Genomic DNA, 72,089 nt, shown 5'->3' on the forward strand with positions numbered 1-72,089 from the left:
GAAGGATATCGCGGAGTACGTGAGTAAGTGTCTAGTGTGCCAACAAGTAAAAGCCCCTAGGCAGAAAACTGCCGGGCTACTACAACCTCTAAGTATACCGGAATGGAAATGGGAAAACATTGCCAAGGATTTCATAGTAGGCCTACCCAAAACATTAAAGGGCTATACGGTAATCTGGGTGGTCGTGGACCGCCTGACAAAGTCGGCTCACTTTCTACCGGGTAAAGCAACATATACAGTAGACAATTGGGCACAATTGTATGTTAAAGAAATTGTGAGGTTGCATGGAGTACCGGTGTCAATTGTGTCGGATCGGGACCCGCATTTTACGTCGGCCTTTTGGCGCGGACTCAAAAAAGCGATGGGTACCCGCCTCGACTTTAGCACCACCTTCCACCCACAAATGAATGGCCAAACAGAACGATTAAACCAAATTCTGGAAGACATGCTTCGGGCATGCGTTATGGATTTCACAGAGAGTTGGGTCACCAAACTGCACTTAATGGAATTCTCTTACAATAACAGCTTCCAAGCAACCATCGGTATGGCACCCTTTGAAGCGTTGTATGGAAAACGATGTAGATCTCCATTGTGTTGGGACGAAGTAGGAGAACAAGAACTAGTAGGACCCGAGCTGGTCCGTGTCACCAACGAGGCAATCTAGAAAATTCGAGTAAGAATGCATACTACGCAGAGTAGGCAAAAGAGCTACGCCGACGTTAGGCGTAGGAATTTAGAGTTCGAAGAGGGGGACCCAGTGTTCCTAAAAGTGGCCCCCATGAAAGGTATTCTAAGATTCGGACGCAAGGGGAAGCTCAGCCCCCGATTCATTGGACCGTTCGAAATTTTAGAAAGAGTAGGTTCGGTAGTTTACAAACTAGCTTTACCACCTTCACTTTCAAGCGTATACACGATGTATTTCATGTGTCCATGTTAAGGAAATACATTCTAGACCCGACACACGGAATAGACTACAAACCTCTCGAAATTGAGGAAAATTTAAGTTACCAGGAGAAACCGATTAAAATTCTAGCCCGAGAGGTGAAAGCCTTACGTAATAGGAGTATAGGTTTCGTTAAGGTATTGTGGCGTAACCACCAAGTCGAGGAAGCTACGTGGGAACGAGAGGAGGAAATAAAGGAAAAATATCCTGAGTTGATCCACGAGTTCGAGACTTTCGAGGACGAAAGTTCCTTTTAGGGGTAGGTAATGTAATGGAACCAAAAAAAAAATGATGGTCGTCGGCAGAGCCGAAACTCCGGCGAACGCCGAGGTTTTCGCTCGCACACGACCCACAAAGGGCGGTTGAGGGCTGGGATGCCACAAATCGCGTCCCCGACCTTCAGCCACCCTAAAAACACCTACAAAGAAACGAAATCGGTAAGGAAAAAGGAGAGATAATAGAAAATCGGCGGAACTCCGGCGAAGCCGAACCGTACGAATCGACGTCGAAAACCCCATTTCACACCACAAAAGTAATCCCAGAACCCCTTACACACATCAGGAGTAGGTTTTAGACGAATCCCGTACGCTGAACACTGTCGGCAAGGAAGACGGAATGGCGGACTTTCGAGCTTCTTCAGATCCGAGAGTGCGAAGCCCTTACCAACGAAATTTGTACCAAAAATAGGGTTAAGGTGTAGGATAAGCTCGGGAATGGGGGGAAAAAAGGGGAAAAAAGGACGTCGGGACGACGTTGTCGAGGAGAGAGAGACCGCCGAAAAATTGCGTAAGAGTCAGGCGAAGAGGACGAAGTCCGACCCGAGATCCAGATCCAAAAACTCGAACCGAACCCCGTCCCTTCAGTCGGCCCAGTACCCACGTTACCCGCAGCCCAAACACCCAGCCTTCACCTGCGAGCCGACCCATCACCCCGCGGCCCGTCACCCGCGAGCCGGCCCATCACCGCGCGGCCCGTCATCCGCGTTCGGCCCGAGACCCGCGAGCGACCCGTTAACCCGCGCCTCGACCCAAGACACCTGCACACGTGTCGCTCTCTGATTGTGCCACGTGTCACATCTGCAGCGCGGCGGCTCTTCGGCTCTAGCGGCTTATTCGGCTCGGGAAACCTATTTTTAGCCCGTTTGACACCGTTCCAACCCTACCAGACCTGGTTTCGGCCCTGTTTAAGGTAAAAGGGAACATTTTAAGGTCGTATTTCACAAATTCCAGTTGGGAATTTATTATTATTTGTGGAATATTAACGGAAGTGACTCATGAACCAATAGGAACCAACCACCAACGAAAGCATAGAACGTCCACGAGGAGCTAGGAGCTTACATTATATTCTAGGGAGTACTTCGGCTAAGGCCTACCAAGTAAGTGGCTCACCCATTGTAGGTTACGCATTAATTGATGTATGTTGGCATGTGCCCGTGGTTATGCACGTGCCATTAAATTGTTTGCTAGCTTAATATGCTTAAGTACGAAATCATGTGAATGTGAATGTGTGTTAGTTATGCTGCTTATTGGATGTGATATGAATGCATGTGACATTGTGTGACCCGTGTACGATTATGGTTTGTTGTATGAGTATGGAAATGTGATTGAATGAATTGGATGACATGAAATACGGTAAATTGCATGATACATAACCCCGCTAGGAATATGTATGATATGTAACGAAATGAGAATGAGAATGACATGTAAGCATGAAAACGTGACGCGGGGTTATGCTCATTAAATGATGACTGTAGGACTAGTGGGACCTCATGCATATTGTGTGTTCATGCATTTGGGGGGATACCCCTATCCCATCACGAGGGTATGGACGCGTACATCCAAATGGCAGGACAACGATCGTTATGCTCTACATAGCGCTGCCGTGACAGTTTTAGTTTTAACGGGTCCCGGTGGGCCCCCAGAGCATGCCCACCGGCTAGGGACAGTGTGATAAGATAAGGAATCAATACAAGGGGAATAAGATTCGGATTACCTTGTTGATCGAATATCTCAAGACAAGAACATTTTGTTTGAGATTCGAATCACTCCAGAAGCAAGATCGATCATGTCTAGCTTCAATGATTCTTGTTGATCAAATATCTCAAGACAAGAACACTTGTTTGAGATTCGAATCACTCCACAAGCAAGATTGATCATGTCGAGCTTGAATGATTCTACATGCAACCTAAACTACATAGAGTTGCAAAGAAACTTAGCCATTGGCTAAAGAAAAGCACAAATGCTTCTTTTGATATATCTTCTAAGTCTGATTACAAATACAACATAGATGGCTTTATATAGCCTCAAAATGAAACTATTAAAGGCATTCCAAAAGGTGTAACATTCACACTTTATGACCATAATTAGCCATTATGTAAATGTAACCGAAATTAAATAAAAAGTCTTAAAACACAATAACTCTAAATTATAACCCACCCAAAATTTACAACAATCAAACTTTATTCTTCTTCAATGTAGCATGAATTGAAACATCTTTTGATTATTTTGATAACCTTTTCTCCACATCTTCATTGAAGCATATTGTATGATTGATGTCTCTTGGTTCATATCATTCTCCACTTCTTCAAGAGGATTCGTCCTCGAATCTATTTGTGAAACTTTGCTGCAAAAAATAAGTTATGGAAATACAAAGGACCTCACAACACTCTCTCACGTGTATACACTCAAGGAATTTTAGGCCACTCTGTTTGCACTCATTTACACAAATGAAGCTCTCATTCTCACCTCTCAAAATTTTAAATAGAGCAAAGATTGAATTTTGAACTTTGGGTCGATTAAAAACTAAAAAGATGAAAATAAATAAAAATTAAATTGAGAAGAAACGCAAAGGAAACATATATCCGATCTTGAGCCTGAAGCTCTGATACCAAATGATAAGATAAGGAATCAATATAAGGGGAATAAGATTCGGATTACCTTGTTGATCGAATATCTCAAGACAAGAACATTTTGTTTGAGATTCGAATCACTCCAGAAGCAAGATCGATCATGTCTAGCTTCAATGATTCTTGTTGATCAAATATCTCAAGACAAGAACACTTGTTTGAGATTCGAATCACTCCACAAGCAAGATTGATCATGTCGAGCTTGAATGATTCTACATGCAACCTAAACTACATAGAGTTGCAAAGAAACTTAGCCATTGGCTAAAGAAAAGCACAAATGCTTCTTTAATATATTTTCCAAGTCTTCCTTACAAATACAACATACATGGCTTTATATAGCCTAAAAAATGAAACTACTAAAGGTATTCCAAAAGTTGTAACATTCCTACTTTATGGCCATAATTAGCCATTATGTAAATGTAACCGAAATTAAATAACAAGTCTTAAAATACAATAACTCTAAATTGTAACCCACCCAAAATTTACAACAATCAAACTTCATTCTTCTTCAATGTAGCATGAATTGAAACATCTTTTTGATAATTTTGACAACCTTTTCTTCACATCTTCATTGAAGTATATTGTATGATTGATGTCTCTTGGTTCATATCACAGTGGCCCGGCGGTGTGCGAACTAGCTGGTGAGCCCATACTCGCACGTATGGGCTGCGTGTAGAGTATATGGTACACGTCCACGATTACCTGTTAGGACTACATCGTTGGGAAAACGAAACGAAACGGAACGATAGGTCCCATCATTTCATTGCATGTGTTTGTCGCATAACCCCGATAGGGGGTCACTTACTGAGTATTCTAGAAATACTCAAGCCTCGTGCTACTTTACTTTTGTAGATAAGGGCAAGACACCCATGTGACAACGACGACGGCATCGGACACCTCAGGATCGTGGCACATGCATAGGGTAGTTGGTTGTTTTTTTTTTCCATTTCTAGTATAGGTTAGAATGGGATGAAATGTATTTGCATAATAAACCTTAGGGTAGAATAAACTATTCATTCTTGGTTTTGTTGCTTTTTCTTTCTTTCAATAATGTTTCCTTTTTTTCCTTGTAATCTTTTTTTTTAGGTAATAAAAAGGCGAGTGCGAACCGTATTTATGAATGGGTCCATTAAATGTATATTCCGCATTTCAATGTATAGTAATGACCTTAGAGTAAATTGGTAAAATATTAGGGTCGCTACAGTAGCTAGGACCTTTGACTCTTCTATCGCACATAGAACATTCTCAAAGTTGTTAGTTAATGATCACAAAATATTTTCCACAACTCGCGTCTCGCCTAACATTTCGCCGTTTTGGTTGAGTTGATTTATCAAAGTCTGTACACGCGTGAGATGTAGTAAGATACACTTTCCGACTCCTTCATCTTCATGCTCTCCAACTCGCCACAAAGAGTTTAGAGACGCACTTGCTTGACTCAATCGGTTCCTTTGAACACTTTTCCTAAAGTGTCTCATGCTTCTTTTGAAGTAGTTGCACTGACAATCTTCTCAAAACCCGACTCGTCAACGGCTTGGAACAACATGTATAGTGCCGCCCTATCTTTTGATCTCACCCCTTTTAACGCCCTGTTTTGTGCCTCCGTATAACCCGTAGTGTCTTTTGGTTCTTCGACCACCTCCCATGCATCTTGAGAACCAAGAAGAACTTTCATTTGAATGCTCCAATTCTCATAGTTTGTCTTCGTTAGTCGCGGTAGCGAAGTTTGACCCATCACATTCACCATTGGCTCTGATACCAATTTGTTAAAGAAATCTCACGCACACTAACAATATAAAGAGACAAAGAACACTCTATTTATCTGAAAAAATCTCTTCTATTACTTCTCTGTTTCTTTCTTTTTTTTTCTTTTTTTCTCTGCTTTTTCACCCTAGAAAGAACAATGTATTTATAATCTCTTCTAAAACTAATTATAGCCATCATAGTGTCACTATTTAGTGAGCCATAAAAAGCCACTATTGCCTATAAACACTCTTGGACTTTCATCTTCAACTCTCTTGGCTTTTTCCTTTACCACTGACTTTTGAATTTAAAACCCACTAAAATTAACTAAAAATAATATTTAACGTTTATTCAATATCCTCTACACCAAATTACACAATCTTTTGGTTTTTTGCATCAAGCATTTTGATATGGCTTTTGTTGCTAAAAGAATATTGAAAGAGTTAGCAAAAAAAAAAACATAATTAAAGCTGAAATGCATTGTTTACTCATGCCTTGCCAAGAGAGTTACGAAGTTCCAATATATATATATATATATAGATATATATATAGAGAGAGGCTTATACGGTATCTAAAAATCGAAATTTTGGAAGTCGTACTAAACAATTGACCATAAACAAATTCATAAGTTTAGGAAACTACTAACCGCTTCCAGAAAACTGGGTCAGAACTTTGAATCATATCTCAAAAATCTTCCTTGATTCAATGTTAAAGATGTCAAGAGCAGAACTTTTCTTTTTGATAAAGCCTTACTAACTCTTTCGAATCATATCTCAAAAAGGGCCCGCTGTTCATTGGTGTTACAATATTGCAAGACAATTTCTTCCTTTGAAACAAGATCACGAATATAATGATGTCAAAGCAAAATATGTTTTGCTTAGCTGTGAAATGACAGGTTCTTTTTCATAGAGATAGTTGCTTTGTTAACACAAAACATCTCTGTTGCCCCTTTTTGCTCTTGTTGAATCTCAGCTACCATTCTTCTTAGCCAAATGGCTTGACATGCTGCTAGAGCTGCTACAACATATTCTCCTTCAGAAGTTGACAACGCCACTGTTGTTTGCTCCTTTGAGCTCCTAGTGATCACTCTTAATCCTAAAGTGTAAACATTAACTGAAATGCTTCTTCTATCATCTAATGATCCTGCTCAATCGCTATTAGTGAACCCATATAATTTAATATTAGAAGATTTAGAATACCAAATTCCATACTCCATATGTAACAACCCGAAATTTTCTAATGAATTTAAGGTCGCTACTGTATACGTACCATAAATATTGAATGTAGAAGACTTCGTTTAAATTCCATAAAACATAACCTTTATCTTAAAACACAACCATGGACTTACGTGTTTCGAAAACATCTTTAAAACGACACAACAAAAGACTAAATAAAATAAGAGTTCAAGTTAAAAACATCCTATTCAGCCTAAGTCTAAGGAAATAAATACCACTATCCTATGCATGTGCCATGGTCTCAAGTTGCAATGCTGTCGTCAGTCGTACAGGAATGTCTTGCCTTAACCTTAAAAATGTAGTAGCACATGGCTTGAGTATTTAAAGAAATACTCAATAAGTGACCCCACTATTGAGGTTAATGCAACAATCACATGCAAATGAGATGATGGGATGTATCTTAACGCTATCGTTCTATCAATCTATCACAGTCATATCGTTACGTGAACGTACCTTAGTCATATCATCACAGGAACGTATCTTAACGCTATCGTTCTATCAATCTATCACAAACCTATCCCTTTCTACCCATATCCTAATCATATTCTTTCATCAATCTCCTCTATCCATAGCACTCCGGTATGTAACCTAACCTTAACGTTTCATGAACATATCTTACTCCTATCGTTAGATTTCGTTTTGTGCATCCTTCTCGTATCCTATCTCCAACATATCATTGAACACATCGTACCATACTTATTATCATACAATTCACATATTATAACATAACATTAACATAATATAAGCATACCGATTCACAAATATATCATACATATTGACCCGGTAGAACCACGGGGCACGTGTCAACATCAAATATAACCATGCTGATAGTAAGGCCACTTACCTGGTTAGCTTAAGTCGTTGTCACGAATATATCTTTAATGAACGTTCGATTCTGTCCTTTGAAATCCAAGTCAACCTATGTGAGCGCATGACATCAGTTTCAAGTTTGAACTCTATAAAATTATCTCTAATCTACCTTGGTCCATTGTTAAAAGTCTTGAAATGTTGTATATATATATATATATAATGCTATTTTCACTAAATATCTTATTTTCAATAATTACGGAATTTATTGTTACTCGACAATGGACAAAATTTAATGGAGTTTCTTGTCCTCTGATATTTCGATTTTATTTTTAAATTTTGTTCACCAAATCTTTCATCAATCTTCCCTCCTCACTTCTGATTGTATAAATAGATATACATTCTCTAAACAGACATTACTCCTACCCAGTATTTATTTTCTAAACCGATATTATTGGCCAATTTTAATAGATTATTTGCCCTAATCTTACAGATTTACAGGACAAAAGTAAGATTTGATTATTACATGATCTGGTAAAATATTGGATAAAGGAAAGAAGATCCAATCCTAAATTAATTTCTTATAACCATAGTTATAAAGAAAAAGAAAATCTGAGAACCTAGCCGATCCAATTTTGTAGATGAAGAATGAATGTTTGTTGAATGTTCTTCGCCTTGGATCGTGTAATAGGTCCAGTTGGAACATTTGGAACACCATGATTCTTATCGTCCTCCCCCTCTTCAAAAGAATTCATCCTCGAATCAGAAAAATCATCACCTACATCAAAAGGACTCAAGTCAGCAACATGTACTAAAAAGTCTCCGGGAAGATCAATTTTATATGCATTGTTATTAATTCGTGCAAATATTCAATTGTCCTTCGTCAATCGTATCAGCTTCTAATTCTACAAATGATGATTGAACCGAGCTGATCCAATTTTGTAGATGAAGAATGAATGTTTGTTGAATCTTCTTCGCCTTGGATCGTGTAATAGATTCAGTTGGAACATTTGAAACACCGTGATTCTTATCATCTTCCCCCTCTTCAAAAGGATTCGTCCTTGAATCAGAAAAATCATCACCTACATCAAAAGGGAGTCAGCAACATGTACTGAAAAGTCTCCGGGAAGATCAATTTTATATGCATTGTTATTAATTCTTTCAAGGACTTGATAAGGGTCATCCCCTCTTGGATGTAACTTTGTCTTCGGTTGAGATGGGAATCGCTCCTTGCGAAAATGTATTCAAACCCAGTCACTAGGTTTAAAAATGATTTCCTTCCGTCCTTTATTAATCCTTGAAGCAACTTTGAAATTTTGGTTCTCAATTCTCTCCTTCACCTCCTTGTGCAATGTTTTGATCAAGTCTGCCTTACTTGTGGCTGCGTCACTCACAGATATATTAGAAAGAATAGGAAGCAAATCAAGAGGCGTAAGTAGATTAAATCCATAAACAACTTCAAAAGGAGAATAATGAGTTGTACTATGAATTGCTCTATTATATGCAAACTCTACAAATGGCAAACATTCATCCCAAGACTTAATATTCTTAGAAATATTAGCCCTAAGCAATGCTCCTAATGTTCTATTAACCACCTCAATTTGTCCATCCGTCTGAGGATGACATGTAGTTGAAAACAACAATTTGGTACCCAATTTACACCACAATACTTTCCAAAAGTGACTTAGAAATTTAGCATCCCTATCACTCACAATTATTCTAAGGATTCCATGTAATCTTACTACATCCCAAAAAAAATAAGTCAGCAACAACAAGGTTACATGCAATAACAAGGTTCATTAGGTACATTCAAAGGAGTGTACAATCCATTTGGTTGTGATCTAGATTTAGCTTCTTTGCATTTAAAGCATTGACTACAAAACTTATGAACATAATGCTTCATTTTCGGCCAAAAGAAGTGTTCATGCAACATATTATAAGTTTTGTTAATCCCAAAATGTCCTATTTAGCCACCACCATGTGCTTCTTTTACAAGCAAATCTCTGATAGAGCATTTAGGAATACAAAGCTTACTTTTCTGATAGAACATTGAATGCATTCTCTTGCATATCTCCCCATCTAAAAACAACATTCTTTTTCACTAAGTCATTCAATAGTGCAGCTATGGTGCTAAAATCTTTTATAAATCTTCTATAGAAGCTAGCTAACCCATGAAAACTACGAACGTCACTTGCATTTTGTGGTGTTGGCCAATCCCTGATTGCTTTAACTTTCTTTTCATTTACTTCTATTCCATTTTTACCAACTATGAAACCAAGAAAGTTAACTTTTTCCATGCAAAAACTACACTTATTAAAATTAGCATAGAGTTTCTCTTTTCTAAGTATAATCAAAACTAACTTAACATGCTCCACATGCTCATGCAAGGTCTTTGAATAAATTAAAATATCATCAAAATACACAACAACATGCTTTCCTAAATCTTCTCTCAAAACATGATTCATTAAGCGCATAAATGTACTAGGAGCATTAGTTAACCCAAAAGGCATAACAAGCCATTCATACAATCCAAACTTATTTTTTAACGCAATTTTTCATTCGTCTCCTACATGCATTCTAATTTGATGATATCCAGATTTCAAGTCAATCTTTGTAAATAAACATGAACCATGCAATTCATCAAGTATATCGTCTAGCGTAGGAATAGGATGTCGATACTTTACTGTGATTTTGTTGATGGCTCTACAATCCACGCACATGCACCACGTTCCATCTTTCTTCGGCATCAATAAGATTGGTATAGAACATGGACTCAAACTCTCTCGTATATAGCCCTTCTCCATAAGCTCATCTACTTGCCTTTGAATTTCTTTAGTCTCAGTTGGGTTGACTCTATAAGCTGGCTTATTAGAAATTACTGCCCCTGGAATGAAGTCTACTTTATGTTCAATACCTCTAATGGGAGGTAGTCCTTTAGGGACTTCATCTTGGAATACGTCATCAAATTCCTGTAAAAGAGATTGAAATATACTAGGCAAAGACAAATTATTATCGTTAGAGACCAAACATCCTTCCTTGTACACAAGTACAAAGATGGTTTTTTGTGAGAACATTGCCCTTTAAACCTCTCCAACTCTAGCCAAACAACTCACATTCTTTTCTTTTTTTCCAATTTCATTCTTTTTTTCACTATGGTTTTCTCGTTGACTTTTCTCTATTTTTTCACAAAACTCTTTTTCCTCAAACTCTTTCTTTTTTCTTCAAACTTTAATTGATCAACAAATACATTTGCAGAACTCAAATGTACAAGAGTGGTTTTTCTATCATCTTTTACAAAAAATACCAATTCAAATAGCCATCATACATAACCCTCCTGTCAAATTGCCATGGTTGGCCAAGCAATATGTCTTCAGCATGCATTGGTAAAACATCACAAAGAACTTCATCTTTATATTTTCCTAAAGTAAAAGATATTAAAGCTTGAGAAGTTACCTTCATTGTTCCACTGTCATTGAGCCATTGAACCTTGTAAGGTTTAGGATGGTGTTGGGTTGGAATTAGCAACCTTTTGATCAGCATTGTACTTACGACATTGGTGCAACTTTCACTATCAATTACAAGACTACAAGGAGTCCCCTTGACTAAACACCTTGTGTGAAATAGGTTGTCTCTTTGATTATCAACATCATTCTCTGTAACTTGAGTTTTAAGAAGTCTTCTGGTTACAAGTACCAAATGACTCCCATCTTATAGTTCCTCCTCATTCTCCTGGATTTCCTCTTCAACTAGCTCATCATGGTCACTTTCCTCACTATCTGTGAAAACTTGTCCATTCTTGATGATCATGACTCTCTTATTAGGACAATCATGACTAAGATGACCAATTACTTAACATTTCCAACATTCTATGTCTCTATTTCTTTCTCGAATCTCCTTATATTCCTCCACTTTCTCTTTACCCTTGGAGGTCTCAACTTTGTTCTTTTTGTCAAGATCATACTTGCCTCCAACTTTGAAATCTATCTTTTCAATATTTGCATTCTTTTTCCAAGTGTTGAAAGTAGTAGACTTTGAAATATCATACCTCTTGGAGTTCTCCTTCTCCCAAGCTAGTTGCCCTTCGATTTTGACAGCAAGGTGTAACAATTCTTGCATATCAAAGTACGCTTGCCTATCCACTTGATGAGCAAGTTGTCTGTTTAACCCACCAAGAAATCTAGCCATTGTATCTTTGAATGTTTCCTTTGCAAACAGAGGTGAGAATGTTTCCTTTGCAAAAAAAATGCAAAGGAAACATATATCCGATCTTGAGCCTGAAGCTCTGATACCAAATGATAAGATAAGGAATCACTACAAGGGGAGTAAGATTCGGATTACCTTGTCGATCGAATATCTCAAGCCAAGAACACTTTGTTTGAGATTCGAATCACTCCAGAAGCAAGATCGATCATGTCTAGCTTCAATGATTCTTGTTGATCAAATATCTCAAACACTTGTTTGAGATTCGAATCACTCCACAAGCAAGATTGATCATGTCAAGCTTGAATGATTCTACATGTAATCTAAACTACATAGAATTGCAAAGAAACTTAGCCATCGGCTAAAGAAAAGCACAAATGCTTCTTTACTATATTTTCAAAGTCTGATTACAAATACAACATAGATGGCTTTATATAGCCTCAAAATGAAACTATTAAAGGCATTCCAAAAGTTGTAACATTCACACTTTATGGCCATAATTAGCCATTATGTAAATGTAACCGAAATTAAATAAAAAGTCTTAAAACACAATAATTCTAAATTATAACCCACCCAAAATTTACAACAATCAAACTTTATTCTTCTTCAATGTAGCATGAATTGAAACATCTTTTGATAATTTTGACAACCTTTTCTTCACATCTTCATTGAAGCATATTGTATGATTGATGTCTCTTGGTTCATATCAATCTTCCTCATCTTCATCAATACATGCTCTATTCATAAGGGTCTCCATTTCTTTGTAATAATCTTCAACACTTTTGGATCCCTGTTGTAAAGTATAGAGTTTAGGCTTGAGTACTCGAGAATAATGCTTAGGAATGTACCTTTTTCTCATTAATGTCTTCAATTCCTCCCACGTTTTAATTGGTTCTTCATAATTTCTCCTCCACTTTGATTTCAAAGATGTCTACCATATAATAGCATAATCACAAAATTCAGTCACAGCAAGCTTCAACTTTCTTTCTTCACTGAAATTGTTGCAATCGAAGACATGCTCAATTTTGCTCTCATATTGCAAATACTCCTCTGGATCAGATCTCCCATAGAAAGTTGGAATTTTAAGCTTTACTCCCCCAACTCCTTTTTCTTTTTCTCTCTCATACTGGTACTCCCTCTCAATTCTTTTTGGTGCTAAAGTTTCTCTACCCCTTCTTCTGACTCTTCCTCTCTGATATGAACCAAGAGACATCAATCATACAATATGCTTCAATGAAGATGTGAAGAAAAGGTTGTCAAAATTATCAAAAGATGTTTCAATTCATGCTACATTGAAGAAGAATAAAGTTTGATTGTTGTAAATTTTGGGTGGGTTATAATTTAGAGTTATTGTGTTTTAAGACTTTTTATTTAATTTCGGTTACATTTACATAATGACTAATTATGGCCATAAAGTGTGAATGTTACAACTTTTGGAATGCCTTTAATAGTTTCATTTTGAGGCTATATAAAGCCATCTATGTTGTATTTGTAATCAGACTTGGAAAATATATCAAAAGAAGCATTTGTGCTTTTCTTTAGCCAATGGCTAAGTTTCTTTGCAATTCTATGTAGTTTAGATTGCATGTAGAATCATTCAAGCTCGACATGATCAATCTTGCTTGTGGAGTGATTCGAATCTCAAACAAGTGTTTGAGATATTTGATCAACAAGAATCATTGAAGCTAGACATGATCGATCTTGCTTCTGGAGTGATTCGAATCTCAAACAAAGTGTTCTTGGCTTGAGATATTCGATCGACAAGGTAATCCGAATCTTATTCCCCTTGTATTGATTCCTTATCTTATCACTCTCCCTCGACCGACTTCTCTCCCTCCCCTAGAACTATGTACCGCTAAAAGGGTGACTATGTCCCTTTCAAGAGTACTTCCCTCCCTTGAAGATTACCTAAGGCTATTTCAATTCGCTCCATCCGGTCTGTAAATGTACTAATAACTTGATTCAAATGAGTAATTGTTCCGACCTGTGCTTCTCTCCACCTAGCTTCATTGATCTCCCCTCCATTTCCTCCATCTTGGTTCATGATTGTACAAACAGTAGTGGAATATGTTTAGGACCTCACACACTTAACTCACTGCTTTTACACTCAGAGACACTCATGTTTATACACACAAAGGTAGGCTGTTTGGGAAAGTGACTAAATTATGATCAAGGTAGGCTAATATATCGTGTAATACCCAGCCGTCCAAAGGAGGTATGACTAAATAAATAAATAATAATAATCATAAATAAATAAATAAAAAGAAAAAAAAAGATAGAGAAAAGAAGGAAATGATAGGGCAATCGGTCAGTCACTCCAACATCCCATCCCTCATCTGAGACCTGCGAGAATGGAAGGGGTGAGAGTGGGCTTAAGGTGGCTTGCCATTTGTCGAAAGGAGAAGGCACTGCTGGAGGTAGGAGACTGAAACCCAACCCACGCTCGCCCGAGACACTTGATCTTTAGATCCACGGGTGTTCGGCGGTCGACTTCGGATGGATACAAATCAAGGAGGGAAGTCGAACGAAGGAAGAATGCCAAGATACGTTCATGGGTTTTTTTTAGAGCTTCTACCGTTAGATTCATCCCCTAACCTTCAGGGGATTGACCCGATTTCAGGTCTTATGTGTTTGCGAGAGGACGATCTATGAGATTTGAGGAGGATCGTGGGCATCGGAAGCAAATCAGAGGATGAGGCGACGACGAGCATGCAGAGGTGAGTGAAAGAGAAAGAGGGGTCGGGGGAAAACGATGGTTCCATGTCTTGCGTGGGCGCTTGCCTCACTGCCTCGCGTGGTCCAGCAAGGGCGTCCACCTCGTATGGCCCAGCGCGGGCCTACGTGCGGCCAATGCAGGCGCGTGCGTTCTGCCTTGCCCACCACGGGTGCGCAAACCAGGGAGTAGCCAGCCCGACCCAAGTAGAGGTCCAGCCGACCGGACCCGACTTAATTGGGACGGTTTGGCCCTTTTGATTTAACTCACGCACTTTAACTCTGATCTTGACGTCGTTCTCAGGGTATTCTCCATTTTTGCACCAATGTAGGAATTATCCGAGGAGTTTGGCAAATTTTGGACTAAAGACGCAAATTCGAACATAAAGTGACACGCTTTTCAGGTAGGTGGGACCTCGGAACCTTGAATCTAACTATGCTCATAGTATGCATGAAAGTATGATATAAGAAGTATGTTTTAGAAGTTTGAGCATAGAATGAGATGAGATGACACATCTTGATTGGGGTTATGTATGTTTGCTGAAACGTTATCGAAACGCATATGCACTACCTTATGAACTGAGATTCATGATTAGCTTTCCATGATTAGATCATTATATTATGCCTCTGTCACATATGTTACAGTATTAGCGGTTACCCGGGGACGTTTAGGGGTTCGCCAACTAACCCCTAACCGTAAACCTGCTCGATTGTCAGGGGTCATCGTAACCATAGAACTGGCCATTTGATTGTTGATGGTACCTTGTGGGGACTTATAGGAAGTTTACCAGTTAGTTTTCTTTAAGTGAACCTGTCACGAGAGACAGGGGTCCACGTTGGTACATTAGAGTTGGTCGAGGACTGTTCATGTATATGATATTAGTGGTTATCCGGGGACGATTAGGGGTTCGCCAACTAACCCCTAACCGTAAACCTGACTCGATTGTCAGGGGTCCGCGTAACCATAGAACTGGCCATTTGATGGTTGATGGTACCTTGTGGGGACTTATAGGAAGTTTGCCAGTTAGTTTCCTTTAAGTGAATCTGTCACGAGAGACAGGGGTCCACGTTGGTACATTAGAGTTGGTCAAGGATTACTGTTCATGTATATGATATTAGCAGTTATCCGGGGACGATTAGGGGTTCGCCAACTAACCCCTAACCATAAACCTGACTCGATTGTCAGGGGTCTGCGTAACCATAGAATTGGCCATTTGATTGTTGATGGTACCTTGTGGGGACTTATAGGAAGTTTGCCAATTAGTTTCCTTTAAGTGAACCTGTCGAGACAGGGGTCCACGTTGGTACATTAGAGTTGGTCGAGGATTACTGTTCATGCATAGGATATTAGCAGTTATTCGGGGACGATTAGGGGTTCGCCAACTAACCTCTAATCGTAAACCTGACTCGATCGTCAGGAGTCCGCGTAACTATAGAATTGGCCATTTTATTGTTGATGGTACCTTGTAGGGACTTATAGGAAGTTTGCCAGTTAGTTTCCTTTAAGTGAACCTGTCACGAGTGGTAGAGGTCTACAGTGGTACACTTGAGAGTTGGTCGAGTCTTAGAATGCATGAACCCTGAACACTGAGGTCGCGCCTCGAGTGCTGGAGATATGATGACAGTGATCAGAGTGGCTAGCAAAAGCGACTAACTAGAAGACCTAGAGGACCTAAGAATATTCCGAGGGCTGGAGGTCCAGATAGGACCGTGAACCAAGAGAGTGGAATGAGAAATCTTAGGCTGTAACCTAGGAAGAAGCCTATACGGGAGAATGAATCCCGGTGAGAGAATAAGATACCGAACATGGGAACAAGATTAATAAGACTTAATAACGAAATATGAACTACCAGCAAGCTGCTTACTGAGTATATTTTATATACTCATCCCTGCTACTCCAACTTTCTTTTCAGGTGGAAATTGATGTAGCGGTCGAGGCGAAGGCACACGGGGCTGTTGGCTATAGAGAGTTCCAACACATTTAAGTCGAGTTTCTTTGTACCTACCTTTAAATCCAACCTTTCATGTATTTTAAATAGTTGTCCGAAAGATGTTGTATCTTAGTGGTCTTTTCTCTTTTCTTTATAAAAACAAAATTTTCATTACTACATTAATTAAATTTTAAATTACATGCACGTGTTTAAATGTTTTAAATTTTATGCATTTTCTTATTTCGACATTCTTGAGTAATGATCCGTGGCTCGAGACCTTCAAAATTTTTGGGTCGTTACATATCGGTAATGTAATAGCCCAAAAATAAATAAAGAAATAAAAATAATTATAAAAAGATAGTTAAAATAATAAAATAATAAATAAATAAATAAAAACTAAAAGAAGAAAAACATTTGGTAACGGATGCCTTCTCCTTCCTTCAATCTCTCACCACTCCCCCCCTACAAATCACTAATCTCTTTTCTGTAAAAATAAACTGCAGATTTACCCATAATTCTTCCTTCCTACAAAAACAAATAGAAATAGAAAACAAAAGGTTTAAGCAAACTAGCTCCATCAAAGGAGATATGTAATTTGAAGAGGTCAATATGTTAAATCTTCCTTTTATTTTATTAAATAATATTAATTTGGTTACAATTATTTAGTTTTGAATTAGAGATTAAATGAAAAGGATTTGTATGAGTTTAGGAAATCAAAACCAATTATATTTTAGATCTACTAAATTGTTGCAATGATTTAGATCTACTGAATTGTTGCAATGATTTAGGTTGTAATTTTATATGAATATAATTGTTAAATAAATCAGAAAGAAGACAAAGGAAATAAGAAAAAAATGAGATAGAGATAGAGATAGAAATACATAACACTGTTGAAAAATAATAATAAAAATAAAAAGAGAAGATTTGGAAGTAGGAATAGATTAACGAAATTGAATAATACCTTCTTAAAAATAATTACAGAAGAAGAGGAAAGATTTGTTGAACAGGATTTAACAGGAAATATCAGAGTGAGCTCCTTTAAATTTTGTCTAACACGAAATATCAGAATTGTACGATGGCCAATCTAAATTAGAGAAATAATTTTATAGAATTCAAACTTGAAACTGATGTTATAAACTCATATAGGTTGACTCGGATTTCAAAGGACGAAATCGAACTTTCATTAAAGATATATTTGTGACAAACGACGTAAGCTAGCCAGGTAAGTGACCTTACTATTGGCATGGTTATATTTGATGTTGACACGTGCCCAGTGGTTCTGTACGTGTCATATATATGGATATGTGTGAATTGTCTGTGGATCGATATGCTTCCTATATGTTATGTTATGTTATAATATGTGGTTTGTATGATAATAATTATGGTACGATGTGCTCAAGGATATGTGATAAGATAAGGAATCAATACAAGGGGAATAAGATTCGGATTACCTTGTTGATCGAATATCTCAAGACAAGAACATTTTGTTTGAGATTCGAATCACTCCAGAAGCAAGATCGATCATGTCTAGCTTCAATGATTCTTGTTGATCAAATATCTCAAGACAAGAACACTTGTTTGAGATTCGAATCACTCCACAAGCAAGATTGATCATGTCGAGCTTGAATGATTCTACATGCAATCTAAACTACATAGAATTGCAAAGAAACTTAGCCATTGGCTAAAGAAAAGCACAAATGCTTCTTTTGATATATTTTCCAAGTCCGATTACAAATACAACATAGATGGCTTTATATAGCCTCAAAATGAAACTATTAAAGGCATTCCAAAAGTTGTAACATTCACACTTTATGGCCATAATTAGCCATTATGTAAATGTAACCGAAATTAAATAAAAAGTCTTAAAACACAATAACTCTAAATTATAACCCACCCAAAATTTACAACAATCAAACTTTATTCTTCTTCAATGTAGCATGAATTGAAACATCTTTTGATAATTTTGACAACCTTTTCTTCACATCTTCATTGAAGCATATTGTATGATTGATGTCTCTTGGTTCATATCAATATGTTTGAGATAGGGTACGAGAAGGATGCACAAAACGAAATGTAACGATAGGAGTAAGATACGTTCATGAAACGTTAGAGTTAGATTACATACCAGAGTGCTATGGATAGGAGAGATTGATGAAATAATACGGTTAGGTTATGGGTAGAAAGGGATAGGTTTGTGATAGATTGATAGAACGATAGCGTTAGGGTACGTTCTTGTGACGATATGACTAAGGTACATCACGTAATGATATGTCTATGATAGGTATAAGAACGTTAAGGCCCTGGTAAGTTAGAGAACGATATAACTATGAAGTGTTTACGTTATGACTTGGTTATGATATGATACATTGTATGCTAGATTATTGTGCTTAAGTACAAAATCATGTGAACGTGAATGTATGTTATTTATGCTGCTTAGTTGATGTGATACGAATGCATGTGACGATGTGTGGCCTTGTACGATTATGGCTTGTTGTATGAGTATTGGAATGTAACTGAATGAATTGTATGACATGAAATACGGTAAATTGCATGATACATAACCCCTCTAGGAATATGTATGATATGTAACGAAATGAGAATGAGAATGACATGTAAGCATGAAAACATGACACGGGGTTATGTTCATTAAATGATGACTATAGGACTAGTGGGACCTCATGCATATTGTGTGATCATGCATTTGGGGGGATACCCCTATCCCATCACAAGGGTACGGACGCGTACATCCAAATGACAGGACAACGATCGTTACGCCCTGCATAGCGCTGCCGTGACGGTTTTAGTTTTAACGGGTCCCGGTGGGCCCCAGAGCATGCCCACCGGCTAGGGACAGTGGCCCAGCGGTGTGCGAACTAGCTGGTGAGCCCATACTCGCACGTATGGGCTGCGTGTAGAGTATATGGTACACATCCACGATTACCTGTTAGGATTACACCGTAGAAAAACGAAACGAAATGAAACGAAACGAAAGATAGGTCCTATCATTTTATTTCATGTGATTGTTGCATTTAACCCCAATAGTGAGGTCACTTACTGAGTATTTCTTTAAATACTCAAGCCATGTGCTACTACATTTTTCAGATTAAGGCAAGGCATTCCTGTACGGCTGATGACGACATCGCAACTCAAGATCATGACATATGCATAGGATAGTGACATTTATTTTCTTAGACTTAGGATAGAATATGATGTTTTAAACTTAAACGCTTATTTATTTTATTTCGAGTCTTTTGTTGTGTCGTTTTAAAGATGTTTTCGAAACACGCAAGTCCATGGCTGTGTTTTAAGTTAAAGGTTATGTTTTATGGAATTTAAATGAAGTCTTCCGCATTCAATGTTTATGGTATGTATACAGTAGCGACTTTAAATTAAGTAGAAAATGTCGAGTCGTTACAGGTAAAGCAATTCTGATAGTAGCAAGCTATTCAAGGCAATCAAGATAAGTTAATTATGAAATAACAACAAAATAAAACAAGACGTGAACAAAAAAAAATAAGGAACACGAAGATATTTTTGGATATAATTGCACACTGAAAAAAAATTCCAAAAAAAAAGGACGCGAAGATTTTAAGAACAATCTAACTCTCCTTTTTACAGAATTCAGGAAATTTAGAAGTTATCTTCAAGCATAGATTATGAGAAAAATATATATATATATATATATCAAACACAACGATTCTAGATTTAGATGGATGAAGAAAAAGACGTGAATCGAAGTTTATTTGATCTTCAAATAAACATGCAAATGATCTAAAAAAAATGATAAATATCGTTTATAATCACAATCGTAAGATCAAATATGATAAGATTTTTTTTTTTTTTTAAGATCTCAACATGATCTTTAGGAAGAAAATGAGAACAAAGTGAAAAGTTGATGAATAATGGCGGAAATGACAGCAAGAAAATAAATGGACAAATTTAAAGAAAAGATAAACAAGAGAAGAAATGAAGGATAAAATCAATTCTAGAGTCGGCCACAAAGATGTAAGCCTAGACTCTGATACCAAATTGATAGGGCAACCCTAATCCTCAGCCCAACGATCCAAGCTTTTGTCGAAGCAAGAACCAAATTTGAATCAACCAAGAGATAAAGCTAGAATTAGATTATCTCTTACGATCGAAGATCTAAAAGCTCTAGAAACCTCGTTCTAAATTGAGTCACTCCACAATCTAACTTGATCAAGGCTTGATTGAATGGCTCGGGTGCAATTCTACCACAAGAATTGCTTGAAACTTAGAAATGGCAAATATGATGCTCGGATTTCTAAGGAAAACGTCTCAATTTGAGATATGAATTACATTCATCCACGAATCTGAATTTTACATAACATATTGTGGGTATTTATAGTCTCCCGACAAAAGACGTTTGTGAACGAGATTCAATCCCGATCCCCTTTAATCTCCACAAATGACGAAGTCAATTTTGACCAATTGACCATTGCAAAAATGAAAACAAAAAAACAATAAAATCTTTCAACAAATGTTGATATGTTTGAGTGGTTAAAGAAATAAACTTGAAATCTATTAAGCTTCACTTGTGTAGGTTCAAACCTTAAAACATTTTAATGTTTGTTGAATCTTCTTCGCCTTGGATCGTGTAATAGGTCCAGTTGGAATATTTGGAACACCATGATTCTTATCACTCCCTCTCTAGGACTATGTCCCCCTAAAAGGGTGACATTGTCATCTTCTTCATTTCTTCATTTTCAACTCCTTCATTCAAGAGTACTTCCCTCCCTTGAAGATTACGTCCCCCTAAAAGGGTGACATTGTCATCTTCTTCATTTTCAACTCCTTCATTCAAGAGTACTTCCCTCCCTTGAAGATTACGTCCCCCTAAAAGGGTGACATTGTCATCTTCTTCATTTTCAACTCCTTCATTCAAGAGTACTTCCCTCCCTTGAAGATTACGTGACATTGTCATCTTCTTCATTTTCAACTCCTTCATTCAAGAGTACTTCCCTCCCTTGAAGATTACCTAAGGCTATTTCAAACGAGTAATTGTTCCGACCTGTGCTTCTCTCCACCTAGCTTCATTGATCTCCCCTCCATTTCCTTCGTCTTGGTTCATGATTATACAAACAGTAGTGGAATATGTTTAAGACCTCACACACTCAACTCACTAATTTTACACTTAGGGACACTCGTGTTTATATACACAAAGGTAGGCTGCTTGGGAAAGTGACTAAATTATGATCAAGGTAGGTTAATATATCGGTAAAGAAATTCTAATAGTAGCAAGCTATTCAAGGCAATCAAGATAAGTTAATTATGAAATAACAACAAAATAAAACAAGATGTGAACAAACAAATAAGGGACACGAAGATTTTAAGAACGATCTAACTCTCCTTTTTACAGAATTCGGGAAATTTAGAAGTTATCTTCAAGCGTGGATTATGAGAAAAAAAATATATCAAACATAACGGTTCTAGATCTATATGGATTAAGAAAAAGATGTGAATCGAAGTTTATTTGATCTTCAAATAAACATGCAAATGATCTAAAAAAAATGATAAATATCGTTTATAATCACAATCGTAAGAACAAATATGATAAGATTTTGTTTTTTTTTTTTCAAGATCTCAACGTGATCTTTAGAAAGAAAATGAGAACAAAGTGAAAAGTTAATGAATAATGGCGGAAATGACAGCAAGAAAATAAATGGACAAATTTAAAGAAAAGAAAGATAAAATCAATTCTAGAGTCGGCCACAAAGATGTAAACCTAGGCTCTGATACCAAACTGATAAGACAACCCTAATCCTCAGCCCAACGATCCAAGCTTTTGTTGAAACAAGAACCCTTGAATCAAAGTAATTAACACCTCCTTATACGAAATTTGGATCAACCAAGAGATAAGGCTATAGATTACCTCTTATGATCGAAGATCTAGAAGCAAGATTTGAAAACCTTGTTCTAAATTGAGTCACTCCACAATCGAACTTGATCAAGGCTTGATTGAATGACTCGGGTGCAATTCTACCACAAGAATTGCTTGAAACTTAGAAATGGCAAATATGATGCTCGGATTTCTAAGGAAAACGTCTCAATTTGAGATTTGAATTACATTCATCCACGAATCTGATTTTTACATAACATATTGTGGGTATTTATAGTCTCTTGACAAAAGACGTTTGTGGCCGGGATTCAATCCCGATCCCCTTTAATCTCCATAAAAGACGAAGTCAATTTTGACCATTTGACCATTGCAAAATGAAAATAAAAAAACAATAAATCTTTCAACAAATATTGATATGTTTGAGTGGCTTAAGAAATAAACTTCGTGTAGGTTCAAACCCTGTTGTTGACATTTTAAAGTTTTCCAACTTCAACCGTATCAACTTCTAATCCTACAAATGATGGTTGAATCGAGCCGATCCAATTTTGTATATGAAGAATGAATGTTTATTGAATCTTCTTCACCTTGGATCATGTAATAGGTCCAGTTGGAATACCGTGATTCTTATCAGATTGTGATGTCCCACATTAGTTGGGGAGGAGAACAAACCACCATTTATAAGAGTGGAAACCTTCCCCTAGCAGACACGTTTTAAAGCCTTAAGGGGAAGCCCGAAAGGGAAAGCCCAAAGAGGACAATATCTGCTAGCGGTGGATCTAGGTCGTTACACAATGCTGTCTGCGAATTACTGACTAGGGTCGAGACCCTATAAGACAAGGCCAAAAATGCTGGTGGCTTCGAGCGTAGGGATAACTCGATGGGCTTGGTTGCCCAAACGGAAGAACATGTCGAAGTGATATGAACCAAGAGACATCAATCATACAATATGCTTCAATGAAGATGTGAAGAAAATATTGTTGAAAATATCAAAAGATATTTCAATTCATGCCACATTAAAGAAGAATGAAGTTTCATGCTTTAAATTTTGGGTGGATTACAATTTAAAGTAATTTAGAGTTATTGTATTTCATTAATGTAATTTAAGACTTTTAATTTACTTTAGGTTATAATTACATAATGGTTAATTATGACCATTAAGTATGAATGTTACAACTCTTGGAATGCTTTAGTAGTTTCATTTTGAAGCTATATAAAATAATGTATGTTGTATTTGTAAGGAAAATTGGAAAATATAGTAAAAGAAGCCTTTCTGCTTTTCTTTAGCCAATTGTTAAGTTTCTTTGCAATTCTATGTAGTTTAGGTTGCATGTAGAATCATTCAAGCTCTATATGATCAATCTTGCTTGTGGAGTGATTCGAATCTCAATCAAGTGTTCTTGCCTTGAGATATTTGATCAACAAGAATCATTCAAGCTAGACATGATCGATCTTGCTTGTGGAGTGATTCGAATCTCAAACAATATTCTTGCCTTGAGATATTCGATCAACAAGGTAATCCGAATCTTACTCCACTTGTAGTGATTTAGAAGTAGAAACAGAACCTGAAATTTAGAAGTAGCGTCTAGACCACATGTTTGGAGCCAAACTTGCCATTGGCTTAAATAAAATCCAATAGCTGTCAACCCATCTATTTTCAGAGCCAAACCTCTCATCTAAATTGCGTGACTTGTGCCCAAACCCGCATGCCCGACCAGAGTTGAGATCCATGCCTCTTCTCATCGACGACTTGGCTCGGCTTCTTGGCAACCCTAACAACTTAGTCTATTCAATTAGCCATTTTTAACCCATTCCACTATTTTAGACTCCTTTCCTATCCTTTATGACCCTATTAGAGTCGATTTTGGCATTTATAGAGGCATTTAAGATAAGTATGACACTGTTTGGCCAATTTAAAATGTTATATGCTAAATTAGAGGTTTAATTATGAAGATTAGGTAGACTAAATCACTCAAACATATTCTAATCCAGTGTTGTGAACTCATATAAGTTGACTTCAATTTCAAGTGACAGATCCGGACTATCTCCAAGGATAAATTAGTGACTCTGAGTTAAGTTACTCTTGGTTTGGTTGGATGATTTGATTGTTATATGAACGACACATGCACTGTGGTTCTACATGTAACATATTTTATCATTGTATGACGTGTACTATCTTACATTTACGCTATGTGATGCTATGTTGTAGAGCTCTATTATGTTAGACTATGTCATGTTATGCTGTGTCATGTTATGTTGTGCCATGTTGTAAGTTATGCTAAACCCTAAACCCTACGTTCATGCCATAATATGGAGTTATATTATATTATCAATGACAAATGATGCACAACCCTCGAACTTATGTATGCTAATTATGGAAGATGTGATAAGTATAATGTATGTATTATCTGTATTCATGTTATATCATGAATGAAAGGAGGTACAATTTGTATCTTAAACATATACCATGATTTTTAAGCTATGGAGATCTCATACATTTATATGTGTTATGTGCATTAGGATACTTCTGCATTAGTAAAGACGTGTACCTTACAATATTTATCTTTGTCATGATATCATGTAGGCCTTTAGTGTCCTTGGTGTCCACAATGCTAGCGTGCGCTAGCTCGACCAATCAGACTTAGGGGTACATATACAGCTCACTTGGTGGGTCCATGGGCATGTGCGTGGCCCGTGTGTGAGGAAGTACCGCACTTCCAACCCTACCTAAATTGGAAAGCGAATTCCAAAGTCTTGTAATGATATTTTTAAAAGAATAAGTCCCACCATTGCTTGTGTATGCATTTCTGATCTCAACAATGGGATTACTTACTAAGTTTTTTTAAAATACTCAAAGCTAGGTGTTACTCTTATTTTTAGTTAGAGTTAAGGTACCTTGCATGAATGACATCCATTCATGTTGTTTGTATGACCCTTAGATTACTTTGGGCAATACTTTATTTTCCTTTATTTTATTTAAATACATTTGGCTTCTTTTTCGCTAAATTGTTTTAATGACTTTATTATAAATGTGTAGGTCCACAACATCAATTGTAAAATATTTGCTTTTCGCTAAATTGTTTTAATGACTTTATTATAAATGTGTAAGTCCACAACATCAATTGTAAAATATTTTAAGCAAATTATTTCACACGCAATAGACATATCATGCATGCAATGATAACTTTATTTTTAATAGGAAATCGAGTCGTTACATTTAAAAGGTTCAAAATCCCGATACGCTTTTTTCAGTCAAAAGTTTAAAATATGTTTTAAATGCTAATATACTGAATTATTCTATAGGTATATAAATTAATATAAATAAGCATGGTTATATTTGTTAAATCATTTTGATGGAAAATACATTAACATAATAAATTATTTATTTGCTTAACTATTTTATATCAACTACTGATGTATACACACTACTCTAAAAATGTATATAATTGAAATAATAAACTATTTAATTAATACCTTAATTAAAAACTTATACGTCTAAAATTTATTTAATTGTTTAATATAATAACTCAATAATAATTTATTTATATTTAATTTTATTTCAACAAAAAAGTTATTAAATAAATAAATTACTTGCCACCGTTAATTATAAAAAATTAAATAATATAATATAATTATTGAAAATATTTTATTTATATCAAATTCGATAACATCTTTTATGTAACACTAAACACAGATATTTCATTTTCAAACATTCTATTTTGGAGACATGAGGAACAAAAAAGAAAAAAAAAAGAAAAAGAAAAAGAAAAAGAAAGAAAGAAGGCTAGATTCCTAAAAATACCAAACATTTGTGTATTTAGGAATCATTATTTTTTTATTTATTTATTTATTTTTTTTTTTTTTTTGTTTATCCAGGATGAAATTGGATAATGATATCCATTTCTGGTCTCTGTGGTGGTTCCACCACGTGTCTGCAGTTTCCCGTTATATCCACAGAACCCGAAAGCAATGGGACGTTGCGTTATCCATTGACAACCCTAAATCTTCGATGTTGTTTCTTGACCGCTCCATTTTCCGTTCATTTTCCTTCGCCTAGAAACTTCTCTCTTCCCCTTTTCCTCCTCCTCCTCCTCCTCCTCCACTTCATCACAACCTCCCTATTTCCATCCCCGATTATCTCGTTCTTAATCATCTTATCACCTACCATATATCCATTTAAATTTCCCCCAATTTCCCCCAATTTCCCACCTCCTAATCCCTCCTACTTTCTTCAATCGCTGCCATTTCAATACATTCATCGTTGATTTCAATGGCGGACGCTGTCAGCAACATTTCTTTTGCCCCCTCTTTGCGTTCTTCTAATCATCTTCCTCCACCAATTTCCGCCCTTAAATCCCTCAATTCTTCTTCCTATCCCTTGAATTGCCAACGCCTTTCTGTCAAATTACCCTCCACCTTGCGGCCGTTTTCGATCAGCGACTCCAATAGCCAAATAATAGAGTTTACAGAAGCTAGGGACATCTCCAGGAACTCTGTTTCTCCTACACGATCTTCGACGGTATCCCTAATTTTGTATTTTCATCCTCCTCCTCATATTAGGGTTTCTTTTTCTTTGTTTCTTTAGCTTCTCTGTGTTTATTTTCTTTGATTATTGTGATATGGGTCATTATGAACAGAACTATTATGCAATTTGTTTAGTTAGCCTTTTGTTGCTATTCAATAGAGTGGGTTTCGGGTTCCAAAAGCTCAGAAATGGTGGGATAAAGGGTTGCAGCCTAACATGAAAGATGTGACTGGTGCACAAGATTTTGTGGACTCTCTTTTAAGTGCAGGGGATAAGCTTGTTATTGTTATTTTCTTCTCCCCTGGTTGTGGTGGCTGCAAAGCTCTTCACCCCAAGGTCTTTCCTCATTCTTTAGTGTCTTGGAGAATCTATGTTCCATGTTTTCCTGCTTCTGAAGTTTGTTTATGCTATACAGATGTGCCAATTTGCTGAAATGTATCCTGATATCCAATTTTTGCAAGTGAACTATGAAGAACATAAATCCATGTGTTATAGCCTTGGTGTTCATGTGCTGCCCTTCTTTCGCTTCTACAGAGGTGCGCAGGGCCGCCTTTGTAGTTTTAGCTGCACTAATGCAACGGTAAGACATCTTCAAATAGTTTGAGAGTGTTATCAGATTATAATATTTGATTGGTGTATGTTCATTGAGCTGTTTTGTGGTTTCCTCGGTGGCTCGTGAGTATCAAACTTCTGTTGAGGGTTGTTGGGAGGGAGTCTGACATTGGCTAATTTAGGGAATGATCATGGGTTTATAAGTAACGAATACATCTCCATTGGTATGAGGCTTTTTGGGGGAGTCGAAAGCAAAGTCATGAGAGCTTATGCTCAAAGTGGACAATATCATACCATTGTGGAGGTTCGTGGTTCCTAACATGGTATCAGAGTCATGCCCTTAACTTAGTCATGTCAATAGAATCCTCAAATGCCGAACAAAGAAATTGTGAGTCTCGAAGGTGTAGTCAAGAGTGACTCAAATGTTGAACAAGGGTGTTACATTGTTCGAGGACTCCAGAGAAGGAGTCGAGCCTCGATTAAGAGGAGGCTCTTTGAGGGCTCCATAGGCCTCAAGGGAGGTTCTAAGTGTACTTTGTTTGATTGGCTAATTTAGGGAATGATCATGGGTTTAGAAGTAAGGAATACAGCGTTGGTATGAGTCCTTTTGGGGAGCCGAAAGCAAAGCCATGAGAGCTTATGCTCAAAATGGACAATATCATACCATTGTGGAGAGTTGGGGTTCCTAACAACTTGTGATGCTAATGCACTTGTTTGATAAAGAATTGGTGTTATCTCAGATTAAGAAATTCAAGGATGCGCTAGCCAAGCACAACACGGAACGATGCAGCCTTGGCCCGACCCAAGGGTTGGAGGAGAAAGATCTTGTGGCACTTGCTGCAAACAGAGAACTCTCATTCAACTACACGCCTAAACCAGCAGAAGAGGTTCCCATGCCCATCCCTGCCACTGTGGGAGGGCTAGGAATATCAGAATTGGATAAATCACGTTCGGACTCGGAGCAACCGCCTCTTCCTCTACCTTCAACTTTCCTAAAGAGTGGCCATGTCTCCAAGGAGAATGCCTATGTGGGATGAAGCTGATACCCGTATTGAAACCGTACTACAAGAGCTTTTTGTAAAGGTTCGGGGTATATTAACGAAACCTGGTGAAGTTGGTTCTTTTTTTTTTTTTTCCCTTTTGTTTTCATTTTCAGTGGCTTGGATCCCAGCCTGCTGATTCTTTAGAATATCAGCAGCTAGCTGTGTGATTGGTTGTATGTAGTCACTTGTTGTTGTTGTTGTACATGGCTGTATAAAGCTTCTCTGCAAGATTCTGAGTTTAAAAGTTTTCTGAAAGACTGTAATTAGTAAATTGGTGGCAGTCCAATGAAGAATCTTGTTGTAATGAAGTTTAAGATTTCCAGTTGGATCAACTATGCCTTGCATTGTTATCTCTTATTCTCATACAATCATGTGACTATAAAGATATGCAGGAGCTCTAAGATCACAGGGAAATGCCTGCAAGTTCACTCCAATCTAGGCTCGTTGTGAGATTTTATGGCAGGACATAATATGCTTCTAACAAGGACCCGTTGGCAGACACTGCGTTATTGCTAACGTGCAAGCATATGAAGGACATGGCAGCTCCTCATCAATTTAGAAGTGATTTAAGGAAAGGTCTCAAAAAGTGTGTGAAAACCTACTTGCCATATCATTGTTCGCCTCGACCTAGGACCCTTGTGGTTGACAACATTCTCCAAACCCAGGGAAACATATGTCCTACTTTTTCTTTTAAAATAAAATTATTACTACGTGCATATGGTAATTGCTATTTACATAAAATTAGGCGATCCTGTATCAAAGTTCAATAATTGAAATGTCATTGATCTATCCTAACATTGACAATATGACCTATGTGTGGAAAACTAACTAGACTTAATTCCATGGCATCCTCAGCAAGTCATCATCCGTACATTAGACCCTTGTCTTCAATTGAAAAAAAGACCCTTGTCTTCCATTGGAAAAATGTTAAGTATAGGATGAAATATTCCTTGGACTCTATTTTCTTTTTCGAGTAGGATTAGATGCATTGTACTTTTGAGTTCCGGTCAATATTTTGAAAAGCTTTGGTACTTAAAATTTGATGATTTTGAAACATATTGAAAATTAAAACATGAAAAAAATAGTGTACAATTGGTGAAACTTTGACGTAATTTTAAGCAATTTTGAAACCTTAATTTATCATGCTAGACTCTTTCTATATATAAAAGATACAGTACTCAAGCAAAAATTAAGAAGAAAAAAAAAAGTGTAGCATTGAATAAACGACCTGACAATGCGAAACCCAAGCACAAAAACCCTAATCACGTCGTTTCTAAAAATCGACGAGAAAACAATGTTCTGTCCGTTTTTCAAAAAGTTATAGTGATGAAAGTTAAAATTTGATGTTTTGAAACGTATGAGAAGTACAAACACTAAAAAGTAGTTTCACGGCCATTTTTGCAATATTTTTATCATGTTAAAATTAGTGAAACTTTTTATATACCAGAAATAGTACGGAATAAAAATTAAGAAGAAAAAAAACTCTATTGCATAAAATTAATGACATGACCGTGTGAAAACTCTAATCGCGTCATTTCCAAAAATTGACGAAAAACTGAGTTCCGGTTAATATTTTGAAAAGTTAGGGTGATGAAAGTTAAAATTTGATGATTTTGAAATGTATGAAAAGTAAAAACATGAAAAAGTAGTTTCACTTTCGGGCCATTTTTGCAATATTCTTTCGTCAGGTTGCAATTAGTGAAACTTTGACGTGATTTTAAGTAGGTCTGAAACTCTAAATTAAGAAGAAAAAAAAACCTATAGCATAAAATTAATGACATGATAGTACGAAAACTCTAATAGCGTCATTTCCAAAAATGGACAAAAAGCTTAGTTCCAATTAATATTTTGAAAAGTTATGAAAGTTCAAATATAATGATTTTAAAACATATGAGAAATAAAAATTGAAAAAATAGTTTCACTCTCGACCCACGGTTATAATGAGAGATTTTGGCGTGATTTTAAGCACTTCGGAAACACTGATTTCTGGTGTTAGACTCTATATATATATATATAAAAGAAAGAGTACAATGAAATTGCAAAACCCTAGTCGAAAACTCTAGTCATGTCATTTCCAAAAATCGACGAAAAAATTGAGCTCCGTTCAAGAAATAGTACTGAAGCAAAAATTAAGAAAGAAAAAAATCTTGTAGCATGAGTTAATGACCTAGAAATGCAAAATCCTTGCGCGAAAATCATAATTTCGTCATTTTCAAAAATTGATGAAAAAGCTGAGTACGGTCAATATTCTAAAAATTTATGGTGATGAAAGTTAAAATTTAAATATTTTAAAATATATGAGAAGTAAAAACACACACACACACACACAAAAAAAACTCTCGGGCCATTTTTGCGATATTTTTTGTCAGGCTACAATTTGTGAAAATTGACGTAATTTGAAGTAGTTCTTGATATGAACCAAGAGACATCATTCATACAATATACTTCAATGAAGATGTGAAGAAAATGTTGTCAAAATTATCAAAAGAGGTTACAATTCATGTCACATTAAAGAGGAATGAAGTTTGATGGTTATAAATTTTGGGTGGGTTACCATTTAGAGTAATTTTGAGTTATTGTATTTTAAGACATTTTATTTACTTTAGTTACATTTACATAATGGCTAATTATGGCCATTAAGTCAACATTTGGAATGCCTTTAATAGTTTCATTTTGAGGCTATATAAAGCCATGTATGTTGTATTGGTAAGGTAGACTTGAAAAATATAGTAAAAGAGCATTTGTGCTTTCTTTAGCCAATGGCTAAGTTTATTTGCAACTCTATGTAGTTTAGGTTGCATGTAGAATCATTCAAGCTCGACATGATCAATCTTGCTTGTGGAGTGATTCGAATCTCAATCAAGTGTTCTTGTCTTGAGATATTTGATCAACAAGAATCATTGAAGCTAGACATGATCGATCTTGCTTCTGGAGTGATTCAAATCTCAAACAATGTTCAAACAATGTTCTTGCCTTGAGATATTCGATCAACAAAGTAATCCGAATCTTATTCCCCTTGTATTGATTTCTTATCTTATCAGTTTCGAAAACATAATTTCTTGTCGTGGACTCCTTTTATATATATATATATAATTTCTGCATTAGTACTATTTCCTAGTAGGTATATATATACCTATGAAAAATAGTATTAAAGTAAAAATTAAGGGAAAAAAAAACTAGCTAGAAAACTCTAATCAAGTCATTTAAAAAAAGACCAACAAAAGAGAGTTCCGATCAATATTTTGAAAAGTCATAGTGACGAAAATTAAAATTTGATGATTTTGAAACATATGATAAGTAAAAACAAAGAAATAGTTTCATTGTGGGGCCATTTTTGCTATATTTTTCGTCAGGTTATAATTGGCAAAACTTTGACGTGTTTTTAAGCAGGTTTGAAAACCTAGATTATCGTGCAAGACTCTTTATATATGCAAGAAATAGTACTAAAGCAAATATTAAGAAGAAAAAACCATATAGCATTGAATTAATGAGCTACGAAACCCTAGAGTGAAAACTCTAATCGTGTCATTTTCAAAAATCGACAAAAAAATTCGAGTTTCAATCAATATTTTGAAAATTTATAATGACAAAAGTTAAAATTTGATAATTTTGATGAGAAATAAAATAATTACTGCATGCATGGAGTCATTGGTCTATCATAACATAGAGACTATGGCTTATGTGCGGAAAGCTAACTAAACTTGATTTAATGACCTCCTATACTAACGTCGTCATCCGTACATTAGACCCTTGTCTTTACCTGAAAAAAAAATGTTAGGTCAAGAATGAATATTTTTTGGGCTTTATTTTCTTTTTCGAATAGGGTTGGATGTACTCTACTTCTCTAGGCATGGTTACACATGCACCCATCAACCCACTAGGTAGACTCGAATACGTACCCATAGGTCTAACTATGAGCTAGCATATTCTCTCATTGTTGGAAACCAACAGAAGGAAAGAAGTATGTATCATATTATGGTGCACACATTCTTACATAACATACTTCAAAAGTAATCCATGCTCGTGACATACAACTCTCACATTTAAAATCATGGTACATGGATCATGATACATCTAACACTCCCATATTTTTCTTGACATGAACTTCATATATATACTTTTCATGACATGATATGAATTTCCATATTTTTCATACATTTCTTGACATGAACTTCTAATGAGATGTACTTACATATTCATAAATATCTCATATATGTTTGTCGTACATGGTGCAATATAGCAATATCGTAACATAGTAAATACCAGGAAATGCATGCATCACAAAAAAAACATTAACACGTCACATAGAACTATATCTGATATGAACCAAGAGACATCAATTATACAATATGCTTCAATGAAGATGTGAAGAAAATATTGTTAAAATTATCAAAAGATATTTCAATTCATGCCACATTGAAGAAGAATGAAGTTTCATGTTATAAATTTTGGGTGGATTACAATTTAGAGTAATTTAGAATTATTGTATTTGATTAATGTATTTTAAGACTTTTTATTTATTTTAGGTTACAAATACATCATGGTTAATTATGGTCATTAAGTATGAATGTTACAACTCTTGGAATGCCTTGAATTGTTTCGTTTTAAGGCTATATAAAGCCATGTATGTTGTATCTGTAAGTATGGAAAATATAGTAAAAGAAGTACTTGTACTCTTCTTTAGCCAATGGCTAAGTTTCTTTGCAATTCTATGTAGTATATGTTGCATGTAGAATCATTCAAGCTCGACATGATCAATCTTGCTTGTGGAGTGATTCGAAACTCAATCAAGTATTCTTGCCTTGAGATATTTGATCAACAAGAATCATTCAAGCTAGACATGATCGATCTTGCTTGTGGAGTTATTCGAATCTCAAACAATATTCTTACCTTGAGATATTCGATCGACAAGGTAATCCGAATCTTACTCCCCTTAGGTTGATTTCCACATATCAATATCACACATAAAAGGGTTAGAGGTTATGTGATATTCATACTTCATCCAATTCATCCAACCTAATTCGTAGACGTTCCAACAATAAGTTCACTTACATGTTAACCTAAGCTAAAGTCACTAAATGTTTTTTAGTCAACAGTTGTCTGATCTTGCTTGTATATGTTCGATTCCACCTATGACATTTCATGACATCATAATTAGAACATATTCAGAAACTAACTTCATTTAACTCTTCTAATTGATTCCAAATAGCTCTAAGTATATTAAATTGGTTAAACCGTTACCTTATTAACCTAAAATTCCTCCAATTATGTTCAAAATGGCTCTCGAATAGTCCACACAAGGTTGAAAATACCAAATAGAGTTGTCTAAACCTAGTCGAGCCGACCGTAGAAAAGAGATAGGGGATGTTACATGGGCAGCTAGGGAAGTCTAGGTCGTGTCAATGCTAGAGAAATGAAGCGGACTGCATAGATGAGGCTAAATGGTGGTGGGTTGTGCCTGCTCGTGGGCTTTGTGGGTTGAGCTTGTTGTTGGACTGGGCCACGTGCAATGATGGACTCGACTGCTAGATTGTTGGGCCACCCGTGTGGATTTGTTTCATTGGAAACGGGTCGAAAAGGTGGAGGCTTAGGTTTGGATGGTTGGGCCTCCGAGGCTGAGGTTTGGATGGTGATACCGCTTTCGACCCTAAGGTTTGGTCTGAGCCTATTTTCCTTCTCCTTCTACCCATTTTCCTTTTCTACAATTTCCTCCTTTCTTTCTCCTTTTCCAGCCCACTTTTGACCACTTTTCGGTCTCTTTCCGATGACTATTTGTAATGATCCTAGATTTATGCTATCCTAAAGTTGCTACCATCTTCATAAAATACTCTCTTGTGTGGAAGTAAACATTTAAAACATCATCCTAACATATTGTCATAGACTTATGTTTCGAAAAGTCTTTAAAAGAACATTGAGATAATAAATAAAACAAATAAAATATTAAGTAAAAACACTTTATACTAACTTAAAGTCTAAGAAATGAAATATCACTATCCTATGCATGTGTAATAGTCGTGATCAGCCATACATGAGCCTCTTGCCTTTACATGAGATAGAAGTAGCATACAACTTGAGTATTTTAAGAAATACTTAGTAAGTGATCCCACTATTGGAGTCAGAGAATGTAAACATATGCAACTCATGTTTAGGGCCTTATCGTTAAAACCATCATAGAGATGACCTCCTGTTCGGACGAAAATTGGATGTGTAGTACTTCCCTACACACGACTCACATGTACGAGCGTGAGTCCCCAAGCGGTTCGCACCCCCTAGATCCATCATAATCGGACTAGTTTTCTATAGGCGGACGTCTAGAGGTTAGCAAACCCTCAAATATCATGCAAAACATGATGATCATCATCATATGTATGTGCCCGTACTCATCATCATAAATGGAGAAGTAAGCCAATGTAAACTTACACATAGAAAGCATGAGGTCCCTATAGTTTTTATCTTAAATTATTCTTATGACACAATCCAACCTATCATTCAACTATTACTTTAGGTGGCATGCATACATTGGTTTTTATACATTTATCATTACTACATCATTGAGGGTTGTGTCTTAGAAAACTCCTCGTTATAATGCATCATGACATTTAGTACATGCACATCATCCTAATATGAGATATCATCCTATTAAGTTATATCATTATCATGCTTCTTAAATCATCATGTTATCATGCATCGTCATTATCATGTCATCATATTACATAATCACATCATTATATGACATCATCATATAACGCCATCTCATCATTGTATAACATCATCACATCATCATATAACATAAAGCATAAATGACACGTGCAAGAGCCACTAGCACGTGTCGTCATACATAAGACAAGTCTTCCGATCGACCTATAGTAAAGCCACTTACTTGGTTAGCCTTAGCCGTTGTTCTCTCTAAACTCGAGTACGTTCAAATTCCGTTCCTTGAAGTTGCTCCCAAGTACCATTGAAGTGTTTTCTATTAGAACGTCCATATAATTTCGTTAGCGATTTAATTTTCTAACCTTGAACTTGAAAAATAGGGCGTTACACTAAACTTAGTTGCCTTAATTAAGGTCAAGTTTAGATCCACAAGGGTCCAAAATGTAGGAATTTACCCGTCAGATAAGTCGTTTATGAGCCGAGCTGAGCTAAGTTGATTGGGCAGATGGTAGTTAACGTCTGCAGATGAGACATGTGTCGGTAGAGGGAGCTAATGCATGTATGGGTTGTGTTTCTGGTTGAGGCACGCGTTGCTGTTTCAGGTCGGGTCGAGTCTTCTATTTACGCGCGTCACATTTTTGGGCGCGTGTCAGATGAACCGTGATTTAGAACTTTGCCAAGTGGGTTACTAGGTTGCTCACTGTACGCGGTTGGGTCGAATGGAGGGTGGGTTGCAGGTGGATTGCACGTGGGCTGTGTATGGTGTCGGGCCGAAGGTGGTTTAGTGGGCCTAAGCTACGAGTTTATGTGTTGGTTGCTGGATTGGGTTCAAAATGGGTTGCAGGTGGTTTACACCACTGGACTGTTGTTACAGGTGGTTTACACTACGTAAGTGCCTACAAACAAAAATTTGTTTATGTTTCAGTCTTTTCAAAACTCAAATCCCGGCGATGTAAAAGGCGATGCAACGAGTCATATGAAGGACGACTGACTTACCCTCTATGTACACGGGTCTGATGGTCGTTGGTTCCTTAAAACTACAAGGGTACTGTTGGTTGTAACGTTCTCTGAGGGTTCTCAATCCTTGTTGGTTTGCATTTGTCGGAAAGACACAAAAATTGACCGTTTGTCTTCTCCTTCGTCCTCTCTCTTTGTGTTCTTGATATGAACTAAGAGACATCAATCATACAATGTACTTCAACGAAGATGTGAAGAAAATATTGTTGAAATCATCAAAAGATATTTCAATTCATGCTATATTGAATGAGAATGAAGTTTCCTGTTATAAATTTTGGGTGGATTACAATTGAGAGTAATTTAGAGTTATTGTATTTCATTAATGTATTTTAAGAATTTTTATTTACTTTGGGTTACAATTACATAATGGTTAATTATGAATATGAATGTTACAACTCTTGGAATGACTTTAATAGTTTCATTTTGAAACGATATAAAGCTATATATATTGTATTTGTAAGTAGACTTGAAAATATAGTAAAAATGAGCATTTGTGCTTTCTTTAGTCAATGGCTAAGTTTCTTTGCAATTTTAAGTAGTTTAGGTTGCATGTAGAATCATTAAGCTCGACATGATCAATCTTGCTTGTGAAGTGATTCGAATCTCAAACAAATGTTCTTGCATTGAGATATTTGATTAACAAGAATCATTTAAACTAGACATGATCGATCTTGCTTATGGAGTGATTTGAATCTCAAACAATGTTCTTGCTTTAAGATATTCGATCAACAAGGTAATCTGAATCTTACTCTCCTTGTAGTGATTTCCACATATCATTTGGTATCAGAGCCTTAGGCTCAAGATCGGATATATGTTTCATTGTGCTTTATCTCTTTTAATTCTCTCATCATTTTTTTTTCTCAGTTTGGGTAGAATATTCCTATTCTATCACAAAAATATATAACAAAAAAAAAATAAATACATTTCTTATGTTCTTTAAAGTGTTAGATCTGGATCTTATCAACACTTTGTTCTTCTTTCAGATCTTCTAAATCAATTTTCTTGTTGGCAAATTGATTAGATTTTGCCAACTAGAAGTAAAGAAAAAAAAAACCATCCAAAAAAAAGAAAGCTTATTGATGTTAAATGTCTCTCTTTTTTTCCCCTCGATTATTATATATAACTCTCATATGTTACTATGTCTAAATTAGTCCTTAATCATTTTCTTTCTTTAATTCGTTTCGGATTGCTCATTTAATACCCTTGTTTATGTGTTGAGTGTGCTGTCTATTCACTTTGAATTGTAGAGCTTGCTCTGTAACATAGCTTGTCTCACATCCTAATTTATTTTTTTGAAGTGTGATTTGTCTTTGCTCAATTGTGAGGGTGAGTTTGTAAGGGAGTGCGGGTGAGTTTGTAAGGGAGTGATACATTGATTCGAGTGTTGAGTGCTAAACACGAGTGAACTACATTTACGAGTGAATACACGTGAGGGAGCGCTTGTAAGGTCCCTTTTTATTTTTTCTTTTAACTTTCTTTTATAGCATGAAAAATCCAGATGACAATCCTAACATTACTGATGCACGACTGAGAGAAGCACAACAACGAACCATGAAAAGACTAATTCGAGGAATAGAAGAGTTGACGATCAAATAGGAAGATTGGAGATTCAAAATCAAGCTCGACAGAGGATTCCACTACCTATGCCCTCAACCGATAAATATGAGGGCGACAATTCTGATCACCACGAGGATAATCCACATGTGGTTGGTCGTGGCTTGATGCGAGGGAGAGACGATGGAAGAAGGTATCATAATTTACAACAACACATTCCTTATGATGATAGAATTGATCGTAACTTGGGGAGCATCAAATTAAAACTTCCCAAGTTTTATGGCAAAACTGAGCCAGAGGAGTACCTTGATTGGGAGAAAACGGTGGAGTCAGTGTTCAGTTGTCATAATTTTAGTGATGAAAAGAAGGTACTGTTATGCATTGCTCAATTCAAACAGTATGCTCAAATTTGGTGGGATAAATTGATGTCAAGTAGGAGAAGAAATTTTGAAGCACCAATTGATTCATGGTATGAGTTCAAAGAGTCCATGAGGAAGCGTTTTGTTCCACAATATTTTCAACGGGACATGGCGCAAAAGCTTCAAGCATTGAAACAAGGACGCAAATGTGTGGAGGATTATTACAAGGAGATGGATACATTGATGGATCGACTTGATCTCGATGAGAACAAGGAGGCTCTCATGGTGTGGTTTGTTAATGGGTTAAACACAGAGATTGCGGACAAGACTGATTTACAGCCTTATTCTGATATCGAGGAGTTGTTGCACATTGCAATTAAGATCGAGAGGCAAATCCAATGAAAGGTCTCGACGGTATTCTTCTAAAACTTTTTCCAATTCTACTTCTACGTGGAAAAAGAATAGTAAGAACATTGATGATAAACATAGAAATCAAGAGATTAATGAGAAGCCTCAAGCTAAATTTGAGAAAGGTGAGAGTTCTAGAAAAAGAAAAAGTAGAAAAGTATGTTCGAAATAGGGATTTAAAGTGTTGGAGATGTCAAGGGGTAGAACACTATAGTAGAGATTGCCCAAATGCACGAATTATGACCATCAAGGAGGGCGAAATTTTTACGAATGAAGAGGCACATGACGACATAAATGAGGAAACTAATGAGAGTGAGGAGTTTAGTGAAGAGGACCCTACACATATATCTTTGGTTACTCGACGAGCTCTAAACACCCACATTAAGGAGGACGGCCTAGACCAACGAGAGAACTTGTTTCAAACTCGGTGTCTTGTTCAATCTGTACCTTGTAGTGTTGTCATTGATAGCGGTAGTTGCACCAATGTTGTGAGTTCCATTCTGGTCAAAAGACTTAATTTAAAGACACAACCACATCCAAGACCCTACAAGTTTTAATGGTTGAATGATCGTGGGGAAGTACAGGTAACACAACAAACTCTTGTTTCTTTTACTATTGGAAAATATGTTGATGATGTTTTATGTGATGTTGGATCCATACATGTTGGAGATTTACTACAAGGGTAGTAAGATTCGGATTACCTTGTTGATCGAATATCTTAAGGCAAGAACATTGTTTGAGATTCGAATCACTCCACAAGCAAGATCGATCATGTCGAGCTTGAATGATTCTTGTTGATCAAATATCTCAACGCAAGAACACTTGTTTGAGATTCGAATCACTCCACAAGTAAGATTGATCATGTCGAGCTTGAATGATTCTACATGCAACCTAAACTACATCGAATTGCAAAAAAACTTAGTCATTGGCTAAAGAAAGCACACATGCTTCTTTTACTATATTTTAAAGTATGCTTACAGATACAACATACATGGCTTTATATAGCCTCAAAATGAATCTATTAAAGGCATTCCAAGAGTTATAACATTCATGCTTAATGACCATAATTAACCATGATGTAATTGTAACCAAAAGCAAATAAAAAGTCTTAAAATACATCAATGAAATACAATTACTCTAAATTACTCTAAATTGTAATCCACCCCAAATTTATAATAGGAAACTTCATTCTTCTTCAATGTGGCATGAATTGAAATATCTTTTGATGATTTCAACAATATTTTCTTCACATCTTCATTGAAGTATACTGTATGATTGATGTCTCTTGGTTCATATCATTCTCCACTTCTTCAGGAGGATTCGTCCTCGAATCTATTTGTGAAACTTTGCTGCAAAAAATAAGTTATGGAAATATGAAGGACCTCACAACACTCTCTCACGAGTATACACTCAATGAATTTTAGGCCACTCTTTTTACACTCATTTACACAAATGAAGCTCTTATTCTCACCTCTCAAAATTTTAAATAGAGCAAAGATTGAATTTTGAACTCTAGGTCGATTAAAAACTAAAAAGATAAAAATAAATAAAAATCAAATTGAGAAGAAACGCAAAGGAAACATATATCCAATCTTGAGCCTGAAGCTCTGATACCAAATGATAAGATAAGAAATCACTACAAGGGGAGTAAGATTCAGATTACCTTGTTGATCAAATATCTCAAGGCAAGAACATTGTTTGAGATTCGAATCACTCCACAAGCAAGATCGATCATGTCTAGCTTGAATGATTCTTGTTGATCAAATATCTCAACGCAAGAACACTTGTTTGAGATTCGAATCACTCCACAAGCAAGATTGATCATGTCGAGCTTGAATGATTTTACATACAACCTAAACTACATCGAATTGCAAAGAAACTTAGCCATTGGCTAAAGAAAGCACAAATGCTCCTTTTACTATATTTTCAAGTCTGTGTACAAATACAACATTCATGGCTTTATATAGCCTCAAAATGAAATATTAAAGGCATTACAAAAGTTGATTCATACTTAATGGCCATAATTAACGATTATGTAATTGTAACTAAAAGTAAATAAAAAAATCTTAAAATACATTAATGAAATAGAATAACTCTAAATTACTCTAAATTGTAATCCACCCAAAATTTATAACATGAAACTTCATTCTTCTTCAATGTGGCATGAATTGAAATATCTTTTGATATTTTCAACAATATTTTCTTCACATATTCATTGAAGTATATTGTATGATTGATGTCTCTTGGTTCATATCAGTTTTGCTATCCTCAAATGGCAAAAGAGTTGGGGTGTTTGGAGCATTGAGGGGCATTGAGGGAGCATGGCCTCGTGGTTCAGTTGGAAACCAGAGATTTTCGGCACCTTGCCAGAAATTTGGCATTTTTCAGCAACTGCGTGAAGTTTTTTTTAGTTAAGTGGATCATATTTGAAGACCGATATAATTTTGAGAAGTCTACAACCATGTAAGTAGCCACATGGAGCAAGTTTTTAAGAAATAAGTCAATTAGGATTGAAGGCAATGATTGAGTATTATATATAGGAGCCTAGATTGACCTAACCTCATGAGGGTTGTACTTAGATGATGTGCATAGTTTACCACTTAATTATGTTTTCCGCCATATAGCTTCCACATGTATGATATTGTGAACTCTGATAGATAGTTGAATTTTTTATGCTTCTTAATATGTTGAGGTAGGATGAGCATGTTGTATGCCTTATTGTGCATTGAACCAATTGTTATGTGCTAGAGAATGTAAATTGTAAATTTCATAGACTATGAGCTACGGTTTGTTTTATAGTTGCCACCCATAAAGGATATGAGTAGCCATAGAGTTGTAGTGTAGTACCACATTAAGGGACGAGTATTCTAGTGTCACCCTGATGTGGTACCTAGTGGGATGAGTCATGACCTTTTCACTGATCCAACCCGAGTGGCGTAGTGATAGGTAGTTTTACTGATCTGAGTCTGATAGAGGTATAAGATAGGTAGTTTACTGACCTAGCTCAACGAGGCATAGTGGCAGGTAGTTACTAATCTTAAGAACAGGTAGATGTTGCCCGACACCACTTGGAAGAATCCACTAATTTGAGCTCAGTAGGTAAATGGGTATAAAGAATTCATACTAAGGAGTAACCATAGGATCTTCTCTTAAGACTGCAGCAGATTTTGGTTAGAGATAGTTTCGAGCACATAGCCTAAGATTCCGTGAATAGGATTAAGTCCGATAAGAGCCTACAAGTAGGTTACCTACTGAGTATTTTTATATTCATTCCATGTTTCTATTTTTTCAGGTGGAAAGTAGACCAGTGTCGGTGGCGGGAGTGTGCAGAACTGTGTGGCGAGAGCGTGCAGAACTGTGTGGCGGCAGAAAGAGGCCCTTAGATTGAGTCCTCTTCTTCCATGTAGTTTTAATTATATTTTGATCTTTTTGAAAAACTCATAATATTCTGTAACTGTTTTTTTAATGGGAGTGTTGATGTCTCTTGATGTGTTTTGAATTATTTTGGATTTTGAAATGCATATAAAAAAACTTTAATTTTCTTGTTTTTCGGTTTTATAAAAATGAAGTGTTGTAAAGCTTTTACCCTTGAGTCTACATGGTGATTCGTGATTCGATCCATCAGAGAGCGATCGTTACAGTACTGAAGTCCATTCGAGTGTCCAATGCTTTATGGAGACCGCGACAAAAGGCTACTGTAAAATGTGAGTCTCGATCCGCATCAATCGATACTAACACTTTAGTGGAGATGTAATAACCTTGTTGTCCTCTACCGTAGTGCCTTTAGAAGTATCGTTACAAATCCTGGTACATCTTAATATCATTTAGGTGCATGAAAAATGGTGAGTTGTCTTTGCTAATATCTCTTTCCTCAGTTCTGTACCTATCGGTATGCATAGTCATCCTTTACACAAAAGTCCACCATTTGCAGATTTTCCACCATTTGCAGATTGGAAAAATCTGCCAATAGGTCTTAACGTGAGTTGACTTGTAATCCTTGCTAAGTTGAGATCCTCTATTGGGAATCTATAATTTGATATCTTAGAGTAGGTGAGACTTTAAGTTGGACCACTTGCGCCTCAACCCCTTTAACCAACACTATTATCTCTACTTGTTCAAAGTTAGCTTGCATTAGTGGTTGTTTAGTAATCATAGATGATGAGTGGGCTGCTAAAGGCATCAACAACCACATTTGCCTTCAAAAAGGATAGTACTATGTGTCTATATCATAATCATTCACCCATTCTAGCCACTTCCATTGCCTCATATTTAATTCTTTTGGAGTGAAAATGTATTTCAAACTTTTTCCCCAGGCATACAGTGCCTCTAGATTTTTAGTGCAAATATAATAGTGGTTCGCTCTAAGGTATGGGGTAAGAGGCATAGGTTTAGGGTTTAGGTTAGGATTTAGGATTATATTGTTTTTTAACCAATTAAGGGTCTATAGAGCATCAAATCCTTTCAAATTTTTCGTACGCACTCAGAGAAGAGAAGGATTGCCCACATTTTGTTAGAAGGAATGAAGGGTGCATATATCCTGTCTGTTTAATTCAGTTCTTAAAGGTAAGCCGTGGATAAGAAAGGAAAAATCGAGGGTTCCACTCTGCATTTCCGGGTCGGATATTCATACTCCAGTTCCATCCATGACCTGACCGCATGCAATTTCCAACCCAAGTTCTTTACTGTCCACACCCCAGCCCACAGGAAAGCCAGTCCGCATCTGTTTCGCCCCATCTGTCTTGCCCCAACTTTCTACGGCCCCTACACGCAACCCAACGACCCAAGTTGTGACCTGACATCCCGCACATTTTCCTTTCCTCCCACGCGTCTGGCACGTGACTGTATGTCATGTACGCATGCAATATCAAGTACACTATATTATGTGATCCTTATATGTCTTTTATATTGTGATGTGAGGTATGTCATGTACGCATGTAATATCAAGTACACTATATTTAAATATAATGAAATGCCAGGTATGAAATGTTACGTCTTACCATGCATGATGTTTTTCATGTATACATGATGCATATATGAAATATGTTAGGGAGGAAAAGAGAAAGGAATGAAATAAATGTTATGTTATGTTACGAAATCATGGGACCTCATGCATGTATGTATATCTTGTGCATCAAGATACTTCCAAGTTATGTTATGCTAGTACAGACGCGTACGTTCGATATTTATGTTCACCATGATATCATGTGTGCCTTTCCTTTTCTAAGGCGTCTGGTGATGTGTAATGTGTTGTGCCTAACCAAGTTAGATCTAGAGGGTACGTATACGAGCCCGCTTGGTGGGTCCATATGCACATACGTGGGTCGTGTGTGGAGAAGTATCATACATCTAACCCTGTCTGAAACTGGAAAAAGCCTAAGGTCATGTTACAGTTTTAAAAGATAGATCTCATGTACGTGCAATCTTAACAGTGGGGTGACTTATAGAGTATTTCATAAAATACTCAAGTCACGTGCTAGCTTTATATTTTTCAGGTAAAGGTAAAGCTCTCATGCATGGAAGAAGGTGAACGCGGGAAAAGCCATGAAAGTCAAAATAGAGCTTGATAGAACAATGTATTGAATTTCAATTTAGTAGTGGATTAAGTGTTTTTAAAGCCGTTTATTTTATATTAAAAACTATGTTTTGTTTAATTTCGTATGTTGAATTGAATGTATAAATCCATCGCATGTATAAATCCATGACTTTATTCTAAAAATATTTATCATGAATTTTTGCAAAACCATGAGATGACATTACTAATTAGGTTAAGAAAACTGTAGCACATCATCTACATCATCAATGTATCAGTACTATATCAATACTCATTAAAAAAAACATACTATACATCATGGATATAACCATTAATCTAGATAACATTGGTATAGTTCAAAAAATGGAAATCAAATTGAAAAAATGACTACCCATTTATAATATAGTTTTAAAGCCAAGTATAGAATATAGTCAAATGTTATTGTGAGAAACGATATAATTATATGTAGTTGGAATTTAAGAAATAAATGTACATTCAAACTATGATTGCATGATGCATATTATTAAGTCAAGACAAGAATATAATTTTCTTTCATAGATACATATTATAAGAAATATATTCTGATGGCGATCATTTTGGTTGCCAACTAATATATGAAAATGGTAGGTGAATATATGCCTGAAAAGGACATGTTGACTCGGTTGGGAGTTTCAGAAAATGCAACCATATAATATATAAAAAAAAAATGGGTAAGTTAATTGTTAATTAATTAATATATCAATCATTAATTAACAAAATTGTATAAATAAAAAGAAAAGAATGGTGGGAAAAAAGGTGTGTGGGAACTGGGAACCCATTTTTTGTGGCATTCACGAAAGAAGAATATATTAGTTCTTGACTTACAGAATCTGACCCTATAAAACATATGCCATTTCTATATAATATATATCATCTTTTGGTGTGAAGTTCATACGGATTCTCATGTTCTCATTCTCTTTAACATGGAAGGAATATAATTTTTTTTTCCTTTATAAAACATTATTTTTAACTTTTTTTTTCCTCAACGAATACCATTCCGTGGTGATTTCTTACTTACTTTCTCGATTTTGCCCCCGGCGCATGCTCTATGGCGATGTTTCTTGTTTTATTATTATTTTTTTGTATAGAGTTCGAGAGATTCGAGTTTCGGATCGAGGGATTTGGTTAAGCCAGTTGAATTATGATTAGGGTTTAAGATGACAGATTAGAGTTCGCATTAGAGTTTAAGGCAATACGAAGAATGACAGATTAGGGTTTGCATTAGCGTTTAAGATGATGTAGAGAATGAAAGGTTAGGAATTGGATTCGGGTTAGGGTTTAAGTTAAGTAATTTGAAATGGACGTGAAGAAATAAGAAGTAAAAGAAGTAAGTTGGGAAAAGGGCACAAAATCCTTGAACCTTTTTTAGTGTATATATTCCCTATCCACATGCCACCACCTTACTGTTCAGGAATTCCTTGCTTTTCAACTCTTAAAGCCAAAAATTCTTAGATTCCTCCAAACTTAGCTCCATATGAAAAATATATTCTCTAACTATACCGCATAATATAATATAAATATATAATATGAAAATAATTAATTGATACAAATTTCATGTCTGTCCTCAAATTTTCACCATCCCATTACCAAAATTTAGTTTTGGCGATAGATAGGCATATTTAGCTACAAAGATTGCGTTTAATTCCCGACTCAAAAAATTAGAACCTTATTCATTAGAATATTGGGTTATTATATTATATCATATCCTATAATAAAAAATAATATAGTAATATAGTAATATATATATTTGTTTTAGAGTGCATGTATGTATAGATTCATAGAGAAAAAGAAGAAGAAAATGAAAAGGTAAGGTGCGAATATGGAAAGCCGGCCAAGCAAGCCATGAGTATGAATTGTAACAAAAGAGTTCATTGGGTAAGGTCCCACTTGTGCCTTGTTGCATTTGCTGCCTTTGGATTCCACGGGGCCGCCTTCCTGTTTTTGCTCCCATTTTCAACTATTTTTCTCTTCTTCTTCTTCTTCTTCTTCCTCCTCCTCTTCTTCTTCTACTTCTTCTTTTTGAGCTGAATAAGTACCAAACTTACTGAAGCAGACAATTCAGAACCTATTCCTTTGTTCCATATTCCTTCCTTCCTCCCTTTCTATCTCTATGTCTAATCTTACACTCCCAATTTTGGGTGCTTTTGGTCTTCTTCCGAATCTTCTTCCAAATTCTCGAACGACCGCCGTCTGATCTTCACTTTCATCGCTTCGTGTTCGAGTGACACATGCATCTCTAAACCTAGATGTTCGATGATTCATGTTTATCATAATCTATAAGCTTAAGCTTTCTATCTACGAGCGACTATGTAACATAGTAGGAGGTACCGTTCGAATTTTGATTCATGCAATATCCTAGTTTATAATCTTGGGGTGATTTAAGATCAATGATAGAATTGCTTTCTCTTAAATGGGTTTAAGTGCAAAAAGATTATTCTTAACTTTTTCTTTACAACTTGCCGGATGTGTATTATAAAAAAAGTTGTATGACCTTTAATTAAGGTTATGGGAGTGTATTGATAGTGTTTATAGTAATGATTGAGTTTATGTATATATATGGGCAGTGACAACACAAAGAAGGGAAAGGCAGGACAGAAATGGAGAGATTTTGTGCTTTTCCTTTCGAGCTTATTCTCAAGAATTTTAAAACGCGTCTATTAGAGAGATGCTTGCACACCTTTAAGGATGTTTCATTCTCTTCCCAATCGATGTGGGATCCTTTATAGTGGAAATTGCATAATCAATTTCCTAAACTTTCATAAAGAAAAATTGATTTAAATGTTTAAGGTTCCTCTATTAAAAAAACTCAGTTCTCTCAAGTTGTTCTTGTACTTTCAGTTATTTGTTTCGATATATTTCGATCTTCCTTCAAGTTGTTCTTCCGTTTTAATTATTTGTTTCGACATATTTCGATCGTGGACAAATTCCAATCGAGAAGAATCTTGGATTGAAGGAAGGGGGTTTGAAGGGCGAAAGGGACCGTGGCGGATTCCCTAAACCCTAATAAAAATAAAAAATAAAAAAAAAACCCACAAAGCTCCCTTGTCCTAATGCTTAGAATGAGATTCCATTTCCATTTCCAATTCCAATTCCAATTCCAATTCTAATTCCAATCTTGCTTGCTTGCTTTCTCAAATGGGATAGATTCTGGCACCAAATGAAAGGCCTCAGCTGTTTGTGTAACCATATTTCAAATGCCCTTTTTTTCCCCTTCTTTTTGTGTGTTTTTGTGTGTTGTAAGATTATATTCCTTTGCCCCATCGCTTTATAAGCCCTCCTCTCTCCCCCCATCCCTTTGATCTCTCTCAACACACCACACCACACAACACAACAACTCTCCAATCCATACCCTAAACTCAGGTAATCCATTTGATAACTATTTAGTTTTAAAAAATCGTGCTTATTTCTTTGCGAACAATCGAGTTCATACCCAATATGGGTCCATGTTTGTTTATAATGTGATGTTAACGTTGAATTGTATGAGTGCAGAATGTACCATCATCATCAACATAGAGGGAAAAGCATCCACTCCTCTGAGAGGCATTTGTTCTTACAAGGTGGGAATGGGCCTGGAGGAGATTCAGGTCTTGTTCTTTCCACCGACGCTAAACCCAGGCTTAAATGGACTCCTGATTTGCATGACCGTTTTGTTGAAGCAGTCAATCAACTTGGAGGGCCTGACAGTGAGAATTTCATTGCATCTTTAATTCTATTACTATTATTATGATTTTAAGTTCTTGACTTCTATCTTTGTAGAGGCCACTCCTAAAACCGTGATGAAAATTATGGGCATTTCTGGACTTACTTTGTACCATTTGAAGAGCCATCTTCAGGTATACATCCGTTTAAGCTTTTGAATCGAGTCATGATTTAACGATATCGTGACGTTTTGTATAACGATTGGTTGCTGGGATGCAGAAATACAGGCTGAGCAAGAACATGCATGGACAAGCAAATGGTGGAAGTGGAACCAATAATAAAACTGGTAATTAATTAAAGCAAAAGAAGTTAATAATTTAGAGCAATTTTAGTAGTTATTGATTTAAATAAGTTTGAAAAAGAATAGTCTCGGTTTTTCAACTTTTTTTCTTAGGTGTCTAAATTACCTAAATCTAAATCTATCAATATTTTGTAATATTCTTTATTTTCATTTAGAGGATAAGAAGTTTAGTCTTTTTATCTTTTGATAAGGTGTCTTGGAATTCATCCGTTGTTTTTTTCCTTTCCATTCACTAGGATCTCTTTAGTTTCATCAATTTTGTTCGGATCCTCCTACTTTTTTTAAGAGAAATTGTTATCTTTAATGAGAAAGATTTACGAGTAGTTGTCTTTAATGAAAAAGATTTACGAGTAGTTGCTTAAAAAGTTTAGGAAAGGTAAGAGAAATTTTAGGAAATGGATTGTACTTTATCTTTGAGATGTATGTAGAGAATTGAAAAGTGAAGCTCTCTCCCCAAGTTGTTGGTTATTTGTTTGGACCTGATGTTTATGGTAAAATAGGTATGGGTTGGCGTGTAGGAACGGTGGCTGTTTCTGTAGACCAGAGATTGGGTGAGGCAAATGGAGCAGGTCGCACTAACAACAGCATAGCCGTCGCCCCACAGGCCTCCTCCCAGCCAAACAAGTAGGCCACCTTAAGACAAAAATAGAGCAAATTTAGTGCATAAAACATGATTTATAACAATACTCCCTTCTTCTCCAGAAGTCTTCAAATCAGTGAAACAATACAAATGCAAATTGAAGTGCAGAAAAGGCTACACGAACAACTCGAGGTACAAAGGCATTTGCAGCTACGAATAGAAGCACAAGGGAAGTATCTCCAAACAGTGTTGGAGAAAGCACAAGAAACATTAGGAAGACAGAATTTAGGGACAGTGGGACTTGAAGCTGCCAAAGTGCAGCTCTCAGAATTGGTCTCCAAAGTGTCCACTCAATGCCTAACTGCAGCCTTTCCAGAGCTCCACCACCACCAACAACAACAACAACAAAACCAACCCCAAAGGCTATGTCCTCAACAAACCCAGCCCCCTGACTGCTCCATGGACAGTTGCTTGACTTCCTGCGAGGCCTCCAAGGATCAGCAAAACAGCCACTTGGCCCTCCAACCCTATGCCATCGCCACCGACAGAGGCTCCTCCGCTGCGGACCAGCTTCATGGGCTGTCCATGGGCATGGGGTTGGTGCAAGGGGAGAAGGGGGAAGGGTATAATGGGTATTCACCATCCGAGGGACAAAGATTTGGGAGTACAAGAAAGGAGGGAGTGGAAAAGGAGAAAGTGGAGGGGGCGTTTAGATATAGAATGGACTTGAATGCTGGAGAGGATCAGCTTAGTGATAATGATCATGCTGCGTCTAATACTTGCAAGATGTTTGATCTTAATGGTTTCAGCTGATTATTATTAACCTTCTTGATATAGATATATATTGCAAGATGTTTGATCTTAATGGCTTCATGAAAGTTGATATTAAAGTATAGAACTTGTTCGGCAAACCCACAAATGAGCTACTTTTAGTCATTGTTTTTTTGACAAGAGAGCCCTCCCCTAAGAACCTTTTGTGAAAAGTTGATGAATTTTGTCTTGAACCCTCTTAGGTTGCCTGGCATATAAGCCAAGAATGTTGCACTGTACTTTGGACATATTGTGACGGCTATTAACATACTTACACAGCTAGTTGTAACTTTCAAGCACCTGTAAACATAATCGCATAATTTGTTATGCCACAATTGAGTAAAACATTGGATATTTTATGTTCGCTTAGTGTTCATGACATTCTTTGTTCTAACACAAAATCTCAATGAAATAGTATTGGATAGTCCGTTTTCTAGTGCAAATCCTCCGTTAAGAGTTTCAGTTATGTACTTTCTTGAGTTGCTCCAGCCACTGCTCTGTACTCCGCTTTTGTAGTTGACAATGATATTTTTGTTTGTCTTTTGCTGCACCAAGAAATTGTTCTCGAATTGAGCTTGAACACATACCTAGTGATTGATCTTCGAGTATCGTGGTCTTTTTCATAGTCAGCATCATAGTATCCAGCTAGCTTGCATTCGTCACTTCTTTTGTACAAAAGACCATAATCGATTGTACTTTAGACATATCGCAAGATCTGTCGAGCCGCATCCAAATGAGGCTTTTTCAGGCTTTGCATATACTGACTGATGACTCCAACTTCATTTGGTTGGTTCATGTAGATCTCCCGGTCCAACTCTCAATGCAAGAAAACATTCTTCATATTCATCTGCCACAATTTCTAATATTTATTTACTATAAGTGTTGGAGCAACTGGTACGATAGTGATCTTCGCCATTGGACCAACATTTCATCATAATATAGTCCATATTGTTGAGAGAACCTTGGAGCTACAGTCCAAGCCTTGTATCTCTCGATTGATCTATTCAAGAGACATTATTTTGTAAACCCACTTGCAAGAGATGAATTTGATATCTCTTGGTCTTGGCACTAGTTCCCAAGTTTGATTATGCTCAAAGGCTATATTTCTTCCTCCATTGCCTGCTGCCAAGCTGTATTTTGTGATGCTTCCTCATACGTCTCTGATTCTTTAACTTCGTCTTTTATAATAGTTGGTTTGACTTTTGTATTTTTTCTGATCATCTAGTTGTTGAGGTGCCATTTGTTTTTCACTAGGTTCGCTCTGTTGAGTCACTTTTTGCTCACCAAGATCAGTGTCACGTGGAACACTTAAACAAATGTGTACAGTTTGCTCATTCGCCTTTTGTGGTAGAATTTCTTAAATGTTGTCTAAGTATAGTAATACTTTCTTCCAGGATCACCCTACTTCCATCGTGCGACTCTGATCGTCAGTCATGTGGTTTGAGAATCCTGAATTAATGATCTAGTCATTCTCGTAATTGATATGCTCTCTCTGTTGGGTTTTCTATCCTAAAACTCATAGTTTGTAAACAAAAACATATTCTATTTTCAATAAAGTTATTATTGTTGTTTATTCAGTAAAGATTGTTACTGAATAAAGTGAACTTTACGATCATTAATCTAAATCCAATAAACTAAGAACACTCTGGCTATAGTTTGATTACTTGAACTATATGTAGAGACATAAGAGTGGATCAAGTTCAAGTATATAGTCAAAATGATCTATAGTATAAAGATAAGACTGAGTATCTTATTCTGGGGACACTATGGATGCGGCCCACTTTTGTATATGATATAAACAATGTGGTCACTAAATTGTACATGTGAAGACATGTGAGTGGGGGCATCCTATGCAATGAGTATTGCATAAGGTCGAACAATGAAGAAAACCACTCTCACTTTATAATGTCGTTTACTGTTGAGACTGATTTTCTTTTCATTCGATAACCTAGGTAACTCGATCTTAATCCTGAGCTAACCATGAACTTCTGTTTATTCGAAATTATCCTTAGATTTGCATGGGTGAGAGTGGCTCGAGTTTGCCGACTCAATAGGCCTCCCATTTCAGGGGTAAGACTGGGTGAATAGCTGGGGACGTGGGGTGCAAGATGAAATTCGCTCATACCCACTTTTAGGGATAGAAGAGAGGTAGTTCCCTTAAGCACTGACTCCAGGTCTTGAACAAGGGGCACCACCCTCTTATTGGCCTGAGAGGGATTCGGTTTACTGGTTGGACCACAAACTAATTGTTCATAAGATGATCAATGGGAAGGAACAAGAAGTAACTTCAGGGGTAAAACGGTAAATCGACCAAGCTCTAGTTACAAACAACCTGTGAAGGATCGACTTACTAATCATGGTTATATCAAATGGACCGAAATATATCTATAGTGAGGGGAGTGCAACTACTAGACTGTAGTGGAGTGTCCTAGTAGTTAACGAATATTGGTTAACAAGGTTAATGAGTTTAACCGGTTAATCTTGGATCATTGGAGCCCATGATATATAGGTCCATTAGGTCCCTCTGCTAGCTCATATCGAACTAAACTATAGAACAGTGTGACGAGTGAGTTCAAAGTGTTCGAATTCAAATTAAGAAATATGCGCTACATATATACGATATATTTAACCGCATTTTTGTTTTATTTACGGATTAAATAAAAAAAGAGAATCTAAGATATTTAAATATCTTAATCAAATATGTGTCCGAATTGATTGGGATTGACATTTGAATTAATATTAAATATTAATTAAATAGTTTAATTAATTATTTAATATTACTTTAATTTGAAATTAATTATTCAAATTAATTGTTGAATTAAAATGAAGAAAATCAAAATGTTGACTTCATTTAATGGAAAAATTCATGTTAGTAGAATTTTGAGGGGTCAAAATTTGGTTTAACCAAACTTCCATGCTTGACAAATAAACCCCACAAATTTTAGTGGAATTTTGAGTGTCAAAATTTGTTGAACTCAAACTTGCATGCTTGACACATAATCCCAAACATTTGAGTGGAATTTTGAGTGTCAAAATTTGGTGATCTCAACCTTGCATGAATATGTAAACATAACTCTATAAATAGAGTGATCATAGTACATGGAAGATCTTCTTGGTGAAAAACCTTGAGAAAAACCTCTCTCCATATATACAAAATTCCTCCCAAGTTTAGTTACTCACCGGATTTTACAATCCCGTTCTAAGGCTGGAGGATAGTGGAGAAGACACTAGTGGTGGTTCGAAACCGGTTCGTGAGGAAAAAGGAATTCGAACTACAAAAGGTTAGTATTCAAACTCATTAAGTTTTAATACTCATGAACATGCTAGTTATTTACTATAATTGATGTCTAAAAGTGCCTAAGATCTAAATTGCTTCCGCATGTGTTATATTAACATCATCACTCTCGTCATCGCCATGAGTGTTAGCTCGTCTTTTTTTATGGCACATAGTAACTCTGCATCTCATCCTCCACATGTGGCCCTTCTTCCCACAATTGTAGCAAATATCTTCAAATCTCTTCTGTTGAATACTCTTGATGTTGTTCTTGTGAGCTCTCTAAGGTTGTGTAGATCCTTGGTGATTTATTTTTTTGTCACAATTTCTGTATCCACATTTGGTAGAAGGATTATTGTTGCTTTGTCTTTCACTTGTACAACATGATTCTTCTTCACCCTTTAATGTGATGTCTCTCATTTGTTTAATCATAATTTCTTAGTTGGCTAACAAATTTTCAAACTCTACCATTAATGGTTGAGCATGCCATCTTTGTACAATAATAACAAAGCTTCTAGATTCTGGTCGCATCTATGGATAATGATCATTTTCATTCGAGCTTCTCCAATGATAGACTTTGGATCTAGTTCAGTAATCTCTTGACAGATCGGGCTTGAGCAATCGTCATGTCACATTGTGAAATTGATAATAGCTAGTTCTCCAGAAGTTGTAGTCTCGTATCGTTCCTCTTTGAGAACATCATCATGAATTTGTCTCATGCATCTTTCGGTGTCTTGTCATCCCAAATATGCTTTAAAATCTCTTCTTCGATTGTGATCTTCAAGGCAAACATCGTTTTACCGGCTTTGATTCTTCATTTGCGCAAGGCACCATTAGAATTCTTCTCTAACAGTGTAGTTTCACTCCCGCCAATGATCTCCCAAAGGTTCTATCTTTGTAAATAGAACATCATACATGTTGCCCTTGTGTTCTTGTTATTGTTGAGTTTCTTAATTACTCAAAAAATTTAGAAATCACTCATCGTGTTTGCAATACCTGAATAATACCAAACAAGCCTTTTTTACACAAAACTTGCAAAGTCACGAACTATTCAAGACACAAAGAAACTCACTCACTAATAATCTCAAGAAATCGTTTCTGACGTGGAAATCAGACAGAGCAACAACCATAGAGCATAATAAGAATTTCAAGAAATCAAATAACCTATACCAATTTCACTCTGATACCATATTGTTGCACACAACTCTTTGTGGGAAACACTCACACTTTTTATTAAGACCAATGGAGAAGAGATTACAAGACATAGAATACTACTACACTTTGCTACTTGAGACTGCTTGGTATTTATAGTATGCAATTTATTACTAAATATCTAACAATTTATTCCTAAAATATTTAAATCTTTTACTAAAATAGTTAGGTATCTTTATTCTTAAATTAGGGAATCATTTCTATATAAGATAGGTAAATATCTTTATTTCTAAAATTCCTAAATCACTTTCCTAAAATATATATAGAATGACCTCATATAATTATTAGGTTTGACCCATTGATATGTAATGATATTTTATCAAACAATACCTTTAGCGAACATTGTCTCACCATGTTCAAGAACGACCATAGAATGTATATATTTGTTAATTTAACCAAAAAGATTTATATCTTTAGCCATGTGGGTAGTACATCTATGGTCAATAAGCCACAAGGTTTATTCATGGTCATTGGTATGAGAAATCATAAATAAAACCTTTTTTTGTTTTTTTGATTATCTTCACAATTTGTTCGAGATTTTGGATTTGGTTTTATGTGACATCTCCAAGGGTTACATAAATGAACCAATACTACATTTGAACAATAATGATCCTAAGGATAAAATGACAAAAAAAAAATAAAAAGTACTATCTATACCAACAATACCAACAATATGCCCACTTTTTTTTTCAGTGGCTTAATAATGGAAACTCCAAAGTAAAATTTATTAAAAATAGGCTTAATTATAGAAACTCTAAAGTAATTTCAAATAAGACTTTAATACTCAGACTTTAATACTACAGCCACTCACAATTAGCTTTTTGAGGGACTTGTGTTATAAACCATCGTCACATATTGAAATGAGACTTACACAAAATTACACAAAATAATTAGAGTAAACAAAACAATGTGCAGGGTCACAAAGACAAAATATAGACAAAATACAATAAGACAAAAAGAAGACTCCCATATAAACCGTCTTTTATAATCGACAACTCCAGAAATGTTCAACCTCGACTAGCTTCTTAGTTACGATCTGAAAAAATATGAAGTAGCAAGAATGAGTATATAAATATACTCAGTAATTAGCCTACTTGCGTGCCATAAATCAAATTGAACTTTGAGCTAAATACCATGACTCAATACTTTAAGTTCTCAGGGTCTACCCCTAAGTCTAGAGGCTTGTCAAGCTTCTAATGGGTTTAGATTTGTTTGTGTAGGTCTTCCTCTAGAGGCTCGTCAAGCTTCTAATCGAACTTTAAGCTAAACCTCGACTCCAGAAATGCTCAACCTCGACTAGCTTCTTAGTTACGATCTGAAAAAATATGAAGTAGCAAAAATGAGTATATAAATATACTCAGTAATTAGCCTACTTGCGTGCCATAAATCAAATTGAACTTTGAGCTAAATACCATGACTCAATACTTTAAGTTCTCAGGGTCTACCCCTAAGTCTAGAGGCTCGTCAAGCTTCTAATGGGTTTAGATTTGTTTGTGTAGGTCTTCCTCTAGAGGCTCGTCAAGCTTCTAATCGAACTTTAAGCTAAAAACCATACCATTGTACGTACTCATGGTTGGATCAACCTGGGCCACCAATCTAAGTTTTCCTCTATGCTTATACTGTGATTCATGTGTATCCCAAGTTTGTGAGTCGTGGATTCGTCCTAATTCCAACACTTGGTGTGTATGAGACGTTACAGTTCTAAAGTCAATCCTTACCAAATTTTCATCTGCCAAAGGTTAGTAGCCGAACCTTAAGTAGGTCTGTACTGTCATGCCAACTTTTAAGGGGAGCACCCATCATGCCTGCCAAGTACTAGGTACCCATGTGGTCCGTTGTACATTATGCGGGCCAGTTTACAAAGTAGAAACCCTTTGAGAGCTTATGGTTTATTTCTATAGGTTATATTGGAACACACGAATCTAGTTTCTAGTCTTATCCAGTTCTTTCTAACCTTAATAGAGATAAATTCACTACTAAGATTAGCTAGCTACCTCTAAAGCACAAATTAGGATAGAGGAGTGACTTTGGCTATAAACACAACACTAATCTAGGCATCAATCATATAATATAATTCAATGAAAATGTGAAATTATCCAAAGATATTTCAATTCATATCTTATTGAGGAAGAATAAAACTTCGTTGTTATAAATTTTTGGTGGAGTACAATTTAGAGTAATTTAGAGTCATTATATTTTATTAATATATTTTAAAACTGATATGAACCAAGAGACATCAATCATACAATATATTTCAAAAGCCATTGAAAAGAAAGGATCCGGGTTGCTAAACCAAAATGGCTCTGATACCATAAGAATGTTTGATTAATCCACCACACCTAAATGGTGTGAAAGTTATCTTATTTATAATCAAATAAATTACAAGGATATGGAGAGAGTAATAATGAGAAAAAACAATAAATGGAAAGATACCTGTCGTAATAAGGCAAATATTAGATATTTGCCTTGTAATAAAATATCAAATATAATATATATGGTAAACTATAATTTATTACTAAATATCCTTAACACTATATCTTCTAAGTCTTCATTACAAATACAACATACATGGCTTTATATAGCCTCAAAATGAAACTATTAAACTGTAATTCACCCAAAGTTTGCAACAATCAAACTTAATTCTTCTCCAATGTGGCATGAATTGAAACATCTTTTGATAATTTCAACAATATTTTCTTCAGATCTTTATTGAAGTATATTGTATGATTGATGTCTCTTGGTTCATATCAAAAACTTTTTATTTACTTTAAAGTTACATTTTCACCGTGACTAATTATAGTCATAAAATATATATAGTACTCAATTACGGTCACAATTTAGAGTAATTTAGGGTCATTATATTTCATTAATATATTTTAAAACTTTTTATTTACTTTAAATTACACTTCCATAGTGGCTAATTATAGTCATAAAATATATATAGTACCTAATTATGGTCATAAAGTATGAATATTACAAACTCTTAAATATCTCAGTCAAGGTCAAAGAGTTTTATTTTGAAACTATATAAAGTCATGTATGTTGTATTTGTAAGTAGACTTGAAAAATGCAGTAAAATGAGCATTTGTGCTTTCGTTTAACTAATGGCTAAGTTTGTATTCTATATAATTTAGGTTGCATGTAGAATCATTCAAACTCGACATGATCAATCTTGTTTGTGGAGTGATTCGAATCTCAAACAAGCGTTCTTTCCTTAAGATATTTGATCAACAAGGTAATCTGAATCTTACTTATATTCTAGTGATTCCTTATCAATTATCTTGGTCTATTATTGTTTTAAAACTACAAGAAAATACCTTGATGAAGATGAATTAAGTTGAATCAAGTTTACAAGAATCTATAAAATTATAAAAAAAAATGAGGTTGAATCAGAATGCTGCATATGCATATACATATATATGATTGATGTTTAAAATTTATAGTATCTCCTTCTTTTAAAAATGAAAAAAAATTATGGTGTTTTTTATCAGACCTGTGTTAATCACGTGTTATCTGTAATTCAAAACACTAAATAATAAAAAAAAATAAAAAAAAAAAGGGTGATGAGAGAAATGTCACCATCATGCTCGCCAAGAAGGAAGGTAGAAGCAGCTAGGTGTGTACACCCAACCTGAGAACTCGAGAACCCAACCCGAATTATAAGAGTTGGGTTGGGTTAGATTGTTTCTCGGTTTTGGGTTGGGTTCATTTTTTTTTTAATTCTAATTAGTTTCTGGTTCTAAAAGAAATTGATGGGATCAACCCGACCCAATCCAAAAATAAAAAAAATAAAAAAAAATAAAAAATTGAAGCCCAACCTTGATTTCCAAATCAATTGGCTCTTGGTGCAGAACTTACTCTCTCTCTCTCTCGTTCTGTACAACTACCATCTTTATTGACATTGACAGCTGTACCAAAGACTCTTTGCTATTTTGTCTTTTTCGATCTTCCTCTCTCGATCGTCGTCGGTCTCCGTTTCTCTCTCTCAGTCTCACATCGTTAGTCTTAGTGTGCTCGTCTCTGTCTCATCGTCGATCTCCGTCTGCTCGTCTCTGACTGCTAGTCTCCATCTCGTCATTAGTCTCCAACAGCTCGTCTTTGAGTCTCATGTCGTCGGTCTCAGTGTGCTCATTGTCGGTCTCCGTCTGTGAGCTTCTGAACTTTAGAAAGAAGGGGTAAAGGGAAAAAGCTCATCTACGTTTACGTTTTGAAATTTTTTTGGAACAACCTGATATGTGGAAATCACTACAAGGGGAGTAAGACTCGGATGATCTTGTTGATCGAATATCTCAAGGCAAGAACATTGTTTGAGATTCGAATCACTCCACAAGTAAGATCGATCATGTCTAGCTTGAATGATTCTTGTTGATCAAATATCTCAACGCAAGAACACTTGTTTGAGATTCGAATCACTCCACAAGCAAGATTGATCATATCAAGCTTGAATAATTCTACATGCAACCTAAACTACATAGAATTGCAAAGAAACTTAGTCATTGGCGAAAGAAGAGCACAAATATTTTTTTTACTATATTTTCCATGTCTACCTACAAATACAACATACATGGCTTTATATAGCCTCAAAATGAAACTATTGAAGGCATTCCAAGAGTTGTAACGTTCATACTTAATGGTCATAATTAACCATTATGTAATTATAACCTAAAGTAAATAAAAAGTCTTAAAATACATTAATGAAATACAATAACTCTAAATTACTCTAAATTGTCATCCACCCAAAATTTACAACATGAAACTTCATTTATCTTCAATGTGACATGAATTGAAATATCTTTTGATAATTTTAACAAAATTTTCTTCACATCTTCATTGAAGCATATTGTATGATTGATGTCTCTTGGTTCATATTACAACCCAAACCCAACTCGGAAATAGAGGGTTTGGAAGGGTTGAGTTGGGTTACCAATCCAACCAACCTAAATAATCGGGTTGGGTCAAAAAAATCTCTCAACCCGACCCAACCCAAATTGGGGGGAGAAGACAAGGTAATAGGGTTGGGTCTGGTGGGATTTGAATCGACAACCCAACCCAGCCACGAAGTTAGCCCACTAGTGCCCAACTTCCACAAGCTAGTCCATGTGTATGAGAGCGACCCAACCCAATGATGTCTCAAGCTCACGCATGAAGCCCAACAACCCACCAAGGCTCATAAGCCCACGCAACCAAGGCCCAGGTATGGACAACCCATGTGTGTCCATAGCAGTCCAAGCCCAGTCGGAGTGTAGGCCAGCCGACATGTGTCCAACTTCCACTAGGGCCACACGTGCATGGCTCATGTGGCTTCATCAGTTAAGTCATGTCCCAATCGATTTCTCCAGCTCGACTCAGTTAAAGACGGCTGCTAGGCTACTTTTCTCCCCACTCTGAAGCATTTTTACCCTAATTCAAAAGAAATTTGATCTCAATAGTATTCTCTTGCGTTCTTTGTCTTCTTTCTTTCTCGTGTGCCATCTTTCTCTCTTTAGTCTCCTGGAACGCTATAACAGGTAAGTTTTTTCTCTTTTTAATATATCCCCTTGGAAAGACTGATTGTATATTTTAATATGATAATTGGTCATATTGGGTTAAATGTTTGAATCATAATAGTTCTATTTTACTTTCTATAGATGGAAAACAATAGTGCAACTCTACGTGCAAGTAGCTCTAGTAATTATAATGCATCGAAACCACCATTGGCTGCACAATCTGAATTTAAGAAGAAGAAACCCAGTAAATCAACCGTGTGGGATCACTTTACAAGATTAGAGAACAATAATAAGAGGTGCAAGTGCAACTATTGTTCTAAGGAGTATGCTTGTGATACTAATTCTTGTGGAACTAGCATGTTATGGAAGCACTTAAAAAATCAGTGTAGAAAGTATACATATAAGGTGGAGGACAAAGGACAAACCACTCTAAGTTTTCAACGTTCAATATTGTTACTTCATTATTTAGTCAAACAAATGTAGAGCAGCATGTGCCGAGATGATAATTATTGATGAATTGTCATTTAAATTTGTAAAGAACGAGGGTTTCAAATTGTTTTGTAGTATTGCATGTCCTAAGTTTGACCCTTCGTAACCATTGCTAGAGATATATTTTAGCTCTATCTAGAAGAAAAAAAGAAGTTGAAAGATTTTTTAGTCACTCATTCCAAGAGGGTTTGTCTTATCACCGACCGATGGACTTTGTTGCAAAATATTAATTACATGGTAATCACCGTACATTTTATTGATTCATGATGGAATTTGCATAAAAAAATTCTCAACTTTTGTCAAGTTGCTAACCTCAATGCCGTGATGTATGTTAGATCATTCCCAAGAGATTGACAAAATTTAAAGATCGTGTTGAACAAGAAAAAAATTAAATGTAAAGCACTTGTTTGTTTGGATGTGGCGACTCGATGGAATTCCATTATTTGATGCTTATCATGCCTTGAAATTTGAAAAAGTTTTCAAAGTATTAGAGGAAGAAGAATTAGATTATGTTGATTACTCAGGGGATCATGGAAACAAAAGAATAGGGCTACAAACTATTGATGATTGGAAAAACGTTGGAGTGTTTGTAAAGTTTTTGAAGGTTTTCTATGATGTTAGTGGTTCTTTATATGTGACTTCTAATTCTTATTTTCATGAACTTTGGGGTATTCGAGAACTTTTAATTCAATGGAGTACAAATGTGAACTTTGTTTTAAGTAACCGTATTTGTGAAGTTTTATGATAATTCTCAATATCATGATCTATTTGAATCAAGACTCACTTCTAAGTCTATGAGTATGGAGATGGACTCAATTGATGAAGAGAATTTGAGTGGTTCAATATTAGTATTATCAAGATACAAACGAAGAAGAGAAGAGCAAAGTTCACTCGAGTTAAAGAATGACATGGATCGATATTTATCTGACCCTAGTGAAGAACTTGATAATTTTGATGTTTTGACATGGTGGAAAGCAAATGAGTTTAAATATAGAGTTTTATCGAAAATTGCCCAAGATGTTTGTCTCTACTGTATCTTCTTAATTAGCTCCGATATGTACACAAAATTGGATCAGTAGAAAATCAGTATTGTTAGATATTCCTCAACAACTTGAAGATTTGGAGATTTGTTCCAAGATTGAGATAGGTACCTCCAAATTTATTTATTGTCTATTTGTTAAGATGTATGCTATTTGTTATATCACAATTTATATTTTATTTTTCAGATGATTTAAGACATTCAAGCTCCATCAATGTCATGCAAGAATAATTATTTTTCAATGTAAATAAAATATTTGAAGTTACACTATGCTTTATCAAAACAATCTTAAAACGGTACTAACTTTGAAGATGCTATTTTTCTTTTGCAGAAATTAAGAATGCAATAAAGTCCGGATAGATTTAAATTTTTAGGCATTTTGTTGAATGTTATAACTTTGAAATTAATTCATTGAATAATGATTATATATTGTGAATGTACATAAGATGTGGTAACTTTGGAATTGATTCATTGCATATTCTTTACATATTTATAGGTGATAATATGAATGTAATAGAGAGTTTGATACTTTTGATCTACAACTTATAGGTAGTAATTGTTTTATCATTTTAGGTCATACAAATTAATTTTTTTTGGACCAACCCGAAAATAGAGGGTTGGGTTGGGTTACCGATCCAACCAACCCAAACTTTTGGGTTGGGTCAAAAAAATCCTTCAACCCAACCCAACCCTGACCATGTACACCACTAGCTCAAGGGACATTCCTCAGTTAAAACAAACCTCAAATCATCATTTACAAGTATTGTGTTTAGGTTTGATTTCTTTGTTACGTAATTGTCGACGTTTAATTTCTTAGAAGCGAGTAATTGTACTATTGAGCTTGACATGCTGAGATTTAAAACAAATTCTATTAGTGAATTGACTTAATCTTTTTTTTTAATCCAATCAGATTTAGCAAATGTAATAATGTACCAAAAAATTATTAATTTGCAACCGTACTTTAGTGAGTTAGAGCAATTGCTATCGAAGGGCAGTCAATCACTCTTTCACTAAACCAAGACATTCTTGACTTAAACACTAATCCCAGAATAACTCTTATTCCTATAGTCTTTTAGTTATCGCCACTTTGGTCAAGAATATACTAACTCTTAGAAATTCTTTGTAAGTGTGACCCGCCATTTTCATCCCTCAGAGCTCGGCCCCAACAATGCTATCGAATGAAAAAAAAACCAAAGTTGGGAATGGACCTAAGAAATCCTATCCATTTCTCGAGTTTGCGTTGTTTCGACTCCCGTGTTATGACCCTCCGAATGGGTAGTTGCTCTAGGGCAATATGCAAGCGAAACATGGGAATCTCACCGTGCAACCTAGTGGTGGAGACCATAGGATGTGTTGATATACTTCTTTCTCCCACTTACTATAAATACTTTCTCTATTCACCTTGTATTGACTCATGCAAATACCTTCCGAATGGAGGCCGCTCCCAGGGCGACATGAGGCCGAGCATGAATCTCACGGTGTGAATTTTCCAAAGAGCGTTAAAAGAAAACGATGTTTCTCATATACCATTTTCCTCCCACTAAGTATTTTAGACGGTTGGGTATACTTATTACGTATATTCCGGCTAATTAAATATAACCTAAATCTAGGTGATTTTTCCAAGTATAACATTTATACTAGATTTTTACCTACGATGTCTAGGTGATTTTTCATTTTTTTTAAAAAAATCCTTACATCACTCACGCATGCTGATAAAACTGGGCTAACTAAGCTCAAGTACTAGCTCGATCTCTAGATAGCAGGTGTTCTGTAAACCGTCAATTTAAGTACCTCCAGCCTTAGACAAGATCGTGCCAGGTGAGCTTTCTTGTAACCGCAGTTTTGCAAGATATCGACCTATTTTACCTATTAAAATTGATCGCGCTTGGTTGTTAACCAAAAGTGAGCATGCATTTATCTTTGTTATATATTTTAACGTCTATCTCGTTTTATGACGTTGAAAATAACCTATAACATGCATCTAACATGCTTTATATAACAATTATATAATCATCCATTCGATGCAATAATATAACAATTTATATCTATCACTCATGGAACCCTAAACATGCATACTATACATTATAACACTTATAACATACTTGTAAGGCATGAAACATGCTTAGACTAGGGTGAGATTTTTAATCTATATGGCATACTTTATGCATATACATTTTCTATTTAATTAAAACATACATTCACAATGCATAATTAATTAAACATACTAAATTAGATTGATTTTGGCATTTTAAAGCAAGCAATTAACTAAATTATTACATTAATAATTAAAAATAACTTGAACCGCTCCCGAGGATCTCGAACTGGTCAAACCAACCCCTAAAAACGTTGAACCGGACCCCAACCAGCAGAAAAACACCCAAACCGCCTCTTCCATCTTCTTCTTCGGTTCAGCTTGCTTTTGTTTCCATTATCGATCAATTACAACCTAAAATGGACTCTAATGACTCCATAAAATTACAGACCTTTCTTCACTCATTAAGCCCGTACACATTAGGCTAATTACAATAATGATATGAAATGGAAGCATAAAAAAAAAAATGCCAATACCATAAACATCCACATTAGCAACCACAAAATTTCATTCATAAAATGATACCCACCATGCTCAAATTAATGTAAATAAAGTGCCTAAAACTTGCTCTGATACCAATTGATGGTGTTACTATAACACGTGCGGAAGCAATTTGATCTTAGGCACTCTAAGTACACCAATTATAGTAAATTAGCTAGCATGTTCAAAAGTATTAAAACTCAATGAGTTTGAATACTAACCTTTTGCAGTTCAAATTCCTTTTTCCTCACGAACCGGTTTCGAACCACCACCAGTGTCTTCCTGTAATAGCCCAAAAATAAATAAAGAAATAAACAAATAATAATAATAACAATTAATTAAATTAAAATTTAAAAAAAAATATTTCCCCACCTCTCTCCACTAACCTCTCATCCCTTCCCACAATTCCTCTACCCATCTTAGGCGAACTGCAAAAAAAAAAAAAAAAAAAGAAAGAAACAGAAAACCTACACAAAAAAGAAAGAAACAGAAAACCTGCACAAAAAAAAGAAAGAAACAGAAAACAACCATTTGAGAAGAAGTAAAATGACTTTGAACAGACTGATTTAGAGATTTTTGTTAGTTATTACGGTAAAATTCTATCTCAGATTTTCTTTTCCTTTAGAGTTATGGTTCTAAGATATTAATTTAGTTATGGTTATAAGAAATTAATTTAGGATCAAATCTTCTTTCCTATCTTACGGTAATAATCAGATCCCATATACAATTATTAGATTTTTGTTAGCATTTTAATTATACGAAATAAGGTTATAAGGTTAGATTCAATAAAATTTTAGGTGACAGATCTATAAACTAAAAGATCTAGCCTGTACTTTTGGCTAGTAATATCTATTTACACAATTGAAAAACTCATTTACAGAATGAAAAAAAAAATAGAGATAGAGAGGAAGGGAGATTGAGGAAAGATTTGTTAAACAATATTTAACAACAAAAGAAAATATCAGACGTCAGTGAGCCCCTTTAAATTTTGTCTAATAGAAGAATTTTTATCAGAGGGCAGGGCACGGAGCTTCTTTAAATTTTGTCTAACAGAAAAGATCAGAATTTTAAGATGGGCAATGTAAATTAGGGAAATAATTTGATAGAGTTCATACTTGAAACTGATGTCATGAGCTCATATAGGTTGACTCGGATTTCAAAGGACGGAATCGAACTTTCATTAAAGATATATTTGTGACAATGACTTAAGCAAGCCAGGTAAGTGACCTTACTATCGGCATGGTTATATTTGATGTTGACACGTACCCTGTGGTTCTGCACGTGTCATATATATTGATATATGTGAATTGTCTGTGGATCGATATGCTTCCTATATGTTATGTTATTATATGTGGTTTGTATGATAATAATTATGGTACGATGTGCTCAAGGATATGTTTGAGATAGGATACGAGAAGGATGCACAAAACGAAATGTAACAATAGAAGTAAGTTACGTTCATGAAACGTTAAGGTCAGGTTACATACCGGAGTGCTATGGATAGGAGAGATTGATGAAATAATACGGTTAGGTTATGGGTAGAAAGGGATAGGTTTGTGATAGATTGATAGAACGATAGTGTTATGGTAAGTTAGAGAACGTTATGACTATGAAGTGTTTATGTTATGACATGTTTATGATATGGTACATTGTATGCTAGATTATTGTGCTTAAGTACGAAATCATGTGAACGTGAATGTATGTTATGCATGCTGCTTAGTTGATGTGATATGAATGCATGTGACGATGTGTGGCCCTTGTACGATCATGGCTTGTTGTATGAGTATTGGAATGTATCTGAATGAATTGTATGACATGAAATACGGTAAGTTGCATGATACATAACCCCGCTAGGAATATGTATGATATGTAACGAAATGAGAATGAGAATGACATGTAAGCATGAAAACGTGACACAGGGTTATGTTCATTAAATGATGACTGTAGGGCTAGTGGGACCTCATGCATATTGTGTGATTATGCATTTGGGGGGATACCCCTATCCCATCACGAGGGTACGGACGCGTACATCCAAATGGCAGGACAACGATTGTTATGCCCTGCATAGCGCTGCCGTGACGGTTTTAGTTTTAACAGGTCCCAATGGGCCCCCAGAGCATGCCCACCGGCTAGGGACAGTGGCCCAGCGGTGTGCGAACTAGCTGGTGAGCTCATACTCGCACGTATGGGCTGCGTGTAGAGTATATGGTACACATCCACGATTCCCTGTTAGGATTACATCGTAGGGGAAATGAAACGAAACGAAACGAAAAAGAAACGAAACGAAAGATAGGTCCCATCATTTTATTGCATGTGATTGTTGCATTTAACCCCAATAGTGGGGTCACTTACTGAGTATTTCTTTAAATACTCAAGCCATGTGCTACTACATTTTTCAGGTTAAGGCAAGGCATTCCTGTACGGCTGATGACAGCATTGCAACTCGAGATCATGGCACATGCATAGGATAGTGGTATTCATTTTCTTAGACTTAGGATAGAATAGGATGTTTTAAACTTAAACGCTTATTTATTTTATTTCGGGTCTTTTGTTGTGTTGTTTTAAAGATGTTTTCGAAACACGTAAGTTCATGGCTGTGTTTTTAAGTTAAAGGTTATGTTTTATGAAATTTAAATGAAGTCTTCCGCATTCAATATTTATGGTATGTATATAGTGGCGACCTTAAATTAAGTAAAAAAGTTCGGGTCGTTACACTTTCCTACTATTCTCCGGCCTTAGAACAAGATTGTGGAATCCACTGAGTGATTAAATTTGATAGGAATTTTTTATATGTAAAGAGAGAGTTTTGAGAGATTTTCTCAAAAATTTTCAAGAAGAATTTCCATGTACCTTGATCACTCTACTTATTGAGTCATATTTGCATGTTGCAAATTTGAGATTACCAAATTTTGACACTCAAAATTCCACTCAAATTTGTGGGATTAGGTGACAAGCATGTAAGTTTGATTTAACCAAACTTTAATACTAAAAATTGCACTCAAATTTGTGGGGTTTATTTGACAAACATACAAGTTTGGTTAAACCATATATTGACACTCAATATTCCACTAACTTAAACATGGATTTTTCCGTGAAGTCAATATTTTGACTTTCTTGATTTCAATTCAACAATTAATTTAAATAATTAATTTCAAATAAAAATAATATTAAATGATTAATTAAACAATTTAATTAATATTTAAAATTAAATCAAATGTCAATTCCAATCAATTTTAGATTATATTGATTATGAATCCTTGTTCATCATTAAAATATTTAAATCTTATTTAAATATCTCCAATTCTCTCTCTTTATTTAGTGCGTAAATAAAACAAAAATGCGGTTAAATATATCGTATATATTTCATGCATATTCCCTAATTTGAATTCGAACACTTCGAACTCACTTGTCACACTGTTCTATGGTTTAGTCCGATATGAGCTAGCAAGGGACCTAATGGACCTATAGATCATGGGCTCCAACAATCCTAGATTAACCGGCTAAACTCATTAACTTTGTTAACCAACATTTGTTAACTACTAGGACACTCCACTATAGCCTAGTAGTTGCACTCCCCTCACTATAGATATATTTTTGTTCATTTGATATAACCATGATTAGTAACTTGATCCTTCACAGGTTGTTCGAAACTAGAGTTGGGTCAATTTACCGTTTTACCCCTGAAGTTACTTCTTGTTCCTTAAGTCTCACTGATCCTCTAATGAACAATTGGTTTGTGGTCTAACCAGTAAACCGAATCCCTCCTAGGCCAATGAGAGGGTGGGGCCCCTTGTTCAAGACCTGGAGTCAGTATAAGAGAACTACCACTCTTCTATTCCTAAAAGAGGGTAGGAGCGAATTCCATCTTGCACCCCACGTCCCCAGCCATTCACCCAGTCTTACCCCTGAAATGGGAGGCCTATTGAGTCGGCGAACTCGAGCCACTCTCACCCATGCAAATCTAAGTATAATTCTGACTAAACAGGAGTTCATGGTTAGCTAAGGATTAAGATCGAGTTACCTAGATCATCGAATGAAAAAAAATCAGACTCAACAGTAAACGACATTATAAAGTGAGAGTAATTTTCTTCATGGTCCGATCTTATTCCACACTCATTGCATAGGACGCCCCCACTCACATGTCTCCGCATGTACAATTTAATGATCACATTGTTTATATCATATTCAAAAGTTGGCCGCATCCATAGTGTCCTTAGGATAAGGTACGCAGTCTTATCCTTGTATACTATAGATCATTTTGACTATATACTTGAACTTGATCCACTCTTATGTCTCCTCATATAGTTCAAGTAATCATACTATAGTCAGAGTGTTCTTAGTTTATTGGATTTAGATTAATAATCGTAAAATTTACTTTATTCAATAACCATCTTTACTGAATAAACATCAATAATAACTTTATTGAAAATAGAATATGTTTTTGTTTACAAACTATGAGTTTTAGGACATAAAACCCAACACCTCTTTGCCACCCTCAACTTCTGATTCGGCCTCTATTGAACCTACTATTGATTCCTCTTCTTCTTTGGGCTCTCATCCTTTGATCAGTCAAGCCAAAGTTTGTATCTTCAAGATTCATCATCCAACAAATCTTGATATTTTGGGCTCATCTAGACTTCTTTATGCTCTTCTTGCATCCACTGAGCCAAAAGGATTCGAATTTGTGGCTAAGAATCCTGCTTGGGTCGCTGCCATGGATGAAGAAATTCGAGCTTTAAAACAAAATGACACTTGGACTTTGATTCCTCACCCTGCCAACACCACATTGTGGAATCTAAATGGGCGTTTCTCATTAAATATTTACTTGATGAATCCATAGAGCGTTTCAAGCCTTGTCTTGTTGCCAAAAATTATACTCAGGTTCCTAGTCTCGACTACACTGACACTTTCAGTCCGGTTGTCAAAGCTACCACCGTCCGTGTTGTGCTTTCTATTATGGTCGCAAATAAATGGCCTCTTTGGCAACTTGATGTCAAGAATGTTTTCCTCAATGGCACTCTTATTGAACTTATTCATATGTAACAGCTTCTTGGGTATATTGATCCTCGATTTTCCACTCATGTCTGTCTATTAAAGAAAGCCTTATATGACTTAAAGCAAGCTCCTCACGCCTAGTTTCAACGTTTTAGCTCACTTCTTCTAACACTTGGTTTTTCTTGCAATTGCACTGACACGTCCCTTTTTGTCTTTCATCAGCAATCTAGTCTTATCTATCTACTTCTTTATGTTGACGACATTATTGTTACCGACAACAATTCATCTCTTATTGACAGCGTTACTCGCAAGTTTCATTTTGAGTTTCCTATCAAGAATTTGGGTTCTCTCAGTTAATTTCTTGGTTTGAAGTTTTATCCATTTCTAATGTTCTCTTTATTATTCAATTAAAATAGCTCGAGAATTCTTACTCGTGCTCAGTTGCTCAATAGAAAATCAGTCCAATCCTCATGGTTGTTTCTCAACACCTGACTGTTTATGGTTCTCCTTTCTCTAATCCTACTCTCTATCGATCTCTTATTGGCGCCCTATAGTACTTGACCATTACATGTCCAGATACGACCCATGCTGTCAATTTTTTCAATCAATTTTGGCTTGCCCCTACGGCAGATCCCTTTCCTGCTGTCAAACATATTATTCGCTATATCAAAGGAACACTCCACTTTGGTCTTACCTTTCGTCCATCCACTGTTCCTAGTGCGTAGTGGCTTATTCAGATGGTGACTGGGCTGGTTGAACCGATGCTCGTCATTCTACACCCAGCTATTCTATTTATCTTGGTAACAATCTCATTTCTTGAAGTGTCAAAAAGAAACCTACTGTCTCATCTCTTGAAGTGCCTAAACTAACCGAAGGGCCATAAAAACAACATGAATGCATCCACCCTAGCTTCGATTCCATGGCTTCCACAGTGTCGACGTCATCCATGCAAGGGTACTTTACCTTTACCTAAAAAAAAGAATAACACGTAGCTTCATATTTTAAGAAAACTTAGTAAGTAACCCTATGGTTGAGGTCAGAAATGCCTACACAAGCAATCATGGTGAGACTTATTCTTTTAAAAATATCATAACATGGCTTTGGGCTCCGCTTTCCAATTCAGGTAGGGTTGGACGTGCAGTACTTCCTCATACATGGGCCACACACATGCTCATGGACCCACTAGGTGAGCTGTATACGTAACCCAAGCTTGGTTCGTCGAGCTAGCGCACTCTAGCACTGTGGACACCAACGAGGGTAAGAACCCACATGATATCATGACAAACATAAATATCGTAAGGTACACGTCCTTACTAATCATAACGAAGAAGTATCTTGATGCACATAACACACATAAATGCATGAGATCTCCATATCTTAAAATAATGGTATATGTTTAAGATACAAATTGTACCTCCTTTCATTCATGATATAACGTGAATATAGATTATACATAATTATACTTATCACATCTTTCATAATTAGTGTACATAAGTTCGATGGTTGCGCATCATGTGTCATTCATAATATAATATAATTCCATATTATGGCATGAACATATTATAGTATAAATTACAACATGGCACAACATAACATGACATAGCCTAACAAAATGGAGCTCTACAACTTAGCATAACATAGCGTAAATGTAATATAATACATGTCATACAACGATAAAATATGTTACTTGTAGAGACACAGTGCATGTGTCGTTCATATAATAATCAAATCATCCAACAAAACCAACATTAAGGTCCCTTACTTGAATAACTTAACTTAGAGTCAGTAATTTATCCGTGGAGCTAGTCTGGATCTTTCACTTGAAATTCAAGTCAACTCATGTGAGTTTACAACATCAAGTTAAAATATGTTTGAGTGATTTAATCTACCTAATCTTCATAATTAAACCTCTAATTTAGCTTAGAACATTTTAAATTGGCCAAACAATGGTCGTACTTGTCTTAAATGCCATTGAAATGCAAAAATCGACTCTGATAGGGTCAGAAGTGATAGGAAAGAGGTCCAAAATAGTGGAGTAGGTTAAAAATGGCTAATCGAATAGACCAAGTTGTTAGAGTTACTAGAAGCTGAGCCAAGTCGTCGCTGAGAAGAGGCATGGGTCTCAACATCTGGTTGGGTGTGCAGGTTTGGGCACAAGTCACGCGATTTAGATGCGCGTAGGCCAAGTCACCGGGTCTGGTTGGGTTGGGCTTGGAGTCTGGCAGATCTAAGCTGAAGGTTATTGGGTTGGATTTGGTGTGTCTGTGATTGTGTTGGACCGAAAATAGATGGTTGAAGGCTATTGGATTTCATCGAAGCCTATGACAAGTTTTGCTCCAAACCTGTTGTCTAGGCGCTAGCTTCAAAGCTCAGGTCCAGTCAATTTTTTCTTAATCAAATTTTGCACCGTAAACAACTAGAACATTTAACTATTTTTTATATTTAATTTTTCTAGGATTGTCTTTAACATTTTTCCTAAAGTCAAAATGGGAAGAGTGGCAAGGCAGATAAACAAGTAGATAATTTTGTTATTTAATTTCTAATCTCAAATCATAAATTTCTAGAATACACAATAAATTTTTGGCATTTTATTTTCTAAACTAGAACGTAAATTATTCCAACTAAGATCTCAAAATTGCAACCATATTTCACAATTGACTCAAAGAAAGATTTAAGAACATGACTTGGAAGCAACAATTGAAATCAAGGAAAGTACCAACACTTTCTGAAGGCTATGCCAAAATACCAACCCAAAACGTGGGTCTCAGTCCAATATAATAGACACTCGAACTCCATGCAATCTAACGATATCTCTCATGTCTAATTATGCCCAATTATCCTCCATGTAGGTGATCTTACTAGGTAAAAAGTGTGCCGACTTGGTCAATCTATCGACGATCACCCATATCATTGTATACTCTTTCAACATTCTGGGTAGACTTACAATAAAGTCTATAGCTATATTTTCTCACTTCCACTCTAGCACGCTCAGAGGTTGCAACAATCCTGATGTTCTCTGTCTTGGTGTCTTCACCTGTTGGCATACGAAGCACTTACTCACAAACATATGTTTTAAATCTTGGAAACTCGCTTCACATGCCTCAATCCACACAAACGAAACGCCCTTCCTAGTCAAATACATCAACGGTGAGGCTATAATGGCAAAATCTTATACAAAATGCCTATAGTACCCTGCCAAGCCCAAGAAACTACATACATCAATATCCGTAGTTGAACGACCCACTTAGTGACTACTTCCACCTTTGCGGAGCCTACTAAAACTCCATCATTTGACACTATGTGTCTGATAACTCTCTAGGAGTAGAGTTATACGGATCTCTTTTATATTTAATTTTGCATTCATACTCACCATTTTCTCATTAATTGCTCTATTTATTCTAATTAGTAAGAATGAATTAGTCGATTGTCCTTAAACCTGAAAAGATGATCAATTTAAATAAATTGAGTCTAATTGTACATTTAAGTGAGTTATTTGGTAAAATTTCAGAACATTTATATTGAACCATGATATTGTAGCATATCTAGAAACAACCGTTCTAGCGATGACATGTCTGTACAAATTGTTGACCTTGATGCCAAAGCAAAATTTTCGGAGATGAC

At 35.8% G+C, this 72,089-nt stretch overlaps 2 protein-coding genes and 2 long non-coding RNA genes across 6 annotated transcripts; 3 read left to right on the forward strand and 1 right to left on the reverse strand.

Annotated features, from left to right (window-relative positions):
* The first annotated feature begins 14,434 nt into the window (after positions 1–14,434).
* Positions 14,435–16,650, forward strand: LOC111439904. The gene is made up of 3 exons (XR_002709882.1): positions 14,435–14,547; positions 14,875–14,946; positions 16,456–16,650. It is a non-coding gene; the product is annotated as an uncharacterized LOC111439904 (long non-coding RNA).
* LOC111439905 lies at positions 16,078–26,382 on the reverse strand. The gene is made up of 3 exons (XR_002709883.1): positions 26,307–26,382; positions 19,757–19,770; positions 16,078–16,087 (listed from the first exon to the last, which is right to left on the reverse strand). It is a non-coding gene; the product is annotated as an uncharacterized LOC111439905 (long non-coding RNA).
* Positions 26,313–28,783, forward strand: LOC111439903 (thioredoxin-like 1-1, chloroplastic). Its single transcript, XM_023077363.1, has 4 exons — positions 26,313–26,849; positions 27,015–27,191; positions 27,271–27,435; positions 28,148–28,783. Exons 1-4 carry the CDS (start codon positions 26,601–26,603, stop codon positions 28,442–28,444), a joined length of 888 nt encoding a protein of 295 aa, XP_022933131.1. The 5' UTR covers positions 26,313–26,600; the 3' UTR covers positions 28,445–28,783.
* Positions 28,784–47,175: 18,392 nt separating this feature from the next.
* On the forward strand, positions 47,176–49,544 carry LOC111439897 (myb-related protein 2-like). 3 transcript variants are annotated; one of them, XM_023077357.1, is made up of 6 exons: positions 47,176–47,371; positions 47,501–47,694; positions 47,768–47,844; positions 47,930–47,996; positions 48,512–48,635; positions 48,717–49,544. In XM_023077357.1, the coding sequence occupies exons 2-6, from the start codon at positions 47,502–47,504 to the stop codon at positions 49,402–49,404; spliced, it is 1,149 nt and encodes a 382-aa protein (XP_022933125.1). In that variant the 5' UTR covers positions 47,176–47,371; position 47,501; the 3' UTR covers positions 49,405–49,544. The 3 variants fall into 3 exon arrangements, with proteins under 3 accessions (XP_022933125.1, XP_022933126.1, XP_022933123.1); XM_023077358.1 differs by having other exon boundaries at positions 47,186–47,371; positions 48,530–48,635; positions 48,714–49,544; XM_023077355.1 differs by having other exon boundaries at positions 47,189–47,371; positions 48,714–49,544.
* The last annotated feature ends 22,545 nt before the right edge of the window (positions 49,545–72,089 follow it).

This window comes from Cucurbita moschata, unplaced genomic scaffold, assembly GCF_002738365.1.
Source record: "Cucurbita moschata cultivar Rifu unplaced genomic scaffold, Cmos_1.0 Cmo_Scf00115, whole genome shotgun sequence".
Lineage (NCBI taxonomy): Eukaryota > Viridiplantae > Streptophyta > Magnoliopsida > Cucurbitales > Cucurbitaceae > Cucurbita > Cucurbita moschata.

Bases quoted from the DNA above. Each gene is read 5' to 3' on its own strand.
- LOC111439903 (XM_023077363.1), top strand. From the start codon at position 26,601: ATGGCGGACGCTGTCAGCAACATTTCTTTTGCCCCCTCTTTGCGTTCT. The intron at 27,192-27,270 runs GTCTTTCCTCAT...TATGCTATACAG, and splicing joins GCAAAGCTCTTCACCCCAAG to ATGTGCCAATTTGCTGAAAT. The intron at 27,436-28,147 runs GTAAGACATCTT...GTGTTATCTCAG, and splicing joins TTAGCTGCACTAATGCAACG to ATTAAGAAATTCAAGGATGC.
- LOC111439897 (XM_023077355.1), top strand. From the start codon at position 47,502: ATGTACCATCATCATCAACATAGAGGGAAAAGCATCCACTCCTCTGAG. The intron at 47,845-47,929 runs GTATACATCCGT...GCTGGGATGCAG, and splicing joins ATTTGAAGAGCCATCTTCAG to AAATACAGGCTGAGCAAGAA. The intron at 48,636-48,713 runs GTAGGCCACCTT...CTTCTTCTCCAG, and splicing joins GCCTCCTCCCAGCCAAACAA to AAGTCTTCAAATCAGTGAAA.